Source organism: Populus euphratica, unplaced genomic scaffold (assembly GCF_000495115.2).
Source record: "Populus euphratica unplaced genomic scaffold, PopEup_1.0 scaffold285.1, whole genome shotgun sequence".
NCBI classification, from domain to species: Eukaryota; Viridiplantae; Streptophyta; class Magnoliopsida; order Malpighiales; family Salicaceae; genus Populus; species Populus euphratica.
In genome coordinates, this window is record NW_011500164.1 from 106,202 (window position 1) to 160,596 (window position 54,395).

The window sequence follows — 54,395 nt, forward strand, 5'->3', positions numbered from 1 at the left end:
AAAAATTATTTATTGAAAAACAAATATGATTTTCGTATTTATGTTTTTATAGATTACATCTATATACATTATTTAAAAGAAAATTATTTATTTTTTAAAGTTAATGCGTGTAGATATGTGTAATAATCCATAACCTGACTTTTTATTCAGATGAGCCCCCGACTAGGCTTAATAATTATGGCCACTGGCAAGTGATTGTACGAGAATGTCGGGGAAATCCTATTTCACTTATTCAATAAGCTCAACAGAGTGCAAGGCATCACCCATTACCTCCAAACACTAAATGATATGGCCTTGTTAATGATGCTTCCTTATTCACATTAAAAACACCTCCTCCTTCACTTTTTTTTTCACTTTGATTTTTATTTTGTTTTTTTAGCTTTTTTCATTGCTTTTTTTTTTTATCTTATTTTATCCTTAACATTTAATAGATTTTCAATAATCCTTATAATTTTTTTATAAAATTATCATAATCTCAAAAATATCTTAATATATAATTAGTTTTGCGGGTGTGTAGTTTTATTATCATATAATTAAATAAAAATAACTTTAAAAAATATAAAGTTATCAAACTAAATTGAGTTCATCATTTGAATTACATATTTGAAATGATTAAGAATTAGTCTTTATAATTATTGTTTTTTGCTTTATGGGAGGCTACTTTATGGGAGGCTACTGTGGTTTCAAACAAACATCCTGGTATAGAGTTAATGTTTAATTTTGCAAGAGTTTGTTTTTTTATCATAAAATTAAGTAGAAAGTACTTTAAAAAAAATAAATTTATTAAATCCAATGAAGTTATTAATCTAGATCACAACTTTGGCCAGATAAATTGCGAAGTTAAGACGATCTAGTATATTGCAATCTCAATATTTATTTAAAAAAACATAATCCAAAAACTTTTTTAAAGCCAAACCATTTTTTTACTAGTTGTCTAGATTACCTTTAAACTCATCAAATCAATGTGATCATATCTATATAACTCCTAGATCGTTTATTTTAAAACTCAACTAGATAAAATGTTAGACTAGAAGCTTTTAAGATTGACCCGCTAAACTGGGTTTAATAACTATTATAAAAAATTTCATATGATTTGGACTTTTTTTTTTTTTACAATTTAAAATTGTTTTGTTGACCTACAATGAAGCAGCTATCCATTTGATCCATATACTTACACTTAATTTACAACTTTTATTTAAAGATAATGTTGGTCATATTTACCTCAAATTTATACATGTTGCATGATTTTCTGGCATACAAATTCCTACCTTGCTTTCATAAGCAATGCATCCATCATATTCAAACTAATTCCGAAAGCATACACAAAAAAAAAAGATATGCAACTTCTAAGAAGTTCATGAAAACTTCAAGAAATAGTAGAGTTCACAACACTAAAAAATTAATTATTTCTTAAAAGTTTAAGTCTTAAGAAAGTGAGTACAACATTTAATATTTTTTATGCTACTACTCATGTGATTTGGTATATTATATAATTGAATTCATGAATTAATATTTTTTTTATGTATATAATTAATAAAAACCTTATAGAATGTGAATGTTTCACTGTAATACTAAATAGTGAAATTATTGTTTAATTCGTGGATGGAAAAAATAAGTTTTATTATTAGGGGTAATTTGGTATTTTTTAATGGCCTATTGACCATTAAAAGATTGTTAGAGTATATTGTCTTTTAAAAAAAACTTTAAACAATAAAATAACTTTTTTACTTCCAAAATCAATAAAATTTAAAATGGTTAATCAAGAGCTTTTTTATTTTTTTAATTCTTAAAATGCAGTAAAACGACACCTTTACTCTTAGAAAAAGATAAAAACCAAGGCATGAATATAAAAGGAGCTTTTATCCTTTCACATTTTTTTTAAAATTTTTTTTTTCTAACTTTTAGAAAGTATTTTGGTATTTTTTATGTTAAGAAATTGATATTTTATTCAAAAAAGTTGCTGACATGTACTCATTACATGCTAGTAAGTGGGTAGCAACCGCACTATTTGAGTGGCACGTGATATTTAACCGAGTGACTGAATATGTTTTTTCATCATATTGCTGGAAGTATCACTATATCCTGTTTCTTCTAATGTTATGGGTAATGGCAAATGATGGGTGGTTTGTCACTGATGTCTTTTTTGTATTTTTTCTTTCTATCTAAAAAAATATATGTTTGTACTGTTTGTTTTTTATTTGAATTTCAGTTTATATTCTTTTGATTTTTTATTTTTGTTAATGACCCTTTTATAAAAGTTTTGCCTCCAATTAATATTTTTTGGTTGTTCTCTAATTTATTTTTTATTTTTATTTTCACCCCGTTGTTATAATTATATATATTTTTTGTTTTAGATCATTTTATGTAATTAATTTTTCCAGTTTCATCCTTTATTGTTTGATTTATTAGATGGGTTTTTTTATTTGTGGTGCTTCTGATCTAATGACCTGAATCACAAGTTTAAAAAGTGAATATGGTTCGACATCATTTTTTTCATTTTCTTTTCTAATTTTATTATTTTACATTACTTTGTTTTATGTTTATATAGATGGGCTTTATTTTTAAAAATAAAAATATTTATTTTTAAAAATATTCTTTTATTTTATTTTATTCAATCAATTTTATATGTGTTTCTATTTATATTATCTTTTATTAATTTTAATAAAAAAAATTAGTAAATACGACTAAGTAAATGTCTCATTCTGTGGGAAATCTTATTCTACATCCATCTCTTAATTTTTCTAATTTCTCTTTTAGTTATTGTTAATATATATTTTTTTCATTTATATACAAAGATGGTTGTCAATTTATTTAATTAGATGTTGTCATAAGCTTTTCAATTTACATTTTAAATGTTTTTATTTAAAAAAACACACATTGAAATAATCTACTTACATAATTGTTTTTAAAAAATTATAACCCGTGACAAAATGCAAGTCCAACAGCTAATAAACTATAAATTCTATCGAAATGTTGGACACAAAACTTATTAACTCAATTAAAACTTTCAGTGTTTTTTGAATTCATCATTATGAACAATGCTACTATTTATTGACAAACATTTTTTATTTATCAACAAACATTGTCCGTTGCAAAGCAGAACAAAACTTATTAACTCAATTAAAACTTTTAGTGTTTTTTGAATTCATCATCATGAACAATGCTACTATTTATTGACAAATATTTTTTACTTATCAACAAATATTGTCCACTGCAAAGCACAAAAACAAAAACTAGTTCTTACTAATTACAATTTAGAGGTGTTCATGATATAGTTAGGTTGGGTTTGGATTCATAATTATATGCAATCCAACTTTTGATATTTTATATATTATAAACCCGACCAGTTCACTTTTTTTTATCCAAGCGAGTTGGTTATTGGACCAGACTAAATTTTTTATAGATATTACTTATATTCATAAATTAGGATTATATTACTAACTTTTATGGGTTTATATTTAATAATAGACCTATAACATGAACTATATATGCCACAGCACTCTAAATGTTTAGTTTAATAATTTTTTTTGTTATTTAAAAAAATCTAATAAAAAACCCCATAACAAAAACATTAGAGTCAAAATGTTTCTAAACAAAATAAAAATAAGTACTTAATTTATAAATTATCAAATATAAAAACAAGAAAAATATAGAATATACAAGTTACATCAGATTAACTAAGTTTTAAAAATCTTGCCCTCCCATCCATCCCATTCATAGTATCTATTTTTTAAAAATTATTAACCTGCTACCATTTTATAATATTCATCAACTTTAAGGACATATACTGTAAATACTATAAATGAGATGGGTTATTATTATTTTTTCTTAACATGCCACCAATTATAATCAGTTGAATGTGTGGTCCCTTGGCATCATTCTGCATAGGAAGCAACTAAAAGAACAAGACGATGCTTTCCAGCGTCATATACGACAAACTGACAAGGAAATGAATTTATCACTGTACAAAACGTGGAACAAATTGATTTTCACCTCTAGCATCCAATGCTGGCTTCCTCACTCGTGCAAATTATGGCATGAAATAAACCAAGCAGCCGAAATGAAGAGGAAGGAGATTAAGATAAAGAACAACGATCCAACCTTTATATTTACAAGCATTGTAGAAAAAACCAAGTGACTTTCCCATGACCTGAACTGCTTTCGAAGACAGTACAAAAAACAGAGCATCTCATCAGAAACAGTGGTCTGTCAGAATTTGAGCATCATAAACAGCACATGGAGTTAAGATAAATGAATTTATATACAGGCATCCATCGCCCAGCCATAATGTGAGCACCTGCAGCAGCAGGTTTTGTTATTGCCTAACCATATCCTTTATCATCAGCTACATCAACAGTAACTGCACTCTTACCTGGTATGGCCCCATCGTTAGATCTGTCGGTAGTGGAGGAGGAGCATTGTTTAATCGGCAATCTTAGAACACATAGCCAGACAGAGGTGCATGTCTGGAATTGAGATTTCCTAAATCACGAGCACACCTAGGAGCCACAGAGTTAACCACTTAAAGCTTAATAAGTCTCCTTATCAAACCTAGCTGGGCACTTGAAAAACCTGCTGAAGGTTGATGAATGCTGCAGACAGCAATGCAAAGGGGCAAACTGTCCATCCACTTCAAGGATTCAAGCTCTTATAACTCTTTTTAATTGAAGTATCGAAACGTTATTGTAGCAGTTTGAGCTCAAAACCCATTGGGTTAAGAGATTTGTAAGGTGGGAAAGAGTAACTCAGTGTAATCCAAAATTAAAAACAGAGTTAAATTATCTGCAAGTGCCTTGTTGTAGGGCATGGTTATAATCTCAAACAGGGAAACGGTGCAATCGATATCCACAAGCTGGGGTCGCATATAATTTCATGGAAGGTTGGTGTCGCTATTCACCAGTGCACGTGGAATGCATGCACAAAAATACCCTGTGAGTTGTGACACAATTCCGAGAATATTATCTGTTTTTTTCCATGAATGAAAGGCTTTCATCATCGATGGTAACTAGAAGCGGGATCTGGCCCTTCCCTACACAGTCGCTGTTTGTTACATGATCAAACAAAAGAAAGAACAAACAGAACTCCGACAATTAGATCACCAGCCACAGAAGGTCCAGTATTATGAGACTCTGATTTAAAAGTTCTTTCCGCAGCAACTTTTTACTGTGCACCTTAACTGAACAGACTACACACTGTTCTTCACAATGACATCTTCAATGAATCCTGTTATTAATCTCTTTCCATCTAGATGAAGAGCACCAAGCTACTCCGATCAGTGTAGAAGTGGTCCTCTTATGCGGGTGCGATTTGGCCCAATGAAACTCCATATTACCCAGAACACAGAGGATTAATAACCCTCCCAATTTTCAACTGTTAGCCAGGCAATGAAACTATGCCAAGGATAATCTCTTTCAAGTTAAGATGTTAAATGTGCCTATTAAGCGTTGGATCACTTGCATGATTGGTTTCTATCACACTAGGAACATTACTCACTGAATCAGACGCTAGATAGCTTGAACTTGTGCGCACTGAACTTCCACTTCTATAATCCAATTTACACCAACGTTTCACATAACTGAAACAAAAAATGATGCCTAGAAAAACAAACTTCATAAACCCTAACAAAGATCAAAAGGTTGATAAATACATTAACTAGAAATAAATAAATAAGATATGTTTTTCCACTGTATAGTGTGAAAGACATGAAACTGTCAAGTGTGAAAATTTGTTCGTGATGATACTGGGACTGCTTTTCCTATTTGGTTGTGTTTCTTCACTTCTCCTTAATCCATTTATATCCTGAATTCTCCTTCTGGCATCAAACCTAACCGCGCCAATCTTGTAAATCAAAACATAGGCAAAGTGAAAGATGATCAATGTCCACGTAAAGGTGAAAAGCAGTGGATCTAAACATGATGTTTTCCGTTTATGCTTAAGCGCAGGATCATCTTTTTATGCAATTTTGTTGTAATTGTTGAATTTAATCCTCAATACCTCGCTGACATATTTATGTTTCTGCTGATTCTACAAGTTAGTGATGCAAATGTTTTGACTAGTCAAGCTGTTGATCCCTTCAATAATGTGAAGGAAACCCAGAATTAAACCCACCATCTGAGCACCACAAGTAGGTATCCTTCCATTTCAAAGTGGCTAAAACCCAGAATTAAATCCACCATCTGAGCATCAAAGGCAGGTCCTTCCATTTCAAAGAGACTTACTCTCTCAATGAGATGAGCTTTCAACACGGCCAACAGCAGATTTTGCTTGTTCTCCAATTGTCCCACGCTCGTGAACCCATCTCTAGTGCCCATGACGAAGAGTTTTGGTCTGGGCGACTATATAATTGTTTTATGGTGCCTCCCAAACAGTATAGGAGCAGTTTATCTGCTCCAAACGGCAATCCATGCTTACATAACCAATAATTCCTGCATAGCCCGCAATTGGAGCTCCTACATGTGTGTGTGTGTGTAAATCTCAGCCAACGAAAAAATGGAAGGAAATGGGAGAAAGAAAATTCCTTAGCGCTCAATTTGAAGTTCGTAAATTGTAAATATATGTTAAGTAAAGTGTAGGAAAGGATTCAGGAACTTTTGTTGAAGGACTAATTGACAGAATAGGTCCCCAACCACTTTTTGAGAAGGTTTAAATCAGACTAGAATACCCTATCATATGATTCTTGTCTCCATGAATTTGGCAGCTTAATACATATTTCAAAAATGTCAGAAATATCTCAAAACACTCATCAACATCGGTGATGAACCCATGCAGGCATGTACAGAAACATCAAATAAAACATCGAAAAAGATGTTTCCTTTGGTTTTAACCAATTCAAACACAATAGTTATTGGATCAAAACCATACCTGTAGAACCTACCATCAAAATCTTGTTTGCTGGAAACTTTTAAGAGGCCCAAGTACAAACAGCCGACATCTGAATTTCAGCAAAACCATTAAGAAAACACCAGTTGATCTCCCGACACTTCTCATGTCAAAAGTGATTGCAGTGAAGCCTTTGATGGATAACCTCGAGGCAATTCCATGCACGAGTGTCCGGCTCCCTCCCAACTTTTAGTATGGATACACCAGCACTATGCATTGCTTTTGATTTGGGTGGTTTCTTGAGATGGCTCGAAGACTTGTGCCATCTGGGGTTGAAATGAAGCAAGATTCAATTGCAATCTTTGTTGTTGTTCAAGGGAAAAGGAAAAAAAATGAAAGAAACAAGAACCTGGAACACACTTAATGGCTGTGTTAGTTGAGAATGAAGAGGGATAATGTAGGAGTTTAAGGATCATAGAAAGCAAGGCTGATGATTTTAAGGAGTGGCAGCTATTGGTCTTGTTGATGTTAATGAGCTGCAGAAGGCAGACATCTAGGTGGCAGGATAAAAGAATTGTTAATTTTAGGAGAAAAGAAGTTTCCATAGGCTTATTTTTTTGCAGAGGATCACAGCACAACACAATGCCATGTCATTTTGGATTTTCAAAAGAAACTCCAGAAGATCTAAAAAGAGAAAGAGAAAGAGATCCATACTAAAAGTATAAAGAAATCCTGAAAGAGTTTACAAGGGAACACCAGTGATATTTACATTGTTTAACTAGAAAGATTTGCGAATTGAGATCAAAGCTCCCCTAGAGATGGTTCAGAGATTTTACAAGTGGGAAAGATAAATCAAGGTACACCCAATGTATAATGAAATGATATACTCACACCATAAGATATATAACATTTTGGTTAAATTACTGAATGAGTATGGTTATATAACAGGCCTAACTTTAATGACATGATCACCAATCTAACACAATGATTCAGGGCCAAGAACCGAATTGCACAGGACATCTCGTTCCCCTGAATTGCAATATTAAAATACAAATGCATCTTAGGCAACCCCAAACTAGGCTAGTACATTCCACAGTCATCACATAAACCACCATCAAGGGCATCTACAAAAACAAAGTGCCCAAATGTTTTTCAATTTTGGAAGGAAACAATGCCAATCATTCATAGCAAGAGCCTGAGTGTTTTGAAATGGAAAGCTTCTACCCTATCATTTCATTTCCTTCAGCAGTTTTTGATCAGAACATCATTTCCTTCCGTAAATTCATAAGTACTAGCAGATGCTCAAGGGAAGCTCAAACAAACATAAGTATTTTAGGTAATTGTCTCTATCATCAATACATATTACACACAATTATAGTCAACTCATCATTTCTTCAAATAAAAAATGTTGAAAGTGCCGATCAAGGAATTGATTGATCGCTGGGATTCTATTGCAAATCTGAAATTGAAACATTTTCCACCCCCGTGAAAATACAAGAAAAGCTAGACCTTGCTATTGTAATTGAAATTCAGATTCATTTAAAATTTAACCTCGACTTCAAATTCCGTATCCAAATCAATGCTAACCCATTAGTATTAACCAATTTACATCTTTATCTTGCATTACTAAACCAAACAAATAACCGAAACCCACAAAACAACATAGTTCATAAAATCCTAAACAAACCTTACAAAATTGATATATAATAATAATACTTCAAACAAGAAAGAAACCAACATTCCAAAGCGAAATGAGTTTCGATTACTTATCTTAACATAACCAAATTAAAGTTTCACCAGTAATTTCAACAAATTCAAGCACCAACACCACTGGTAGCTCCCTTCAACGCCTTCTTCAACTCCTCGTTAACATCTCCCTCTACTGATTTCTTCTCATTGTTTCTCCTTTCAATTTTATAACCACTACTCCCACTTTTAATTCCATTTCTCTCAAGTTTCCCAGAATTCAATTCCCCAATTAACAATTTCCCTCCACCAATTTCCTCCCTCAATCCCTCCACAGCTTTCTTCAGATGCCCATTCTCGCTTTGAAGTACCTCTAATTGACTTTTCACACCCAAACACGCCTCTGCCACGTCAGAATTCCCCAAGTCCATCCCCACCTTCCCAGTGGTCCCCTCTTTCTTACTCCTCCCATCTCCGCCATCCACGTGTTCAATCCCAACCTTGTTCATCACCAGAAACGGTATCTTCCTGAAATTAATCCCAGCCGTTGATTCACCACTACCACTCTTGATATCAGCCGGGACCCGAACTCCCCACCGGAAATTCACCACAGCCCTGCTCCTCACGGGCAACTTCGTCCTTGCTGCCACTTCGAGACCAGAAAAAACACCCGCAACCGCACTCGCCGTCACAGGAGGCAAAACCGCAATCCTCTTCCCATAAAACATGCCATTAACCACAGCCGGAGTCGTATTCGGAGACGCAGGCTCGACGACCTCAACCGATCCATCATCATCAGACGAAACGCCACCGTTTTGAATCGACCTCGTAACGTGACTGACATGACTGGACGACTGCGACTTCTTAATAGAAAAGTCCCCAAATTGAGGCTTGAAGTGAAGCATGAAGCTAGGGTTCAAATTATTATTATTATTACCTTTACCCAACAAATTGAATTCAGCACTCATAATCATGGAGCTAGAGGCCGGAGAACCGAAAGGGCCGGTTCCGGTTTTGATAACGAGAGAGAAGGGGTTCCAGGTGTCATTAGGACGATAAGAGATTTTGACGGAGGGGCCTGACTCAAAGAAAGTAGAGAGATTTAAAGAAAGTTCTTTGGATTCACCGGCTATAATCCCTGACTGGAATGGTAAACCCATGATGCTTAGAGGCACTTTGGCTCTAAAAAGAGGGTTTTGCTCTTCCCGAAATTTTAGGGAGGCTTTCATTTTTTGTTTTTTCAATAATGATCAGTGAAGTGATGATCGGGTGACTTATATAGCGACTAAATGGGTGAAGGTTTTGGAGGGATTTTGAAATTCGGATGAGAAAATTTGGAAACACGTTCCTCGAGGGAGCTCAAGCTTTGTGGGCAATCGCTGGCGGATTGATAGGGGTGGTTTTGGGTGTAATTTTTGTGGGAGGGAGAGGGTGAATTCGGGGGATGCGGTCTATTTTCTGATCGGTGGCTGATGGAGGGGATTTTTTTTATTTATTTTTATATCACGTTTTATTTTAAAAAAAAAATTATTTTTAAATTATTTTTAAATTTTTTTAATATATTAATATTCAAAATAAATCTTACTTTAATATATTTTTAAAACAAGAAAACTTCAACTAACTCCAAATAAATTAAATCTCGCCATATAATTTGAATTTTTGAAACAGGTCGACTATGACCGGCGCGTTTAGCGTTTGTCTCTACTGAACCGTTTGATTAAAATACCTGCGGGTGACTCACTTCACCAGACAGACTTCTTGTGAGCTTGTTGAGCAACAAGCCAACAAGAGAGAGGGTGTGATCGTGAGGCTGTGCCTGTCAGCTCGTCCATCAGCCATGTGGAGTGCGGTCTGTCACGTCCTTCAGCATTTCGTCCCTTTCATAGATATTTTTCTGGGTTTTTTAATTAATTATCATGATATTTTATCCGTACAAACTTTTTTTTGGAATTAAGTATACAATAAGTTATTTATATCGAAGGTGAGTTTATTTTTCATAATTTTTCTTTTGATAGGAACTTTTTTTTAATCCACTGCTTTGTCAAAATAAAAACAAAATCACCCAAATATCTTTTGATTAAAGTTTAAAGCGCGAAGCTTTTCCATCAAATTAATTGATAAAGAACAAAGGTGAGTAATTGAATTTGCTAAAAAAACTCACATAGAATTAATTGAAAAAACCAAATTAAAACATCAAATTAAAAAATATTTTTTTTAATGATAGTTTATTAGGAACACCAAAATATTATTGAATTTATTAAAAGAAATGAGATATAAACATTCTATAAAAGTAGATAATATTTATAAAGGGAATGATTTTCAGCTCAATAATAGTCATTATAATTAAAAAAATAGTTGAAAATATCATATTTATTCATCTAAAATATATGCTCAATTAGCCAAAATAATGGCTAAACAACGTATTATCTAGGTTAAATCATAGAAATTAGATATTTTAATTTAGAATCTAATAGATTTCATTTTAATCCCTATTTTTTCAATTACTTTTAATTATATTTGTAATTATCTCTCAAACTCTTAGTTTCATGCAATATCATCCTTGTCAATCTCAATTATCAATCTCAAAGCATAGTATTAATTTTATATTGATCTTTAGTTTTTTATTTGTGTACTTAAATCATTAATTGACCATTAAACTTTTAATTCTTTTAATTTGACCCCTAATTTGGTCAAATTCATCCCCTACAATCATGCTCCTTCTTTTAGTTTTGTTCTTGGATTTAAATTTCTTCAATAAAATTCCTAATTCTTAGTTAGATTTCAATATTTATGCAATCAAACTCCTGATTTGATTAAATTAACTTTTTAAAATTACAAATTCACCTTCAAACTTTAAATTCTTCCAATCAAAGCCTAAATTGACTTCAAATATCAATTCTTCTTGCAATTAAGTCCTCAATAAAATTAATTAAGCCTTCCAGAATTCTTATTAAGTCCTTACCTATCTAGATTTGTATTTCTATACTCCAAATAAAAATATTTTCACTAAATAGGCCCTTTGTCAATTAGAATTGGGCTGCTAATTTTATCAAATTTATACATTTTTGTGCTCTAACTTTTTAAGTTGTCATTTTGGTCCTTCACTACTAACTTGGATAATCTTTAACGCTTTCTTCATGTATATCCTCTTATATTTTAAATCTTTTTTTTTCTTGATTTTTTTATAGGGTCAAAAGTAGATAACAACAAAAGTGTCATTTGAATATGATAAGATTGTAATGACTAAGAATAATGTAAGAATAATTATTTGTGGGGAAAGAATATTGTAACCATGAACTTTTTATATTCCATGTTGCTAATGAAATGAATGCAAATGCATTTTTTCTACTTATTTGCTTGAGTCTATTGATTTATAGCATGCTAAAGTAGGATATGTTACTTTATCTTATCTTAAGAAAATGAATTATCTTGGGTTAATTTATGATTTAAACTTTTCATCTATGAATAAATATGAAATATGTGTTAAGGCTGAAATTACCAAGAAAACATATGCATATCTTAAAAGAAAAATTAAATTACTTAGCTTAATATACACAAACTTGGGTGATTTAAAATAAATTATGACTAGATGAGGTAGAAAATAGTATGTGACCTACATATATGATTTTTCAAGATATACAAATTTTTTTTTGCTTAGAATTAAAGATGAAGCTTATAACATGTTTTATTATATAAAACAAAATCAACTAAAATAAAAAAATTAAATGAGTTAGATATGATAAAAAGATAAATATTTCTTTTATAAATGACAATTATGAAAAGAAAGGTATAATACATGAAGTTACTCAATCTTATTCACTTGAGTCTAATAGGATAGTTAAAAGAAAAAAATAAAACTTTAAAAGAAATAATGAATGTTATGTTAGCTAATTCTTTAACACATAATTAATGGAGTGAAACTATTTTATCTACGTATCATTTACAAAATATAATTCCTTATAAAAAAATTGGTATAATACTTTATAAATTAGAGAGTGGTTATTATCCTAATTTAAAATATCTAAAAGTATGGGGGAGTCTAACCAATGTTATATTACCTGAACTAAAAAGGAGAATGATAGGTTTGTAAGCTTATGATTGTATGTTTATTAGTTATTGTTTATGTTGAAAATAATGTTGCATAAAGGTTTTTAGTATTAAAAAGTAATGTGCTAGATTAAAATATTATTATTAAAACAAAAGCTACAGAATTCCTTAAACACATTCATCCATTAAGAGAAAAGATTTTTTATGCATCTATTAACGATAATAGAATTGATGAAACTCATATTAAGAAAGAAACGAGTGTGAGATAAAGAAAAGAAATTTTATTTGAAAATAATTTATCACTTATTTGATATATAAAAATTCAGTAACCTTCTTTGAAGCTATCTCTTCTTTTGATTCTAGTTTTGAAAAAAAAACAATTAAAGTTTAAATTAATTTGCTTATATAAAATCAAACTTTAGAGATTATTGATTTGCCCTAAAATGCAAAACCTTTTGGTTGCAAATGGATTTTTAAAAAAAAATATTTTCCTAATGGTTATATAGATAAATACAAAATAAGATTGGTTGTAAAAGGATTTTACTTAAAAACAAAATATGGATTATTTTGATATATTTTTACCTGTAAGTAGAATTTTCTTAATTGGAGTTTTAATTGTTTTAGTTTTCAATTTATAACCTTTATATACATCAAATGGATATTAAAACTGTTTTTCTAAATAATGATATAGAAGAAGAGATGTATATGTTACAACTTGAAGGTTGCTTAGTTCCTGAACAAAAAAATAAAGTCATTATATTGCTTAAAGCAAGCTTCTAAATACTGGCATGAGAAATTTGATGGAGTTGTTTTGAGTGATGGTTTTTCTTCAGTTAGAATGGATAAATATATGCATACTAAGTCTATTGATAATTACTATGTGATCATTAGTTTATATATAGATAATATGTCTATATAGATGATATGCTTATTTTTTGTACTAACATGAATGTTATGCATATCACAAAACATTTCTTAAACTAGTGTAATATTAGGTATTAAAATTATAAAGAGAGACAATGATATAATACTAACACAAGAACATTATGTAGAGTAACTTTTTAAGAAGTTTGGTCACTTTAATATGACACTTGTGAGTGTTGCTTATAATGCTAATACTTAATTAAAGAAACATAAAGGTAAAGTTGTTTGCTTAGCTCGAGCATGCTCAAATTATTAGAAGTCCGATACCTTTATTTAACTTCACTTGACTTAACATAGTATATGTTATGTGTAGATTACGCAAATATACACAAAATTTCAATCATAAGCATTAAGCAATAACAGTTTAACTGATAAAATATTTGAAAGGTACCATGGACTATGATATTTTATATAGTGGATTTCTTGCTCTATTAGAATGATATATCGATGCTAACTAAATTTCATATTCAAATGAGATTTAATCCATTAGTGACTATATTTTTATTCATGGTGGTGATGCAGTGTCTTAAAAATCATTCAAACAAAGTTTAAGGGCTCAATTTATCATGAAGTTAAAATTTATAGCTTTAGAATTAGTAGGAAATGAAGCTGATTGGTTGGTTGCGGAATTTTTTAACTAAAATTCCATTAAGAGTATAGCCGACACATTATATAGCAATGCATTATGATTGCCAAATAACAATAGCCACTATTAAGAATAAATCCTTCAATGGTAAAAATCAACATATTCAATTAAGACATAATGTTATAAAACAGCTGCTAAAAGATGGAATTAGTTCAATTGATTATGTGAAGTAACAAATAAATGTGGTCGATCCTCTGACTAAACTAGTTGGTAGAAAATTGATATTAAAAATATCAATAGGAATAAGACTAATGTTATAAAGAAATCAAAATGATGGTAACTCAACATATGTGATTAGACATCCCATGAATTAGATTCATATAAGTAATAACAAAGTCATTTGTTGTCTATAGCACTATAAAACAAGTCATTTTCTATCATGTGAGGATAATACTAGTTTGTAATTAAAGAGATCGTGAACTAAAAAGTTTTTAATAAATTTTATATTTTTTATAAATAGTATTCAAGTTGCAATGAATACTTGATGAAAATACTTATATGAATGTGGAGTAGAACCATTTTTATTAGATACTAGAATTACTTATATGAGTGTGGAGTGAGACCATTTCTATTAGATACTAGCAAATCTCTATAGCGCTCATAAATAACTAGGCACTATCATAACTTATTAAAGTAAGATTGAGTCAAACAACAAGAAATTATAGAGGTATAATTTGATTGGTAAAATATCTAACTTATAATAAGAATTTTTTATTCATAGAAGTTAAAAAATAATTATATACATTAAATCTCATTCTTTCCATAATTTGATTTATAATCCAAAAAATACTAGAATAGATAGAAATCCAACAAGTATATTCTTATTAAAAAAAAATCTCTTGAAATATATGAGGGATTGTTGTAAAAATAAAATTTAAGAGATTATTTCAAAATATTTTTATTTTACATTGAAAAAATATAATTTTTTTATCATGAACATAGAATATATGTATTAATAGGTTTCTAATTCCACATTATAAAAATAAAATATTTTAATATTTATATAATAAACTTTAATATAAATTAATAACTAACAAAGATAAGATGATAGATTTACCCATGTAATGTTAGCTCATACGAAAAACAATCTTTAATTATTTAGTTACATGTAAAACAACGCTTATATTTTTTAAATTTTTTATCTTCAATGATAATTTATTTTGGGCCTTTAAACTAACATTGCAGTTTTTTAAATTCTTGAAATTAATTTTAGCAGGTACATATATTTCATAAACGCTATTTAACATTTCTAACAATTATTTTTTGAAAAACTGTTGTCACGACAACCCATTTCAAAACAACACCTTAATTCTATCATTTAACTGTCGTAGACTTTAATTCTCATATTTATTTATTTTTGTGCTGTTGTGGGCTACAAGCCTATACATATACCTGCATTTTTAGAGACAAAAAAAACAAAACACCACCTGACTTGAAACACTTAAAACTTGTTGGATTTTCTTTTTGTTGTTTTCCTTCTTCTTGTTTATGCATCTCTCCTTCTGAGGAAGAACCTGTTAAATCCGGGGATAGTCTTATGTGGGTAAATATCCTCAAGGATGGATCTGTGCACGCTTGAGGGAGGTTTGTTTTTTTCCCTGAAATGAACAAATTATGCAGTCAGCCCTAGAAACTGAAGGGAATAAAAGAGATGCGTGACCTCTTAAATCAACAGGCGATCCTGGCAGAGGCCTGTCCTCGTTTGCTGCAGACATTGTAACAACCTTCTTAAATTTCATTGGTGCTGAAGAAATGCTCTGGAAAAATGGTTGCCTTGATGAGATGCGAGAGTAGCTCATAAGCCCAGTCCAAGATGCCTCTCCATGTTCAGTACTGAAACCAGCTGCACTTGACATAAATACTATTCGAGAAGAAGATACGCAAGGCCTGATCATCGCCATGTTTGTTGCAGGAGTTGCAGCTGTAGCCATTTTGTGCAGTTAAATCTCAGAATAGTATCTGCAAGATTGCAAAGATCATATGCATTCAAAGCAGAAACATGGCAAGGCCGTATATTGGAACATAAACCTGTTCATGTACCCTCCCAAAAGTAATTTCTAACTCGCAAAGGAGAAAAATTAGAAAGATCAAAAACATTATACAATAATGCGATGAAGTTATCCACATCAACTATAGCAAGTTCTTCCAAGAATTTGCAGAAGAAGTTGAAATCTACCTTGTACTACTAATTCATAGTCCTAAAGTTCACTGCGGTACTATTGCTTGAGCAAAAAAGAAGGGTGTTTTATATAATTCATCATTCTACAAATACAAAAAGCGACACATTAGCTATGTCATGTCTAATATAAAAAATCTTTACCATACTTTTAAAACAAACTGATAAATTGTAATAAAACTATTAATAATGTAGAGAGATCCAAATGAATAGGATATAATTATCGATGGATAATCTTCACCCTTGACAGCAGAGCTGTCAGTGCTTCTCACCCTCCACTTCTCCATCTCTCTTTGCGACCCCTATCAGCTTAACCTGCTCCCCTAGAAAGAAACCCTCCTCCAGGGTCACGGTTTTGGCTTCTGTTCTTTATTCTGTTACCAGATTCAGTTCTTTCCATTCTTTATTCCATCGCGATTGTTTTTATTTGCATCCAGGATTTAAATCGATGATGGATAGAAGAAAGAGAGGGAGGCCTGACTTCAAAACTAATGGCTTTGGTGGATTGAAGAAATCTAAGCAAGGTCATCTATTTCTCTTAGTCTCAAGATTTAGCCAGTTAATTTCTTCAACTGGTATCTGGGCTTTTCATGTTGTTTGGTTTTCTTTTGGTGTTTTACTGATTTGTTTATGCTTTAAGTATGTTTTTTACTTTTTGTGGATTTATGCGTCTTGGCTTTTAAGAATTTGTTAGCTTGCACGGTGTTCTAAGGGAGAATTTAGCCTCAAGTGTTCTTTGTGTGTCTGTTTGGTTTCTAAGGCTAAATTCTTAATCATTTGCGTGTTTTAAAATTGGGGTCAATGCCAATAATGAAGCTTTTATTCCGTGGAAAGATTGGTTGATTGTTGTCTTTACTGTTTTGTTCTTTTTGTTTTTTTTTTAACATAATTTATGCTTCTGTATTGCTGTTAGAATGTTTAAATTATGTTGTTCTGGGGGTTAGCCGGTTAGGCTTTTTTTTTACGTTGGTTGTAGTTGTCATTTTGCCTGCTTGTATTGTCAAACCTTTGCTGCTGTTTCACTGGTAGGACTGTAGAGTCAGGAATTACCCGCACCAGCTTTGATTGTGGTTATGATTTTCTTGCTTATCCCACTTCTTCTGCTGCTGCTGCTTGAATATTGGCATAATAGTTTCAGAAACTACTTCACTGGTTGGTGTCCTTGAGAAATCCAATTTTTAAACTGTCGTTGAACATGCAAAATCTTAGCCTGGAGAAACTTTATCTGTGTTACAAGTTATACTTAAAGCACCGATAATGTAGCATTCATATATAGGGTGAAAAGGCAGCAAATAAAACACTTAAAACCATACAAACACTCAAATTAAATTATCCCCCAAGCTCAAGAACTGTTACTCATCGTCAAAGGATTGTCCTTTGTTTGAGTAACATATTTTATAGAATTAACCCAAGCATCCTTCAATGGCTTTGAGAGAGATTTCTGGTTTCTCCTCTAGACATAACTAACATCAAACAGCCTCAAGTATAAATGCATTTGACCAAACAAAAATCAAATCATCTCCCAGCATTTAACTCCACCTCAATTAAACATGCCCTGAACTAAGTGAAAATCTCAACAAAACAAAAACACCCATAAACTTCATTGGAGACTTCAGTTCATTTGTGAAGTACAAAAACAGGGTTACCACATGAGTGGATGCTAGATAATGGTGAGAAAAATTTGCTGGAATGTACTTGTCAATGTACATCTATATTACGCACCAAACATTCTATATTAGTTAGACAATTTTATTCTAAAAAACTTAGGTGTTTTGTAGCGAGTCCTACTGGTATTAAACTTGGGAATATTTTAGAATAAGTAGATTAAGAATCTGGAGAAATTTTAACTGAGAACTAGTAATTAATGTTTGTAACAGAAATGGACCCCTTATCAACTGTTGTAGGAAGCAAATTGAAGCCATGCACCAAGTTTTTCAGGTTCAAATTTTCTCACCTAAATAAGTATCTTGAATTTCATCTTTCATCTTTTAATATTTAAAAGTTACTGTAATTTTTTCCCCACAATTTGAGTTGTGTGCTGTGCTAATGAAGTGGGTATTCTAGCTGTTATACAGTTACTTAGTCATAACTGTGCTTTGTTCAAACAAAGTTTATTAATGGAATTTCATTGTAGACTTTGTTTTACTTATGAACTACAAAAAAAGATAATTGCTTGCTGGAAAACAGTTGATGCAAGACTCTCTTTTTTCTGGATATTGATTTTATTTTTATACCCGAGGAATGTCCGCTGGCTTTCCTTGTTACTTTAACAACGATAACATTTAATGTTATTTTTTCCATTTAAAGTTTATTGGTTCTGGATTGAACACAACTTCCTATTAAATAAATTAGATTATGTTGAAGTAAGTTAAACTTTCAGTATGGTGTCAAAAATTTAGAATAATGGATTTGCTGGCACAGGCTTGTATTACTGTAGCAGCAAGTTCAATTATCTAGAATTGTATCAATTTGTGAGTGCCATATTGTCATCCATGTCACTGAAGTTTATGCTATGCTATCTTCTAATCTGTGATGAAGGTATTCCAGTTTGGAGACTCGTTGACTTAGTTTAACATCACTTCAGCTGTGTTCCTTATTTCTGGTCCTAAAAGAATTTTGATTCAGTATTTCATTTTTCTAGGTGGTAGCCTATTCTGTTTTGATTCCCAATATTTGGAGATGATGTTATACAGAATTCATCATGTGAATCTGCATTTTTATCAAAGTCAATTGCTTTGTGGTTATCATGTGCAGTGATAGTTAGAAGAATAAGATTGTAGTTGAGCATTTCATTCTTTTTTAATTGAATGGTAGTTGTAGGGGTAGTTGTAGGCCTTAATTATTTGATTAGTATTCAGCTGCTAGATGTACTTTTGGACTTTTAAGCAGTATCATTTATCTGCACATGGTGGATTGACTTACTGAACCTTTTTTTCTTTTTTTGGTTATGCTTTGGATCGCTGCACTGCTGGCTGTCCATTTGGTGAGAGCTGCCACTTTCTCCACCATGTTCCTGGTGGCTACAATGCTGTGGCCCAGATGATGAATCTGGGACCTACTGTCACCCCACCATCCAGAAGTATGGCGGCCCCACTGCCAGTCCCTAATGGCTTTGCTTCGTCTGCTGTTAAAGGCCGGCTATGTAACAAATACAGTAGTGCTGAAGGTTGCAAATTTGGTGATAAAAGTCATTTTGCGCATGGTGAGTGGGAACTTGGCAGGGATTTTGCTCCATCCCACAACAATCCACGTGCTGCTGGAGGTGTTCCAGGACATTTGGGTGGTCGTGTGCTGCTTTGTGGTTATCATGTGCAGTTGATAGTTAGAAGAATAAGATTGTAGTTGAGCATTTGAATCTTTTTTAATTGAATAATAGTTGGAGGCTTTACTTGTATTCAGCTGCTAGATGTACTTTTGGACTTTTAAGCAGTATCATTTATTTGCGGATTGACTTGCTGAACCTTTTTTTTTTTTTTTGGTTATGCTTTGGATCGCTGCACCTGGCTGTCCATCCGATGAGAGCTGCCACTTTCTCCACCATGTTCCTGGTGGCTACAATGCTGTGACCCAGATGATGAATCTGGGACCTACTGTCAACCAACAATCCATAAGTATGGCGGCCCCACTGCCAGTCCCTCATGGCTCTACTTCGTCTGCTATTAAAGGCCGGCTTGTCCATGCCGTCCATAGTTCCATGTTCCATGTTCCGAGTAGATAATAGTAGCTTTGCCTAATTTGCTGGAAACCCTTGAATTTTAAACTTCTGTAGTCTATTATAATACTTTAATAATTTCTATTGCGAATAATTCTATTATAATACTTTAATAATTTCTATTGCGAAGTACGATCCTATGTTTCAGAAGCCAAAGCCTTTTTAGAATGATGTCACGGCGTTCTCTGCATAAATCATTACCTTGTGCAAGATTTTCTGTATCTGTGCAGTTTCTATTATGATTTAGAGAACCATTGTTGTAAAACCTGGCCAGCTTGGTGGCTTGTCCTGGGCAACCTGAGGTTTTGGACATGTTTTATATAGAAAAACTAGAGTTTCCAGATAAACTAGAGTGAGATTTATTTATTTTTTTTTTGATAAATATCTTAAAATTTTATTTAAAAATTTCAACTTTTGGATTAAGATAATTTTTTAATATGATATTAAAATCTTGATGATTAAACGATCATACGTTTGAATATTATTATTTTTATTTATTTGATAAGATCACGAGTTTGAATATTATTATTTTTATTTATTTGATAAAAATTAAGTACAAACTAAATTCATAACTTGTATAACTTTCAAGCTCAAAGAATTTTTACTCAAGGTATTTTAAAATTAAGAATTTTTGTCTGTGTATTTTAAAATTATTTTTTAAATCTTGCTTAAGTTATTACACTATTATGATGATTTTTTAAGGTATTTGCTGAGTCTCTTTTCTTAGTAAGTTCCATGGCACCTTGTGTCATCCCCTATGCATCTGGAGTTTCTGGTCCCTTTGGATTCTTTGATCGCAGATCTCACAGATATATCACAAGCATACAGATATTATCTTTGCATTAGATATGATACTAAGAAGAAGAAGAAGAAGAAGAAGTGAAATTAATACGCAAAGAACAAAGAGTAGTAGCTGGTGTATTAAGAACGATATCGGAATAAGAAAGAAAACCCATGAATTAAATTGAAGAAGAAGAACAAGCAGTGAAATGAAATTAATACACAAAGCACAAAGAGCAGTACCCTGCACAACCAAACACCCTTATGTCAGTTGCCTTAAATGAGGTTACCAATTCTATCATAAAAAAATCACAAAATAATTTGAAAAACTAAGTAACAGAAAAGGAGAAATAAAATGAATTAACAAATAAACAAACCAAATATTTAATGAAAAATACCCAAAATTTAGCATACATCAATTCACCTAAAACAAACCCCATACAAAAATCGTTGTTGCATAAAATTGAATAAAAATAAATTATAACATCCAATATTTTTTTATTTGATATTTAATTCAATTGTTTTTTTAAATTTTTTTTTAAAATTAATGATTTATTGGATCATTTTGATATTAGAACAAGAAGATTTACGATTTTATTATCTTATACAAGGATAAATTTATTTTGTTTGTTGTTCATGTGAAAAGGATGATGGGATTCTTTTATATTATATCTATTTTTTAAAATTATTATTTTATATGAATATATTTAACTAATAATATTTTTCTCTTAGACTGTGTTTTTTGAACTCAAACCAAAATAAATGAAGTTTTTTATTTTTGTAGAAATACACATTTCCAAATAATAATAGTACAAAATGAGTATAGTAGCTCATGAATAGTAAAGTTTGGAAGTTTGAAGTATATTGGATTTTTTTAAAAAAAATTCTTGTTTTTTTTAAGTTATTAAGTTTCTTTTTTTAATTTACTTATTAGTTTGTTTTCAAGAAACATAATATGAGATATGATGACAATCCTTAGACTCATCCAATATAGATGAGGATTTGTATTTGATCTAAAGTGTTAACTATTAGATATTTATTATTGGATATTTATAATCAAATTTTAGCATTTATTCTCTAGAATTTTAGATAATTTTAAATTAATAAGTTGAAGCTTGAATGACCAATTTGGTTGTTAAGATAGAACATCTTAGTACTGAGATGGCTGAATTTCAATGATTGTACATGGAACCAAAAATTATACATGAATCATTCATGTGCTCCCTCTTATCACCTTTTAGTCTCGAAAATTATTTTTAAAACCAACATATTAAAATAAGTTAAAAATATATAAAAAATTAATTAAAAATAAAAAAATTAATTAAAAAAAACACTTTTATAATATAAAATATGGTTACACAGTTAGAGATAGCCGAAGGGGCATGAATAAAACACTTAATTAATGGCATCCATTCCAAAGGAACAATTATTGGGGTCCAGGAAACAAGATGGAAGCTTCTGTACCAAACTCAAATAGTTCGAGTATAGTATATATGGATTTTAATAATTTATCAAATATCTTTATCTATTTTAAGTAGGAAAGGTATTTTTTTTTCTGTTATTTCACTCTTTAAATAGTGACGTCATTAATGACATCTCATTTGAAAATAATTACGAACTTCTTTTTTTTTTTTCTCCAGAGATGAGATTCTTCAGTTGGTTTTGTTAAAGAATCTTATAACAAACTAATTTCCTGTTTTAGATTAAACAACACAGTAATGAATCATCAAACAGAATTAATCTACAGCACACCAACACACCAGAAAAGGTGAGCAGCCAAACAGGCTCTTAATTCCAATACTTACCATCTCACGTGCGATCACGAATCTCAACCATATATTGTAAATTAGTTAAACTAAGAGGGACAATTCCGTGAATATAGTCAGCAGATATTTTAACATCACGAATCTCAACTATATACCGTTGAGAGGAGCGGTTAAGATTGATGCCACGTCATCGCATGATGGGATGCAGGTCTGGCAAAGCAGCGCACGCGACCAAAATTCCACTGACAAGGCGCCACGTGAAAAAGCATTTAAGATACATAAATTAAGAGCGTCTTTAAGAGTTTGGTTAGTGTTATTTTTAAAATGTTTTTTTATTTAAAAAAATATATTAATAATATTTTTTTAATTTTTTAAAATTATTTTTAAAATCAATATATTAAAATAATTTAAAATATTAAAAATATAGTAACTCAAAGTAAAATAAAAATTTAAAACTTTTTAAAAGTTTTTTTAAAATCACAATATCAAATACACTCTCGTATATATCAATTTGAATGTGTGAGGATTACATAAGCAATGATGATCTGTTTTAAAATTACAATATCAAATACACTCTCGTATACATGATAGTTATGATATCAATTTGGATGTGTGAGGATTACATAAGCAATGATGATATAAAATATTTTTTATTTAAAGATATATAAAAATTATATTTTTATTTTAAAATATTATTTTTAATATTATTGTATCAAAATAATATAAAAATAAAAATATTTATTTAAATAAAAAAATAAATTTTAAAATAAAAAAACTATTTACACCAAGTTTCTAAACACATCTTAAAATAACAAAAAAAAATCAACAAATTTTCTCTAAATTATCATTAACTGGGAGTTTAAAAAAATATGTTTTAAAAATTAATTTTTTATATTTTTAAATAGTTTTAATTTGTTAATATTAAAAATTATCTTTTTAAAATAAAAATTATTATTTCATTATATTTTTTTAAAAATTATTTTAAACTACAGCCGTCATTTTATTTTAAAAATATCTATAATATAGTTCCCGCTTTATACTTTTTATAAAGCGTTTTTATAAAGTAACCTGATTTTTTTTATTTGCAAAGTTGATATAAAAAACTCTTAATACCCATTTTATTTTATAAAAAACTATACATAATAAAACACACATAGGTAAACTATCTTTTGGTATATATACTTTCTTATTTTATAAAAAACTCTATTGTAAAGGCAAAAAATTCAAGCCATCTATTGAGAGTGAAATTGTATTTTAATAACCCAAGTACAAAAAAAAAATAAAAAAATTGAACCTTTTCTTGCATCTATCAACTCTCAAGAAAACGACATTAATCTAAATTTAGTCGAAATTAACAAGGAAACGTAGACATCAATCATCATTCAAGAAAATTACAATAGTTTGTAATTTGGAAGCGATCTGAAATATAAATAGAGTTGAGGGACCGATTTGTAGTTAGGCTAGTCGAAATTACCAAGGAAATTTCTAAACGGCAAGTTGGAATATGTGGGGCCCAAGTGCAAGAGCGAATGAAGGAGGAAGGGAGCGGTCGCGATATTGCTTAAAATACTGGCCTCTACCCCTCCTGCCTTTGCTCAAGGGCCGGCTACGTCTGTTATAGAAATAGAGAGGATTTTGGGAAAAGGAGAGGCGAGGCTTCAAGAGAAGGAGAGTTACTCCCTTTCTCCCTTATCAGGTAATTATACATTTCCTCTCCTCTTTAGCTCTCTGCTCTGTTTCAATCACCAACCTGCATTTTTGTATTTGATTCCTTTGCGGGTTTTGCTCGCGAATGTTTGTTTTCTTCTCTCCTGGGTCTTATATATTTCAGATCCAGGTAAAACGATGATCTTTTCTCTGATGTTTCTGGTATTATATTCGAGTTAATTACAGTATTATTTTGTAAGAGATTGGTTTTTGGTTAGATCTGCGTGTGCGGTATTGTGTTGTGTTTTTTCTCCAGAGGTTGGTTTCTGCTTAATTCTCTCAATTTGCCGGGGCTGCTGCTTTCTTTCTTTTGTTCTTTTTTTAATTAATTGAAAATGGCATCTTTGAAAGCTATTTTTTTTTTGTTTTGTTTTTAACGACCTCTGTACTGAGCAACTTGTCTGGTTGTTGTTTTTTAATACTTTGTCAAATTAAATATATAAAAGCTTGGTAGACTCTGGTCAAATAAAGAAGATCTCTAACGGTGTTGGTGAATCTTTTAATATTGACGGTGCGGTGTGGGTGGGTGGTTCTTCTTCGGTGGGGGGTAAGGAGGTTGGCCTTAGATTTCGATTATAGCTGTTTTCGTAGGTTTCTTTGGCCTTGTTGTTTGAAGAAAAAATATCTCCCTTGCCGCCGCTCTGCTTGTGAATAATTGGCTGGGGGAAAATAAAGAAACCAACTTCGATTATCTTGGAATAAAAACTATAATCTCAAAGTCCATTTTATAGCCTTGATGGAGAGGCGAGATTGACAAATTAGCAAAACTGAGTTCTTTTTTTTTTTTTTATTTTTTTGATTTTTATATTTATATATCGCTTTTACATGTAGCTGATGAAATTAAATTTAAAAAATAAAAAATATATTATTTTAATATATTTTTAAATTAAAAAATCCCAGACATGTAAATAGAGGAAAAAAAGATAGAGAAATTTGATATAAAAATTCATGGAAATATATAGCTGTTTGGAATTGAAATTGTGTTTATTTTTTAAATTGTTTTTTATTTAGAAATATTTCAAAATGTTATTTTTATTTTTAAATTTTTATTTTTGATATTAACCTATCAAAATATTTAAAAATATTAATTTAAAATAAAAATATAAAAAAATTAAATTTTTAAAAAATATAAAAATAAACATGCCAATAATAATATTCAATTACCTCTAGGTTTGGAAAATTTGGACAATGAACAGGTAAACAGTATGTTAGGATCCCAGTATGAGACCCGCAAGGGCAAAAGAGTAAAAAGAATGTCAGTACGTAGGCGGCGGATGGTCAGCATCATTTCTTCAATATTTCAATGATTCATGATGTCCCTCTTTCATGTACCTCTTATGATAGTCGGCCGTTCAGGTGTGTGGGGGGTTATGACAATCTTTATTGATTTTTTTTTTAAAATTAGTTCATAAAATTAGAGATATTGACAGGAGTATATTTAAACAAAAAATACATTAAATAGCACTGTTTATAAATTAAAAAAATGATATTTATAAATCCTTGCTATTTAATATAATAATAGAGAGGGGAGGGAGATAAAAAATCTTAGAGAAATTTTAAATCTTTGATTACTATGATTTGAGTATTAATAATATCAAGAAATGTTACCATAATCATTAAGAAATTTAAAAAATATCGGATGGTTCACTTGTTTTTTTACAGGAAGTGTGATAAGTTTCATGATTTTTTTATGATATTTTTTAATGGTATTGATGGTGTTGCAATTAGGATTTTGGTAATTTTTAGTGTTTTTTTTCCTTTTCATTTAATATTTTTAATTTATTGGATGTTGATATTCTGAATAGCGACAAGTTATAAATATTGTAATTTTTTAATTGGGACTTGATTGAATGGGTCATTTTATCAAATTTTTTTATTTTTTTATTTCAGCGTTAAAAATATCCTTATTGTTTTCAGTTGACTTTTAATCCTTATTGTTTTCAGTTGACTTTTTAATTTTGTGGGTGCCATTTTTAAAAAGTAGATTGCAATAGTTATTTCATCAAAGAAAGAAGAAAAATAAAAATATCATTTTTTTATTTTAGTAAAAATATTTTTAACATTTATAATTTTTTTTTTAAGTGTCATGTCCCTATGTTTTGGTAAAAGTTTAACACGGATTCGAAATACCTTTTGGTGATCGAGGTCCTCATTTATGTCTGACGTACTCCTTTCTTCCTCCTATCACTCCTTTTGTCACCCCCCACCTACCTCATAAAAAAAGAGGTGTCTTGCTGGCCTAGCCATGGGACTCCATATCCCACTAGCCACAAGTGGCATAGGCATCTGATGCCTTCTAAAGTGCTCAAGGGCACCTACCTCACGTCTTTGGTCCTCTTCCACGTTTCCTCTTACGCGATTTCTGTCCATATTGTAGGGAGTTTGTTTATTGATTGACGCCCGATACACTGGGGAGGTCGTCATTCGACTTATAAGCTTTCTAGGCCAAGTGTGGATATGTGTATATGTCAGGACAACACGGCCTTTATTTTATAACCACAAAAGGGAAATATCATGGTCTTTTTCTAGCATAAACTCGTAATGCATGCAAGCTTTGTGGTTGTCCAATACTAGCGGGCCTGTCGATGATTTGACCGAATGTAGCAGCCGAACATTAATGCCAGTAGTTGTCCATAAATAATCTTTGATATAAGGCGCCTAAACCTTCAGCATAGGGAAAACTAATACTTGTAGTCTCATTCTTTTCAGGTCTTGAAACAATGGGTGCTGGTGGTAGAATGTCTGTTCCTCCTTCCTCTGCTAAGGTGGAATCTGATGTTTTGAAGCGAGCTCCTGACTCGAAGCCGCCATTTACTCTTGGCCAGATCAAGAAAGCCATCCCACCTCATTGTTTCCAGCGTTCTGTTCTTCGCTCATTCTCTTACGTTGCTCATGACCTGATCATTGCTTCTCTCTTCTATTATGTTGCGACCAATTACTTCCACCTCCTTCCTCACCCTCTCTCCTATGTGGCCTGGCCCATTTATTGGGCTGTTCAGGGATGTGTCCTCACCGGCGTTTGGGTTATAGCTCATGAGTGTGGTCATCATGCCTTTAGCGACTATCAATTGCTTGATGACATCGTTGGCCTTGTCCTCCATTCTTGTCTCCTCGTCCCCTATTTTTCATGGAAACATAGCCATCGTCGCCATCATTCCAACACAGGCTCTCTGGATAGGGATGAAGTGTTTGTCCCCAAGAAGAAATCTGGTATCCGTTGGTACTCCAAATACCTTAACAACCCACTAGGTCGTTTCCTCACCATTACAATCACTCTTACTCTTGGCTGGCCTCTTTACCTTGCATTCAATGTTTCAGGCAGGCCTTATGATAGGTTTGCTTGCCACTACGATCCATATGGCCCTATCTACAATGATCGTGAGCGTGTGGAGATATTTATATCTGATGCTGGTATTCTTGCTGTCACTTATGGGCTCTACCGCCTTGCAGTCGCAAAGGGACTTGGTTGGGTTCTTTGTGTCTATGGAGGGCCATTACTTGTGGTGAATGCATTCCTTGTTCTGATCACATATCTGCAGCATACCCATCCTTCATTGCCGCATTACGATTCATCTGAGTGGGACTGGTTAAAAGGGGCTCTAGCAACTGTTGATAGAGATTATGGAATCTTGAACAAGGTCTTCCATAACATAACAGACACTCATGTAGCTCACCATTTGTTCTCAATGATGCCACACTACCATGCTATGGAGGCCACGAAGGTAATCAAACCAATTTTGGGAGATTACTACCAATATGACGGAACTCCAATCTATAAGGCAACGTGGAGGGAGACCAAGGAGTGCATTTATGTACATCCAGACGAAGACGACGATAAACAGAAGAACAAAGGCGTCTTTTGGTACAGAAATAAATTGGATTGAAGATGTCATCATGAATGTATCGGGGAGGGGAGGTTTCTGTTTGTTGCTGCTAGGGATTATAGCCTTCCTGTCTTGTTGACTTGGAGTTTGTTTCAGTTGTTTTTGTCGAACCTTAATCTAAGTTGTGCTCCTTTTTTGAATAATCCTAAGCATCAAGGTCCAGCATGCATTAGCATGGGACACTCAAGAGGATGCTCCTATTTCCCCAAAGCTGGTGGAGTGCATATACAGTTTCAACATTTGTTACATACAGGTGTGAAAAATATGAAGTATTCAAATTGGGTATATCCTTAATTTATAAAATACATGATCTTTCCCGGTCACCTGCAAGGCTGCAACATCGGCATTGACAGTTTTGTTCAACAGAAGTGCTGAATACAAACAATTGAGATCTTATTTTTCAAGATATATCCTTAATTGTGCTTGTTTCCACCTCTTCATTTGGGTTTCATACTGGAATTGTGCTAGAGCTGTTCAGTTGGGTTGTGCTAGAGTTGTTTGATTGGACTTCAGATAATTAAAAAGGTTGGTATGGAGTTGTATATTTAAGTGAAGCTTTTATAACTCATGGCAGGATTTTTGAATTTCTTTTTGGTTGGGAAAAATTCCGATAGGGTCTGTCCTGTTAAGTTAGTAGAGAAACCTTGTTCCATGAACAAGGATCTCACTTGATTACTGCTCTCAATTCTTTATTTCTAGAAGAGATGATACTGTAGGAACATGCATGGCCTAAATTATGATATAAATTGTTGCAGCTCATTTTTTTTTTCATTTGAGAAGCGGCCCAAACAGTTAAAATTTAAATTTATTTTATTTTTTTAGATTGTTTTAATATTTTAATGTAAAAAATAAATTTGTTCAAAAAATATTTTAAATATTTTTTTTAATATTTTAAGAAATAATTAATCAAACTCTATCTTCATATTTTGTAGTATTTCACTAGTCTTATATATTTTTTCTATAGTTATAAAATCCAGACCGGTTTGATAGGTCAATTCCGGTTTGATAGATCAATTCGAGAATCAAACTAATTTGAATATTTTAAAAAACTAATAAATATAGAAAATCAGTCGGACCCAATTAACCCAACAGGTCGACTTGGGCAAACTTGGGTGAGACCCGACCTATATATACATCTAATCTTTACTCACAGTAAAAGTCGTTCGAGCAGAAGAACATTTAACTCTGCCTTAATTTTTGTTCGAGCAGAAAAAGAAATATCATGATTGAGGTGAATATTTATCACTGGTGAATCAATCCAAAAGCACCACTGGTGAATCGATCCCATCCAGCTTCTACAAGCGGAGAATATGGTGATTGAGGTGAATATTTCTCTTTCTCCATCCAGATCTCCCTTGTCCATTGGGTTAGTAATAATATAGTGATGGTTTTATTGTTGGCTTTTCTGGTTTAGTTTGCTGTTAAGAGAACATTGCTGCTATAGTAATTTCCAAGCCTTTACTCCATTAATTATAAGCAAACTACTTTGTAAACACAGAATCTTTGATATACGTTATTGCTATTTTTGCCCCTTGTTACTTTGATTCTATCTGACATTTGGAAAAACAAATCATTTTTTTTTCATCCAGCAAATTCTTAAAAGAGAGAAAAATGTCAAATTTCATTGCAAAGTGAAATTAGTAACATCGACTATATTTACACATTTGTTGTATCCTGAGCATTGTGATGTGAAAGATACACAATTGCTTTTCTTTTCAGCATAAAGATTTATCACTTCCTTCCCGTGATTTGTAAACATTGATAGGGAAACTCCTTTGGGATCTTAAGAAACTAAAAGAAAAAATATACAGGTCAAAGAAATTAACTAGAACAACAAAGTTTGCATTACCATTTTGGCTATCATTTTCTTCTTTTGATGGCATGGGGAGATTCAAATATACAGTATTACCAGAGCAGAGGCTTAAGCCCTTCATCATAAGACTAATATCTCATTAGCCTTCAGTATTTTACCATTACTAGAAAGAGAACCAGTATAAGTTTATTATTTTTCTCTTAATAGTTTAGTTCAATCTTTATATTTATCCTTGGATTAATTTGATATTGTTTTACTAGTTGGTTCTTGAGTGGTGGATGATTATTAGTTCAATTTGATTAATTAAAGTCAATTTTACTATTTTGATTACAGACTTAGATTCTTAGTATAATTTATGTTGGTGCTTAGTTATTTAAAATTGATTTGGTTTCCTTAAAATGTCTTCTCCAACATGGTAGCACTTTAAGTAGTAATTATTTAACTCCTCGTTCATATGAAACTTCAATTTCCATATCAACATTAAGTCGTATAAAAGAAAAAATAGATTTGATATGGGGTCATCGAAGAGAAGCTCCTTAACTTAGTGTGGGATGTAAGAAAACCAAATTAGTATGCTTGTATTGTGCCAAAATTTTTACAGGTAGAGGCATTAATCAATTCAAGCAATATTTAGCTGGAGCGAAAGGACAAGTGGAACAATGTCACAAATGTCCTTCAGATATTTGTCATAAAAAAAACTAGAGAAATGAAAGCAGATTTCAATGTGCCAAAACTTTTGCAGGTAGAGGTATTAATCTATTTAAGCAACATTTAGCTGGAGCGAAAAGACAAGTGGAACAATGTCGCAAATGTCCTCCAGATATTTGTCATCAAATGCTTTTGAATCTTCAGGTGAATGTTGAAAAGAAAAGAAAAACTAGAGAAATGAAAGCAGATTTCAACCCATATAGTGCTGAATAAAGAAAGCATGAAGAGAGGATGATTAAACAATTAGAAGATAATAATAAAAGTAAAGACGATAATGATGATGAAACCGATGGTAAAAAGCAAATGTTACCACCAAAGGTTACTGATAAAAGAAAGAGTAAAATCACTAATGTTGGTAAACAATTAACTAAAAGTTGTGGAAAACAGAAATAAAATCCAACATGAGGGGCATATTTTATTCCAAGAACAACTCATGGTGCTCAAAAGTCTCTCCAAAGTTATTAGAAAAAGAAAGAAGTTATTGAACGATGTAATCTTGCTATAGCAAAATGGATGATTGATGCATTTGTGCCATTCAATACTGCTAACTCTATTTATTATCTATATGTTATAGATGGTATAACAACCATGAGTCTTGGTTATAAAGGACTAAATTTTCATGCTCTTTGTGTTTATTACCTAGCAAAGAAGGTTGATGAATTGAAGATTTTTGTTGAAATTTTCAAGAAATTTGGAAGAAGACTGGTTGCACATTGATGGCTGATGGATGGACAGATCAAAAAAGGAGAACTTTAATTAATTTCTTAGTATATTGTCCTAAAAAGACTGTTTTTTAAAAAACAGTAAATGCATTAGAGGCCTCAAAAACTGTTATGTTGTTGTATAAGTTGTTTAGAAAGGTTGTTGGACTTGAAAATATTGTGCATACACTGACTAACAATGATTTTAATTATGTTACTGCTAGCAAGTTGTTGGTGGAAGAATTTCTTTCAATATTTTGGTCTCTTTGTGCTGCTCATTGCATTAACCTCATACGCCAAGATGTTGGTAAGCTACAATCAGTTTGTTCTATTGTTGATCATGCTTCTAGTATTACAAAGTATATTTATAATCATTACTATTCATTGCATTTGATGAGGAAGTTCACTGGAGGAAAAGAAGGCCAGCTCCTACTCATTTTACTACTAATTTCATTACTTTGCAAAACATTTTAGTACACAGAGATAATTTGAGAGCTACAGTCACATCTAGAGAATGGGTCTCCTCTGTTTATGTTAAGGATAATAAAGAAAAAAAGTTTGTTGATAGTGTGTTGAACTCTACATTTTAGAAATAATGTGTATCAATTGTACGGATGATCGAACCATTAGTTTGAATTCTATAAATTCTTGATAGTGACAATAGACCTACTTAAGATATTTATACGAGGCTATCCATTCTGCAAAGGATGAAATGTTGAGGAGATTTCAAAGAAAAATGGCTAAGGTGTAACCTTTCCTAGACATCATTAACAATAAATGGGATGAAAAATTATATAGGAAGCTTTATGCAACGGAATTTTAGTTGAGTTCTCGATTTCAATATGATGTAAATCTAATAAATAGATATACAAACACCATTTTCGGACTTCTAGATATTGTTGAGAAGTATGCAAATGAAAATGCAATTTTGCTAAGTAAGCTTATAAGTAAAATAAAGTTGTTTAGGAATGCAGAACATGGCTTTAGTAGAGTGTCTACAAGAAATGATCGCACTCTTTTACCTCCAGGTATATTATTATTATTATTATTTTCATATTCAATATAATTTAAAGATATTATCTTAACATAATCTTACTTATTAATTTTATATATAGATGAATGGTGGGTGCTATATGAAACTTGTGCTCCAAATCTTCAAAAGCTAGCTATACGAGTTTTAAGTCAAACTTATAGTTCTTCAAGATGCGAGAGGAATTGAAATATTTTTTAGCACATCCATTATAAGAAGAGAAATCAATTGGAGCATCACAGACTCAATGACCTAGTTTACGTCCACTACAATTTGAGATTAAAACAAAAGTATTTTCTTTTCTCTAATTCTTTAAAAGTTATTTATATTATTAAGTAGCATCATTAATATTTATATTTTGTACCTGAACTTTAATTTTGTAGAAATTATTGGAAAGGAAAAATTTATGATCCAATTAATTTTGAGGCATTTTCTAACACTGAAAATTAGGTAGTAGAAGATAATCCATCATCTTTAACAACTGAAGAAATAAAAATCCTTCATCGTGATTTATCAACCATAACCATTCAAGATACTTTAAATGAAAGTAATAGAAGATTTGATCCTTTAGTTATAACTTTGTTTGAAAATGAATTATTGTTTAACATGTAATGATTATTGGTTAATTATGTTTCAATTGTAGATTTGATAAATATAAATGAGATTGAAGATGAATGTGATGATGAAGATACATGGAAGAATGATGATGTTTTAATAGGCATTAATGAGGTAGGTTCAATTCCATTGACATTTGATTCAAATTTTACTCCTATAGATACTGAAGAAGTTAATGCTTATATTCAACCCAAGTAAACATGTTATGTTAGAAAAGTGTTGTCATTCCAATGAGGTATTGTACTTTACCATTCTTTTTTTACAATTCTACTAATGTTAAGTGTTTATTATGTTCTAAAATCTTTTACTTTTTTATGCAACTGAAAATGTTGATTTATGGATTCTAATGCAAAGTAAAGTCAGAATGTTGATTCATGGATTCTAATGCAAATTGAATTTTGGATGTTCTCATCTTATATCTATCATGTTACTTTATATATTTCTAGAACAACTTGTTATTTTATTATCCCTGTCTTTAATATCTTTTAATAATATTAAAGATTTGTTTATTTAAAGACAAATACACATTCTAATCTATTGATGTTAGTTAATTATGCTAATACATATATTCATGTGATATTTTCTTGATAATTATGCTAGCATATATGTTAATGTGATATTTTATATCAAAACAACTATATTAATGTATGTCTTGGTGTTTTATCTGGGTTGACCCAGGTGGATCGGGTTGACCTACAAGCCTTATGACCCAGTTATTTTATCGGGTCAATGACCGAGTTAGGTTTTATAACTATGCTTTTTTCTCCAAGTAAAATACTTATTCTGAGAGCTAGCTCAATTGATCAAGTTTTTTCTAGAGGTCATCAGTTCGAGTCCTACAAACCTCAGAGTTATTAAAAACTTATATAATTATTAACTTCAGAACCTGTGAAATTAGTCGAGATACATGCAAGCTAGCTAAGACACCTACGTCAATAACAAAAAAAACTTAATCCTGGTATGCAATTTTAAAAATTAAATCAACACTTTATATTAAATCCCTCTTTGTTTACACCTAAAAACCACATATTTTCAAATCATTGGAAACATCACAAATCATGGGGTTTGTCTTTAAATTAACTCTATTTATTTTTATTTTGAGGTAGAGGTATTATGATAATTATTAATTTAAAAATATTTAATTAATAAATACAAATCACAATATTACATGGATCTTACTAAAAATATATTTTTAAATTTTAATTAAAAAAATATTATAATTTATGATTTTTTCTAAAAACTATTACTCCACAACAAGAAAGGTGATAAGAATTACCATCCCTATTTTTATATTTTTGTTAGGTAATTAAAAAAAATTATTTTCCGTTGAAGTTTTAAACTTTTTTAAACAAAATAAATTGTTTTGTTACTACCTTCAAGCATTGAATACGGGATCAAATACATTTTGTATGATTTTATTTTCTTTTATAGGAACTTTTGATGTCATCTCCCGATTTTACTTAATTTTTTTAATGTTAACTATTCTTGTAAAACAGTAATTGGTTAATTAATTAAATCCCTCTGCCAATTTCAAAATTGATTAGGTCACCTTATTAAGTTAATTTATTTAATGTTTCCTTTCATTAATAACAGAAGAAATTTAATAAAACTATAATTAACTTGAAAAATTGAAATAAAAAAAAAAAAAGATTTTGAATCTCATGAGTGAAAAGACTTTCAAATGCCAGCGGATGATTTAACTTAAGAACCAGGTGATGGGCCTTGTTACATCTTACCGCATGAAGATTTCCTTATCTTCTCTAGCAGTTCACCATCTTTAAATGAAAAGAATTCTTCCATCTTCTGTAGTGGTTCTACAGTCTTCACTTATGCAAGGTAAACTCTTGAAAAAAAATCAGGTGAGCCAATCATTATCACACGATTAACTTCTAAAACAAACTCAAATCTGATCGAGAGTTGAGGTAAGACCCAATGAATGATGAAAGCAAGTGCGCGAAGTGTGAGTTGTGTGAAAAAACTAAAAAAAAAAAACAATTTTATTTTCATATTAGATGGGGTGAGGTTAAATCTGCCGATTGATCTCAAGGTCTTCTTTTTTTTTTAAAAAAAAATAAAGACTTCCCGAGCAAGGTTTGGAGGGGGAACGATGATGGTGGCCACTCTCATGGCTATGATTTATTGTTGCTCTACTTTTGGAGACCTCAATATTTAGGTACCTAATTTGAGCGTGTTCTTCACGACAAGGAGAGCTGCTTCTAGGTAGAGTCAGATTATAATGGTACTCTTGTCTAATTTTATTTCCTTTATAATTTTGTTCATGAAAATCGAGTTGCGTAGCGCGAGCGAGAGAGGATTGTTTGGTTGCTCGGCCTGAGCTCCCTCCTTTTTCCACGCGCCTTCTCCTCTTCTGTCTTTGTTGCTATTTGGGCTTAATTTTACAACTGTGTCACAGGCAAATCTCGGATATTAAATCCATGAAGGGTTAGTCTCTCTGGTTAAACATATGAATATGCACTTGTTGATTAATCTTCCACGACAAGTGTAAATAATATGCTTAAAACTGGATTGATCTACATCGTGCGTGTGTTTAAGAATATTATTAAGGCATTAATTGGAGGATTAAATTAATTTGAGAACAGAAGATCATGCAAAGGGCAGAAATGCAGAGAAGACTGCAGTCCTGCAGCCCTTCAACAATGGCAAAGAAAATGGGTCCCTCTCTTTCTCTCAGAGACACACCTTCTTGTTGTCTGTTAGGGTTTAGCAGGGTGGCTCCCGCCGGGGAAACTCAATCCCAATGGCGCTCACGTCCCCACGTGGCAGTCAATGTACACGATCTATACGGTTTGGCCGGCTGGCGCAGCCGGCACGAGACACTTTGTGATGATCATGATGACTTGAACCTTAACCGAGCGTCCGATCTATTCGAATCTCTACTTGGCGTGCACATCCAACGGTGATTATTATCTCTCTCTCACTAGCATGTATTAGTCTTAAGCATCGTTCAATTTATTTCCTCTGGATTTATTTATTGCCTGCTATCATGCCCTCCACCACCCTCTTTCTGGGACTTTTTTTTTATTAAAAAAAAATTCTAAAATATGCGTTTTCTTCTGTATAACAGTGGATATGCCAGGATGGAACAAATTTCAACAAGCAATCTATTGATAGAGACTGCAATAGGATAGATGAAGGGGCAAGAAATATCACATATATAAAAATATGAAGAAATCTAATTAAAATAATGAGTTTTTAATTAGCGTTGTAGCTCTTACACCAAGGCACAACTGTCCCACAGGATTTGATGGCTTATGGAATTTCCATTTGGAATGTGAATCTGCATGCAGTTTTGTAATGGGATCCAGGTGGGTACGCATTCATCTGAAGAGAACTTAATGCACAAACACAAAGCCCTAGCTAGCAAGCTACTCTTCTTAATTTCGTTGTAAATATTGTAATGAGCCCGAAATTGCAATGGAAATATGTATATATATAGGCTTGTTTTTAATTAGTTACGTATATAATCAACTGGGGGCCGGGGACTTCGAAAATTGATTAAATTTTATGCAATTTAAGGTTGAAAAGGGAATAATTCTGTGCAGTATAGATGCTGGGTGCTAAAAACTAATTATCAGCATCAATTGTCTTGGTCAGTTGTAAGCCCAACAATTAAATTAATTGATCATGAGACTCCCGTTTGATTTGTTTATACATAATCACTTGAAGCATTAATAAAATATAGGTGGTTTTTGTCCAAAATATTGCTGGAGATCTAGCTAGCTAGGAGCACGAAGAATAACTCTTGTGATTGTCTTTTAAGATCATTAAAGATTATCCATTGAATTATATAAGATTGGACATAGCTACCTTATTATTATTCTTGTCTTGAAAAAGTTGTGTTTTGTAGTCGAGCTCTTGGAGATCATGGTTGTTTGGATGTGAAAGCTGCATTAGTGAGCATTGACAAGATCAAAGCTTGGAGACAAAGGAAAACACATCAAGTGATCAGTTACAGAATGAAGAGATTGAGATATACCATTAATTTATGCATCCCTACTGGTTTGGTTTCTTGATATCTGTATATAGCTTGATTTGAGACAGTTAATATGATTTGTTACTTGTCTTGAGTTGAATGGGAAACATGCTAGAATATCATTTTTCCTGGACTTTTTCCTTGAGGATATGTATGGTTCCTGTCGGTTTAGAGACCGAGTAAGCATCTGCCTGGAGTGTTTTCTAGCTATAAAATCAAATTAACCCTAGCTAGCTAGCAGATTAAATCATCATGTACACAATCTTTTATATGAAATTACGTATGGTCTATGGATCGACCCTGCTGGTTGTGATTTGCCCCTCAATTTGATCATTCGTGTTTTCTCTTCACATATCTAGCTAGAGCTGGCTTAAACCTAAGAATATGAGGGGGGAAATTGATATACTCGTTTTAGTTTAAAGAGGGAAACATAGAAAGAGAATCTTACCAGCAAAAACAGCCAACATGCACATTAATAGCAAAAGGAACAGTGCCTTTTTTTTTCCCTGTCTGGTGCGATATGCATATGTTTGGTGGAGTGTAGAGAGAATCTTTCACCATAAATGGATAAAGGGAAAAACAATTGTTTGAAAAAAATAATCCCAACATCATTTAGCGCTCACGATGTGTTACGGCTGCCGTTCATGGAGGCCATGACACTCGTTTTTGTTCCTTCCGACTACGCGGATTCTTTGTCATCACAAGTAGTCGCAGTAGAAGTGGAATCACTGTACACAAACCTAAAATTATACACTTCATGACCTCCCTCCCATATTTAGGATGTTGCCCACTTTACAATTTTGGGCTCGTCAACAAGGATGATAAGTATAATTGTTTAGGTTAATTTGTCCTCCTGTCGGGGGTGTTGAAGTAAACTCAATCCAGAAGGTTGGGGGTTATGTATGTCTTCTGCTACATTGATAATAGAAGAAGAAGAAGAAGAAGAATCTAACATATATATGTTGCAAGAAGGAGAGCAACTCTACTTTAGATTAATTGTCCAATGACAATGATGCATTAGTTGTTCTGTGATTAATGTCTGTAAGATTTTCCACGTCTGTGTGGGTGTCTTAAGCAAACCCAGTTTGTTAATTGCTGTCTATTGCTCTATATATAAAATATAATTAATAAATCAAATCCTACTTAAGCTCCCAAAAACTTGATTCAAGGAACATTAAATAATGAATAATATTGTTGCAGCAAGACTAATCGATATCAAACCATGATCATGTATAGCTTCTTTTTTTTTAAAATTGACACTCTCGATCGACCCAAAAGGGAGCCTTCCCTTGGTCGCTCAAGAAAATAAGCAAGCCATTTTGCTATATACAGCTACAGAAATTTCAATATAAAGAATAAAAAAATGGTTTTTTAATATTTTAATATGCATATAAAGTCTATTGTTTAGATCATGAACCCTTAATTATTTCTCTTTGAAGCAGAGTATATATAAGGAGAAACAATTTATCTGCTGCTGATGTCTTGCTAGCGCTGGTATATGCATGAATTTGATGAGAGGAAGTCATGAAGACAATAAACCACTAGAGCACATTTTTCTTTCCAAAACAAGGGAGAACTATGGAATTTAAAAGCATTACGAACGAGCCCAGAATCAACCTAGATTCAGAGAACAGGGCCTCTTCAGTCATTTCAAGCATGATTGAAAACATTATCATGTTTCTCTCTCAAAATGCAAGCCTAGAAGAGTACAGTTGTATACATTCAAATTAAAAATTTGAAGAGTTTAATCTTAATTATAGAGATCGTGGGACCAAAATGGCTTCTGTTACTTTATTGACTATCTCTTGGCTCACACAACAGCAGACAGCTAGCTTGTTTTTCTCTTCAAAATCTCTCCCTTGTCCTTCCACTTCCTGTCAGCTCTCCTCCCCCCCTTTATATATAAGGAAACCCTCTCCTCTCCTCTAAACAACTCCACCAACTCCCTGATCACCTCGCACTTGATCTCTCTTTCTCTCTTCATTTTAATGGAGGATCTTATGATGAGGAAACGACCAGCGTTTATGCATAGTTCAATCACTCCTGCATCACCACTAACCATGCATAAAGATTCACACACAATAGACAAAGTCAAGCCAAAGATACGCATAATTCACATCTTTGCTCCCGAAATCATCAAGACGGATGTTGCAAACTTCAGAGAGTTGGTGCAAAGACTTACAGGGAAACCAACTGTTCAAAAGGGGGGTTGCAAGAAGAAAGCAAGAAGCGCAAGAACACAGGATCAACCAAGAAACTGCAACAACAACAACTACTACTTATGTGACAACAAGCCTGTTATGACCAAGAAAGTTGAGCTAAGGAGCGGGTTTGGGAGTACTTTGGGGTCTAGAGAAAGCGTTAAAGAGGAAGAAGAAATATGGAATGGTCCAAATTCAGGTGGGTTCTTAGGTGGATTTACAGATTTGGATGGTTTCATTCAAGAGCTTGGTGAATTTCCATTGCTGCCAACGGATGCTAATCACATGCAAGGGTTCGGGGAGACTCAACTTGCCTAAACGATCCCTGCAAATGCTTGATTATATCTGGCTTTTGTGTTTTTTTGGGATTATATAATATGGATCTAATTTAGATATTGGTTTAACTCATGAATTCTTCTGCTTATTAATTTGTTCATTTTTCCAATTCATTTATCTCTATTTCATCTCTCTCTCGATGTAAATAAAAAGGAAAACCTTATGCTTTTTAAATTGCAGGACAGAAATTGCATTTTCTTATATACATATTCTTCTGCCATGTGGATGTAATAGAAGTAAACTGGAACTGCTCTTTCTTCTGTGATAATTTCCCAAGAATTTCTACTGTAGATTGCTTTTGTTTCTTTTCATTTGGATGTGGCTATGACCTTCGCCTTATCTATGGTCTCTCTCTCTCTCACACTCTTCTCTGATCAGTGATGAAGAGCAACGTTGTCTGGTTTGGCAGACCAAACATGAACGTGCAAAACTCTCAACACATTTATGATAATTATTAATAAATTACTTTTCTTGCAAGACTTAATTGCATTTCAAGAGAATTAATTTTTATTACAGCTAGTCGTCTCTCAATTATTCATCTTCTTGGTACATTAATTGTGCATTATCTCTAGTATTTTTTGGAATAAATTCCGCGTAAAATCGTTTGCAGTCATGATCAATTAAATTAGGAATTTCTTACAACAGAATGTATCGATGTGTTAGGATATGGCTATGAGTGACCATATAAAATTAAAATGAGATAAAGAAGAGCCACTCTCTATGTACACACTACTAGAAAATGTAGTCATTAGCAACGTCTATGTACAGTTCCTTTTTCAGCATTCCTTAAATTTTTATTATAATTCCACCTACAAGTTTCTATAATGTTAATCGTGTTTTTGTTGCAAAGTAATTTTTTTTTATATAAAAAAGTAGTTTTTATAAAAAATAAATTTTAAAAAAGTGAATTTTTTTTAATATTTAATAAGTTTATGAAAAATAATTTTCAATGTTTGATTATGTGATAGAAAATAAAATAAAAAATAATTCATTAATATTTTAATTTATTTTTTAAAATTTATTTAAATAATAAACATCTAATTTGACAAATGAAAAGGTTGAAGAGGATAAAATTAAAAAAACAGAATTTCATAAATTATTTCAAATTAGATAAATAGCAATAAAAATTAAAAAATAAAAATGTTTCAATTAAGAAAATGATAAGAGAAAAACAAATAACAATAAAAAAATATAAATTAAAATTGATATAAAAATAAAATTTTAAAGAATAAAATTAAAATAAAAATAATTCAAAACAAAATATACAGTAATAAAAAAGATCGAAGATCAAATTTAATATAATTAACAAATAAAATGATATTTTTGAATTTTTTATAATTTTTAAAAAGTATATTTCATCCAAAATAAAATAAAAATACTTTTTTAGAAATCATGTTTTTAATTGATAATTTTTTTAATAATAAACAAATATTAGAAAGTAACTTTAGAGAGTTAATTCCATGAAATCACTTTTCATTTAACAAACAATAACTTAATACCTGGATTCCAATTAATCATGCAACAAGCAGCAAATTAAAATATCGTTTTTCACTATTATTCCTTATGTGTTGTTCTTGAATGAACAAGCATTTAAGTGATTTGAGACATGTCAAGATGATATACTTACTTGGCCATGAATTTCCATAAATCCCCACAGGAAGAATCTACCACTTTGTTACAAGCGATAATGTGGATGATTTTGGGCCATTACAACTACTTCACGGCTTGGATTGGCAGCCTGAGGTCATAAAACCCTAACGTTTTTTCAGAAAGAGGCTCCATTATACTTGCAGCAGAGCACAAGAGGTTAGAAATTCACAGGCTATGCAAGGAAAGCTAAGATTTTAATCCATGAACTCCTCGCACCCTAGGCCATCAAGTCCTGACAACTTGTGCTAACACTTGCGGATTAGGTTTAACTGAATGTTGGAAAGCTTCCACTGGGTTTTGAAGGCATTACGGGTTAGAACTTAGAAGTGGGATTGTTTCAGGAAATGGCATATCTGTTTCTGATGCGTAAAGCTTGCCATTAAAGCCCGATCGATGCAAGCCAGAGCAGTATAAATCAGGGAGGCTACAGGTTTCCTCCATTTTTCGAGAAGTCAAAAACAATTTGCATACAGATGATCATCATGGACGTGCTTCCCCCATGGGAACGTACAGAACGCAAGTCAAAGGGGCTAAGCAAACTTACAATCAATACTATCGACCCTTTTGCTCCCTTATTGTCTCCGAAGGCCACAAATGGAGCTTGCCATGCCCATTTTCTTTCTTTGTTATTTATTTGTTTTTGTTATTTTTTGTATGAAAGTATTGTTATCATTGTTGTCATTATGCAAAACACTATATGACCTAAACTCTTCTATTTGGTACCATAAATCTTGGATAAACTCCCTCCCACTGATGATTGTTTTCCTGCATTATTAATGGTTGTTGGCAATGGCCAAACCATTTCTTTTGCTCAAGTCAATGGAAAAGTAGGATGAATATATCTATCTATCCAGTGTAGTCTTCGGAAAGTCCTGAATAGGAAAATCTAGACACCATGGATAATAGGGTAAAGATCTCTCTCTTAGTTATTAAGAAGGTGATTAAAAATATAGTAATGATTATTTTTTAAAATGTTATTTTAATATATTAAAATAATATTTTTTATTTTTTAGAAATTATTTTTAACCTTAATAAATTAAAATGATCTAAAAATACTAAAAAATATTAATTTAAAATAAATAATAAATAATTTTTTTAATATTATTTTTAAAATATAAAAAACGAACGGATTAAATGATCAGTAAAGGCAAAGTTTTGAAACAATTGATGTGGTGAGGTTTTATAGCGAAGCATGGAGTCACACAGCACGGCCCCCGCTTAATCAAGATCATATTCACACTCGTCACCAAACTTTTCTCATTATCTTTTTCAATCCTCTACAACTTTTGGCAAAAGGCTTTCAATTTGAACCAGTAAAACATTCCCTGGGTCACAATTTTATGCATAGAATGGAACCATACAGTTTGCAGATTCAGTGAATTTGAGAGATGGACAAGAACCACGAGGGTTGAAAGTATGCGCAGATAGCGACCCTCAAACAAATCCACCCACTAATTTTGTATTGAAACCAACAACTTAATCTCAGCAATTACCTTGAGAACACTTTAAAGAAGAAAGTTTCCTCACTTCTTCTGTCAGTGAAGGATTATTTTATTTCCAATCAGCAAGCATTTAGTGAATGGAAACCAACCAGCAAATAAGCATGAAAGGGAATGACTGCCCGTCTTATTGAGAGTGATGCGAGGGAAGCTGTTGAGTCTACATTGTATTAGAAGGTTAAGAAAAAAACAATAAACAGTCAGTTTTCACATCTCTAGCTCTCATACTCTGCAGTTGGTTCTGCCATTGGAGAGGCTGGTGCATCCAGCCTTGTAAGAACTTCAGGTGCTCCAGCAGCATCCCTTACTATCTGTGTTGAAAACCAGGAAAAATACTCAAATTTTGATAATGTCTACTTTCCTGGTTTACGTTCTTACATATCTTTCACAAAGCTAACTGCTAGTTCTTTGAAATTATCCTCTTGTTTGCAAATATATATTTATGACCATGCAAAATGGATACTTCTGCATGACCATCCTTTTGGCAACAGCAGTGCAAGTGGTCATATTATACAAGCCATATCTGTAGTGAACGCCATGTTATGTGTTGAATATAAAATGTTCGCAAGAGATGATAGGAAGTTAGGAACATGTAATGAAAGAAAACCAAATAGGTAAATTCAGGCTCCTTATAAGCAATGGCGGATCCTGAGAACAATTCTTGAGGAAGAAAGATCAATAATATGATATTATCTATTTTATTGTTCATAGATATAGTTTATCTATTTTATTTTATTTTTAGTGGAAATCACATGCATAGAGTTTTTTTCATCAGCTTGAACAAATATTTTTGCATGTGCGTTAAAAAAAAATCTAAATTTTTATAAAAATATTTGATTTAAAACAATCATTTTCTTTCATCATATGTATTTCCTAAATACACATAAATGTTATTCATAAAAATCAAGAACCAATATACAATTTTGCTATTTACAAGAACACAGCTAATTAAACAAATTTGTTTGACATTAAGAATAAAATTGGTTACTTTTAAAAGCACACGGACCAAGATGTAATTTTCTCAAAACCTAGGGGGTCTATTGCCCTACCCTGTGCCTTCTAGGATCCGCCACTGCTTATAAGGGACCCGAGACAAAAGCTGGGAGAGAATGTATGAGCCTTCATGAATCTTGGTAGATGGAGACATCCATCCATGATAGGGCTCCCAAGTTAATAAATACAACAGATAGTCCTCTAGAATTCGTAAAGCTCCTTTTTTGTTTATTATCGCATGAGAATGAAATATGGCATGTACTTTTGACATTTTCATATCTAATTCCTTTTAAAATTTGTGCAAAGACTACTCTTGATGTGCTACTGAAACAAGATTCAGATGGCAGATTCATCCTATGTGCAGTTTTCATCCACTTCTGCAATGAGAACATTTGAATAATAATTCAAGGGAAAAAATTCTATGCTGCAGAATGATATGATAAATTATAACAAGTTGAGTACTTACAAGTATTTCATCATCAAGATACGAAATCATGAAGAGTCTCTGGAAAGTACTGGCTGCAGGCATAGACAAATAAACTTTAGCAATTTAAAAAATCCAAGCACGAAAAGCACAGGGCATCATGACGTATTATAAGTTTATAACCCCTGAAATTTGAGTTTCTTTTCATTTAAAACTTGTTGTACCGAGCAGGATATTAGCAGTGAGTAACTGCCACTGTGACAAAAAAGAAAAAGGTAGAACTTTGAAACAATATCATCATCTCGTATTCCAAGTTCAAGGGATTCCAATAAATAGAAAGAGTGGAATTTCTGGACCTGTGAAACTTCATAGATTGAAATAATGCTAAATTGCTATAACATAATTGTAGGTCTAACACAACACAAGCAGGTGGTTAACAGCAGCACACATAAATGGTATGGCAATTAATCAAGTCTTGATATATGCTGCAGGGTCAACTTTCATGAATACAGAAGAGTGTTGGAAACCAGCCTTGAGGTTCTTTACATAGCAGGACCTCCAATCAGTGCTCTCAAAAAGTGCCCTTGGTATAGCAACGGAACAAAGTTCACAAACACACAAAAAAGAGTACACATAAATAACTAATCAACGATGAATTAAAAAGAAAAACAGTTTTTTGTTTGGAAACTATTATATATCTACAAAGAAGAAATTCAAATGAAAACATCAGCGATGCATATGATATTTACAAACATCTTGGGCTAGGTTTCTGACCCAAAATTTTAGTTTATTCATAAAAGAATAGCAGAAACATTTCCTAGAAAGAGTTAAACAACCTGAAAAGGTAGACCAGATGAGCAATATAAATGTCAAGCTACAATTACAGCTAAATGAGTTACTAGAAGGGAGAATCCCCAAAATGACCAAGACAATGGTAGGAAGGGGCTGGGGTACGGGGAGAACAAAATGGCTAAAGCTTCAGATCTTTTATGACTGAGGTCTAGAGGTACCCTGTTCTTCTTTGTTGGCTAGGAAGGAGAATTCTCAAATAAGATAGAGAGAAAATGATCCAAACATCAAAATGCTTACTTAGAGGAATTTTCAGCCCGCTAGAAAAGGAATCCCTAATAGGAACAGGAAGTTGTTGCACTGTTTGGACAGCCTGACCAAATGCACCTTTTAGCTGTTCTGGTACTGTTTCTTCAATGATGGTAGGTGTCTCAAGAATCCCTTCAACATATTCCTCTTTCATTCTAAGAGGTCCCTCCACAGTTAACTTGGAGAGCAGAATGAATTTGCTTTCTATCTGCATTACACAGAAGAGAAAAATTCAAACAAAAGCTCAAAAATATACAAGAGCAAACATAAAATAGTCACACCATTATTAATTGGAAGTTGTCTTCATCTGTGCTTGGAAAAGATTGGTGATATATCTCAAGGATGGGTTCATGTTTGCTATAACTTCAAACCTTCCATGACATTTACATGCAGGTTGAATCAAGTAATTGTTTGGGAGAACATTTCTGTTACACATATATTATTATCAATAGGTATGTTGTTATTATATATGTTGAGAACTTCAGAATTTTGAGGTGTGATTTTGATCAAGCATAAATTTCAGCCTTGATTTCAATACAACTACCCAACATCTACATGAAGTATGCATCTCCGGAAGATTATGCTTACTGCATGAGAGGTATGACAAACTTTTCTCCTTTATTTGTAAGAAATTCAGTGCAAGAGAATTTCTCTAATCCTATTATTGGTATTAAAATTTTGCAAGTATTGCAACAAGAGCATTAAAAGATAGAAGGGTACCGAGTATAATAGTTTCATATTTGCTGTAACCTTTGCATTTCCATCCTTAATCACCATGTCCATTTTAGACAAATAAGCGAAATTTTTAGGAAATCTCCTGCAACAACCAAGATAATTAACTGTCATTTAAATTGACTAACCCAGTGAAGTAAAAACTCCCATATAAGTTGCAACCATAAAAATATCACATTCCTTGTAGGAAATAGAAAAGGATGGAAGATGAAGATAAGAAACAAAGACCCATCGGTACTCACTCGAATATAAATCTGGCAGCAAATAAACCAGGGATTCCAGCTCCAAACCACTCAAAGTTCCATCTACCTTCCAAAAACGGTGACCTGAGTAGCTCAATAACAAGTAGACATCTCAAAAAAAATGACAAAAACAACATATAAGCAAATGGAAGTGCTTTGTTAAGCACCTACGTAGTTGGTCGAGGAGTTGGATTGAGCCGCTCAAGACCATTTATCCTTTCGTTAACATCAATCCGCTGCATATCTGTTGTCTTTCCAGTGACCAAAGCTTCAAAACCGCCAGAATCTTTGAACTAAATCATTGGACATGCAAAAGAAAAAAAAAACCTTTAACAAACATCAAGAGTTTCCAAAGCAATACTATTTACTCCATTAATGAAACAAACCATAAATGACCTACATTTAAAGCAAGAGTTTTGTTGTCTGCTATACAAACTATTGCATTAATCCTGTGAAATTAGTGAACTAGTAAAACCAAGGAAGCAAAAACACTTGGACTATGAAATTGCCAAGGGATTCCTTTCAAAGCTGGAGAAATCTTAGGCCATTAGCTTGGAGTCATATTGATTATGCTATTTATAGTGTCAAAATGACATTCTGTTGGTGAGACAATTGGCAACGAGGGCCTACTGATAAAGGCTTGTGGGAAAAGGTTTTTTTTTTTCATTTTGGTATCCAAGGGAATGCAACAGTTGTTTCTGTTATTCAAGGAAATGACTGATAATGGCTTCCTGAAACTCTGAAGCAATGGCAGAATAACAGACCAAAATTTGCAGCTTAATCTTTTCCAGTTCAGATCAGGTTGATTGGCACAAACTGTTATGGGCCTCTCTAGACATTCCCAAGAACCAGTATTATAGCTACATCAACTATCCTAAACAGGTAGCATCAACAAATGAGAGATAGATATGTACGGGGAGAAGCATTAATCCTGTCTATATCCTATGTAATCAAGCATCAGAGAGCAAGAACATTCACTTATTATTCTCATGTCTAAATACAAAAAATAATTTGTTTGGCACATAATCTTACATACGGGATTGGGATATACAATTCATCTGGGCCAAGAAGAATCTGAGAAAGAGTCATTTGTGTCTGTTCTGCAAAAATTAGCATCCCACAATCGCTAGCTTTTGTACATATGCTGTCTCGAAGGAAATGGAACATTGTTTTTTTTTTTTTTACAAAGAAAACAGGTAGCGAAGGTTATTACAGCGGTTATATTTTGATCAGAGTCGACATTTTCTTTTCGCAGCAATTGGAGACTTGGTACTCTAGTTTTTTAGCTGCTTCAGTTTTAGTCGATTGTACAGCATGGTTTTTGCTTTCTACCTTTTATTATGTTTGGTTTCCCATTTTCTGCTTCAGGAATTGGGGATTTTATTATGTTTGGCATAGCGCGCGCGCGCGCGCACACACACGAAAAAAGAAGAAGCAGTTTCTTGCAGCGCGCGCGCGCGCGCGCGCACACGAAAAAAGAAGAAGCAGTTTCTTGCACAAAATCTCCGTTTTGAATTCATTTCTTACTTTGAATCCACTGACTGCAAACTAAGAAATGACTTTAACTTTTTTAGGATTTGAGATTATCCACTCCAAAGCATTCAACCGTAGGTCAAAATCATCGAATTGCATCGAACTTAACTTCAATACAGAGAAATGAATAAACTTTCTTATAATTCAGGAAGGGAGGGAGTAATTACAGCGAGAAGCAGAGATTCTTTAGCAGAGAGTCTCTCCATTTCCTTAGCATAAATAGCTGAAGCCCCATGTATAGCCTGCTGTTGTACCATAGCGGTGCAGGCCATTCGACGGTAGCCTGAGCTCCTCCGGCCATTATCCGGTAACTTGGTCAAACATAGAAAAGAATGTGCCGAAGATGAATGGCGTGAGCGAATTGCAGAGAATGAAGGAAGTGAGCCTCCTTGGATTAAAGATGATGACGACGACGACGACAAAGAAGAAGCCATCCAAATTCCACGAGCTGCGGAGACTTTCTTTCAGTGCTGTGAATTGTGTGCGTGTGTACTATCCTGCTCCGAGCAGGAACCGGTTTTTACCCTTTTTATTTTATTTTAATAATTCTATATTGGAAAGTGATGAGAGCAGAAAACACGTTTCGTTTCATGTGGTTTTATCGGGCCTCGAAGTGGGAAATTACAGTACTCAAAGTAGGGTAGCTGGGTCATGATAACGAGAGTAATGGTGCGTTTGGTAACGGGCCAAGCATGCTTTTAAAATGATTTTTAATTAAGAATATATTAAAAAAATTATTTTTTATATTATCAGATAAAAATTATAAAAATACACTAAAAAAATAATAATACAATGTTCTTTTTAGACAAAAAAAATTTATCTTAAAAAATACATTTTATTATTATGCAAATTTATTGATTATATAATCAAGCAACCCTTTAATAAAGTTAAAATATAACCAATAAAAGTTAAAAAAAAAACTATAAGAGTATAATATAATAAAAATATATCATTAAACACTATTATTATTAGAATAAAAACTTATATATTGTAAATATTAAGTTGCCTATAAAAAATAAAAAAAAAATACAAAACCAATTAATTTCTTATAAATCAATTTAACTCCCAAGATAATCAAAGAAAATAAAGATCTCTCTCACACAAGCTAAATAAATTCAGCAACAATAATATTATTAAAATAATATTATTAAGTTTAAATATTTTATCCTTATAAAAAATATTTATATTCTTGAAAATAAATTCTAATAAAACTATAAATTCACTCACTTATAAAAATGACTAAAAACTTAAACTAATACATCTGAAAACATAAATTTAAATAAGTCCACGTGTCATAATTAAAAACTAATTAATAATTAAATTCAAACAAATATGAAATTTTAGCTAATTAATCAAATCCAAAAATATAAAAACTCTCTCCAAGCAAACCAAAATAAATAAAATATAATTGAAACTAAAATATTTATATCTAATAAAACTATAAATTTACTCACTTATAAAAATGACTAAAAACTTAAACTAATACATGTGAAAACATAAATTTAAACAAGTCTACAGGTCATGGTTAAAAAAATTCAAACAAATATGAAGTTTTAGCTAATTAATTAAATCCAAAAATATAAAAACTCTCTCCAAACAAACCAAAATAAATAAAATATAATTGAAACTAAAATATTTATATAGCTTGTGGCAGCCACACAAATCTAAAGTAAAAAATTATTTTAGTCCTTTAAAATACACACTAAGAACTCCAAGAAAGAATATTTTATCAATAAACTTGTCAAAATAGTAAAAGCAAATGCAACTAGTTTACATAATATATTGTTGAATTTCAATTAACTTAAATTTTTCTTATAATATTTTAGTTAGTTTGATTTAATGTATGATTTAAAAGACATGTCTATATCATAAAACCAGTTATTAGTTATTTTAATGCAAAATTCACAATTAATTTAGTTCGTATATTTACTTTAATCCAAACTTGAAAGATTAATTTGATATTTAATAATTTATTAGTAATCTCATTAAAAAAAATATTATCAAACTCCTAAAACAATAAAACACACACACCGGGAATAGAGGGGTTAAATTTATTAGTAGTAAAATGAATGATTTAATATATGATTTAAAAGACATGTCATAAAACTAGTTATTAGTTATTTTAATGAAAAATTCACAATTAATTTAGTTCATATATTTACTTTAATCCAAACTTGAAAGATGAATTTGATATTTAATAATTTATTAGCAATCTCATTAAAAAATATATTATCAAACTTCTAAAACAATAAAACACACACACCGGGAATAGAGGAGTTAAATTTATTAGTATTAAAATGAATTTTCTTGTAGAAAAGTAGAGTTATTGGTTGGTTTTAATAATGGGTAGATTTAATCTCACCCTATCTAACATAAAAATTAAATTATTTCTTTAATTTTTGCATGCAATCTATACTTATCTCCCTTAGTTACTCGTGTGATAATGATCGGCTAACCTGATTTTTTTTCAAGGAGTTTTACCCTGCATAAGTGAAGGCTGCAGAACCACTACAGAAGATGGAAGGATTGTTTTCATCTAGAGGTGATGAACTGCTACAGAAGATACGGAAATTTTCATGTGGTCAGATGTAACAAGACCCACCACCTGTTTCTTAAGCTTGATATTCAAAATCTTTTTTGTTTTGGCTAATTATAATTTCATTAAATGTCTTTTTTTTTATGGCTAATTATAATTTCATTAAATGTCTTTTGTTTATAAATAAAAAGAAAAACATGAATCAAAACACGTGTCACGTGATTAAATAGGTTATTATATGATTAATAAAAGGAAAATATTAAACAAAACAATTAACTTTATTTAAAAAAGTTTAAAAGTTGTAAGTACAATAAAATTGTTTTTTTCAATTAGCTAACAATAAAATAAAAATAAAAAATGGTAATTCTTATCACCTTTCTTGTTGCGGAGTAATATTTTTAGTATATATTTGATACTATGGTAATTTTTTATTATAATTTAAAACAGTAAATATTAGAAAAACTATAACCTATAATATTTTTTTAACTAAGAATTTTAATTTTTTTCAGTAAGATTCATGTAAAACTGTGGTATGTATTTATTAATTCAATATTTTTAAATTTAAAATTAAAACAAAACATACAACACAAAATAGAAATAAACTGAGAAAATATTAAGACAAAACCCATGATTTGTGATGTTTCCAATATTTTGAAAATATGTGGTTTTTAGGTGTAAAGAAGTGGGGATTTAACATAAACTGCGTGCAAGGATTAAAGTATTTTACTTGGAGAAGAAAGACGCATGAGTTTCGAGTGGAGAGGAACAAGCAGGGTGACGAAAAGAGAATCGTGTCATTGCTCCTGAGGCTGGTGGAACACAAAGGTAGGCTTTGATATTGTTGCAATGATTTTCTTTTTTAAAATATCTTTTATTTAAAAATATTTTAAAACAATATTTTTTTAAAAAAATATTTTTAATATTAATATATTAAAATAATAAAAAAAATAATTTTAAATAAAACAAACTTAATTTTTTATCTTAAATATTTGAACCGCGTTATTAAACACTACAAAAAAAAAATTACATTATAACTTAGATTTTATTTAATATGGTTGTGGATTTAAAAATTTTTGAATGATTTTTTGGTTTTAAATTAAATTTTTAATATTTATGTTTTGATCATTTTAATACATTAATATTAAAATTAAAATTTTTAAAAATAAAAAAAATTATAATATATTTTTATACTAAAAATATTTTAAAAAACGAACTCCTTTGCCTCCCACCAGCTAAGCAAAATGAGGTAAAACCAGGAACAAAGCAATCCTGAGACGATATATTGGAGATGCGGGGGATCGAACCCCGTGCCTCTCGCATGCAAAGCGAGCGCTCTACCATTTGAGCTACATCCCCATCTTGTGAATTCTCTAGGAACATTTTATATAACTAATATATTTGAGCACAAACTTATATAATCTCAGTGTTGGCTGCTGCCGCTACTTGTTTCCGTTTTCCCGCCATGACTGGAATGGAAATCGACAGAGAGAAAAATATCCAGAGAAAGCATTCCGCTTACCAATCTCTGGTCGCTATTTCCCATTATCTCTTTCTTTCTCATTCTTCTTCAGTTTCTTTTACGTCCCAAAAATGTCATTAGTTTCTTTCTTTTTCCTTTTGTTTTCTAGGAAGTGTGAACTTATAATTGCTAAAATTGCAGGATGAGACCTTTGATATTCAAAACGAGACCTATAGAGGCCAGCAATATAGTCAAATTTACTTTGCTCGTCTTCACTTGATGAGAACACTGCTTTACTCGCTCATTACCCATTGGAAACCCCATGTCCCTGGTACCTCTCTTTCTTTCTTTCTTTCCTTTTTTTCCCCTTGTTGAATTGAAGTTAAAGTTTTCTTCTTCTTTTTTTATTAGGTGATGTGTGTTTGATTTGTGTTTTTAGCTTACTTATGGATTTAGGGTTGTAATTTTGGATGTGGGGGAGGAGTAATTTCTGATATGTTTCTCTTAGAGCATTTTAATTTTTAACTGAGTTGTCTTTAAGAGTAAAGTTGGGGTTTTATGTGGGTTTCTTGTTATTTTGCTGATTGGTTGGTAGGTAAGAGGGAATCTGTAGGTTATGGTGGTATTTAGGGCTTAGGGTTTTGGTATATTTTTTTGTTGGTTTTTGTTGATTTATTTCATAGAAAATTTGGAAAATTTGTCTTTCTGTAATTGCTCCTAGTATTTCAATGGAATTGGTTGTGAGGTTTGATATGTTGATTGACAGAGGCCAATTGTACATGGTGTTGGTAAATTTCCTGAGTGGTGTATTTTTCAATTTCTTCTTTTCCCTCATTTGTAAAGGTCTTGGATGTAGGTAGTTTGGATTCTTAATGATGTGATGATGTGACATTGTTATAAGATGCATGGAGTGGTCTTTATTGACCAGCTTCTTTTTGTTGTAGTTTGTACAGTTTTGGGGTTGGAAGAAGGCAAGGAATGCATCATTGTTGGGACCCTGTACAAGCACATGAAACTTAAACCTTGTGTCCTTGATGAATATTCTAAGGAGGTATTTGGTTGTTAATAATGAATTTCATGACGTTGTCATTTATATCTTTTTTTCTTGAAATTGACAAAGAAATTGTACGTTGCAAGGGTGTTTGATTTTTTAAACTTGAGTGCAATGTGCAGAGATCTGCAGTGCCTCTTGTCAAGCCTCACAACTTCATGCATCCGGATGATCATTTGGTTTTGGAAGATGAAAGTGGAAGGGTTAAGCTTGGTGGCACCGTGCTTTCACCTTCAAAATATGTTACAGGTACCTCTCATGTACAAAAATAATAAATTCTTGTGATGTCAAATGCAGTTTGTTGGCAGCTATTAGAGAGGTACAACTTTTTTTGTTTTGGAACAAATTGGTAAAGCCTGCTTAATCAATGTTTTTTCCAGTTGTTGTGTTCATGTTTTTGTCAAGCATTATCTTTCTATGACATGAAAATCGTGTGGTAATAATTTCGGTCTCCTCATGCTTTTGTATTTAATGATGAATCTGTGGTTGGACTGGAATTGTGTGGACGGCTAGCCTTGTTTGGCATTGATGTCCAACCATATTTTTGAAAAATTATGATTTTTTTTTAGCTTCATTTTTTTTGGATATTTTTGGATTGTTTTAATGTGTTGATGTCAAATAAATTTTTAAAAATAAAAAAAAATTATTTTGATGCATTTCCGAACGAAAAACACTTTGAAAAGCAACCCTTATCACACTTCCAAATAGGCGAATATGGAAATACTTGTTTTCCACAACCTTTTGAGCAATATGATTTTGAATATTTTATTTGTCTCACAAACCGGTTTCACATTGATATGATGCATTTGATAGGCGGTGTCGTTGCTTTGCATGGAAAGGAAACTACTGCTGGTGACTTTTTGGTTCTGGATGTCTTTGAAGCTGGTTTAGCACCACAAATGAAGCCCCAACTTAAATCAAGTATGATATAAATTATATTTCTGGCATCCATATTCCTGATTTCTACTTGGATCAGATATATACAAATCTTTCTGTTTCTTGGTTATCACATCCTTATTCATTAAGTGTTTTTGGAGATGTATTCATCTGCATTGTAATCATCATCTATACGTGCTTTAGAATTAAAAGAATTACATACAACTGAAGATAAATTTGAAATTAACAGAAAAAAGATTATATAGACAGAAGTATTTTGGAATTAGCATGGAGTTTCTGTTACAAGGGATTGTAACATATGAGAAATGCATCTGGGGCTAATTTCACAAAATATTACTTGAAAGATCATAAAAATGTCGTCCAGACACCTACTTAGCTGTTGAAACACCAAATGGGAATTCCAAGTTGCTTCCTTTGTAGATGAATCACTTAATGCCCATTTGAACAGAGTAGACTTTGTCCATTCTTAAGTTCGATATTTGCACTCCATTTACCATGTCATCTTTTGGAAGCCCCTCCTTTTACTCTTCTTTTGGAAGTCAAATTGTCTTTTAGACCTGGCACTTATTATTCACAGGCGAGGACAAGTATGTTGTTTTTGTTTCTGGTGTAAGTGTTGGAAGCAGCAAATCAAATCCTCTCCAATTTCAGCTTCTTGTGGATCATATAACAGGACATCTGGGAGATGATCAGGTTTTTACAGTTTCTTTCCTACACCCCCCCCCCCCCCCCCCAG

At 31.8% G+C, this 54,395-nt stretch overlaps 6 protein-coding genes, 1 long non-coding RNA gene and 1 other non-coding gene across 12 annotated transcripts in view; 5 read left to right on the plus strand and 3 right to left on the minus strand.

The window, feature by feature from the left end:
• Positions 1–8,335: 8,335 nt before the first annotated feature.
• Positions 8,336–9,970, minus strand: LOC105111216 (uncharacterized). The gene has a single exon (XM_011006526.1). It carries the CDS (start codon positions 9,732–9,734, stop codon positions 8,634–8,636), a length of 1,101 nt encoding a protein of 366 aa, XP_011004828.1. The 5' UTR covers positions 9,735–9,970; the 3' UTR covers positions 8,336–8,633.
• Positions 9,971–16,494: 6,524 nt separating this feature from the next.
• On the plus strand, positions 16,495–20,179 carry LOC105111217 (zinc finger CCCH domain-containing protein 14-like). Its single transcript, XM_011006527.1, has 4 exons — positions 16,495–16,822; positions 18,176–18,236; positions 19,262–20,066; positions 20,105–20,179. Exons 1-3 carry the CDS (start codon positions 16,747–16,749, stop codon positions 19,638–19,640), a joined length of 516 nt encoding a protein of 171 aa, XP_011004829.1. The 5' UTR covers positions 16,495–16,746; the 3' UTR covers positions 19,641–20,066; positions 20,105–20,179.
• A 3,963-nt stretch (positions 20,180–24,142) lies between these two features.
• LOC105111221 (omega-6 fatty acid desaturase, endoplasmic reticulum isozyme 2-like) lies at positions 24,143–28,339 on the plus strand. Its single transcript, XM_011006529.1, has 2 exons — positions 24,143–24,252; positions 26,973–28,339. Exon 2 carries the CDS (start codon positions 26,984–26,986, stop codon positions 28,145–28,147), a length of 1,164 nt encoding a protein of 387 aa, XP_011004831.1. The 5' UTR covers positions 24,143–24,252; positions 26,973–26,983; the 3' UTR covers positions 28,148–28,339.
• A 978-nt stretch (positions 28,340–29,317) lies between these two features.
• On the plus strand, positions 29,318–31,413 carry LOC105111220 (uncharacterized). The gene is made up of 3 exons (XR_839581.1): positions 29,318–29,469; positions 30,703–30,812; positions 31,312–31,413. It is a non-coding gene; the product is annotated as an uncharacterized LOC105111220 (long non-coding RNA).
• A 7,013-nt stretch (positions 31,414–38,426) lies between these two features.
• On the plus strand, positions 38,427–39,809 carry LOC105111219 (uncharacterized). Its single transcript, XM_011006528.1, has one exon. The coding sequence runs from the start codon at positions 38,997–38,999 to the stop codon at positions 39,525–39,527; it is 531 nt and encodes a 176-aa protein (XP_011004830.1). The 5' UTR covers positions 38,427–38,996; the 3' UTR covers positions 39,528–39,809.
• Positions 39,810–42,624: 2,815 nt separating this feature from the next.
• On the minus strand, positions 42,625–48,282 carry LOC105111222 (probable plastid-lipid-associated protein 13, chloroplastic). 4 transcript variants are annotated; one of them, XR_839582.1, is made up of 8 exons: positions 47,884–48,280; positions 46,355–46,476; positions 46,184–46,267; positions 45,930–46,026; positions 45,201–45,417; positions 44,154–44,206; positions 42,847–43,005; positions 42,625–42,698 (listed from the first exon to the last, which is right to left on the minus strand). XR_839582.1 is itself a non-coding variant. In XM_011006531.1 (7 exons), exons 1-7 carry the CDS (start codon positions 48,148–48,150, stop codon positions 42,910–42,912), a joined length of 915 nt encoding a protein of 304 aa, XP_011004833.1. In that variant the 5' UTR covers positions 48,151–48,282; the 3' UTR covers positions 42,794–42,909. The 4 variants fall into 4 exon arrangements, 3 of the variants coding, with proteins under 3 accessions (XP_011004833.1, XP_011004832.1, XP_011004834.1); XM_011006531.1 differs by lacking the exon at positions 42,625–42,698 and having other exon boundaries at positions 42,794–43,005; positions 46,184–46,246; positions 47,884–48,282; XM_011006530.1 differs by lacking the exon at positions 42,625–42,698 and having other exon boundaries at positions 42,794–43,005.
• Positions 48,283–51,535: 3,253 nt separating this feature from the next.
• On the minus strand, positions 51,536–51,608 carry TRNAA-UGC (transfer RNA alanine (anticodon UGC)). Its single transcript has one exon. It is a non-coding gene; the product is annotated as a tRNA-Ala (tRNA).
• Positions 51,609–51,669: 61 nt separating this feature from the next.
• LOC105111224 (DNA polymerase delta small subunit-like) overlaps positions 51,670–54,395 on the plus strand; it is a 6,367-nt gene continuing 3,641 nt past the window's right edge. For both annotated transcript variants that reach the window (XM_011006533.1, XM_011006535.1), the window contains exons 1-6: positions 51,670–51,780; positions 51,913–52,042; positions 52,656–52,762; positions 52,885–53,011; positions 53,576–53,683; positions 54,237–54,352. In XM_011006533.1, coding sequence (XP_011004835.1) covers positions 51,715–51,780; positions 51,913–52,042; positions 52,656–52,762; positions 52,885–53,011; positions 53,576–53,683; positions 54,237–54,352 — 654 coding nt within the window. In that variant the 5' untranslated portion in view covers positions 51,670–51,714. The remainder of the gene's footprint in view (positions 51,781–51,912; positions 52,043–52,655; positions 52,763–52,884; positions 53,012–53,575; positions 53,684–54,236; positions 54,353–54,395) is intronic.

What these genes read in the sequence shown, in the direction of transcription:
- LOC105111219 (XM_011006528.1), top strand. Translation starts at nt 38,997, where the DNA reads ATGGAGGATCTTATGATGAGGAAACGACCAGCGTTTATGCATAGTTCA.
- LOC105111221 (XM_011006529.1), top strand. Translation starts at nt 26,984, where the DNA reads ATGGGTGCTGGTGGTAGAATGTCTGTTCCTCCTTCCTCTGCTAAGGTG.
- LOC105111222 (XM_011006530.1), bottom strand. Translation starts at nt 48,150, where the DNA reads ATGGCTTCTTCTTTGTCGTCGTCGTCGTCATCATCTTTAATCCAAGGA. An exon ending in ATATGAAACTATTATACTCG is followed by an intron (nt 45,418 to 45,929) that starts GTACCCTTCTAT and finishes TGTGTAATGCAG; the next exon opens with ATAGAAAGCAAATTCATTCT. An exon ending in ATCTTGATGATGAAATACTT is followed by an intron (nt 43,006 to 44,153) that starts GTAAGTACTCAA and finishes TTTTCAACACAG; the next exon opens with ATAGTAAGGGATGCTGCTGG.
- LOC105111217 (XM_011006527.1), top strand. Translation starts at nt 16,747, where the DNA reads ATGATGGATAGAAGAAAGAGAGGGAGGCCTGACTTCAAAACTAATGGC. An exon ending in ATTGAAGAAATCTAAGCAAG is followed by an intron (nt 16,823 to 18,175) that starts GTCATCTATTTC and finishes TGTTTGTAACAG; the next exon opens with AAATGGACCCCTTATCAACT. An exon ending in CCATGCACCAAGTTTTTCAG is followed by an intron (nt 18,237 to 19,261) that starts GTTCAAATTTTC and finishes TTTGGATCGCTG; the next exon opens with CACTGCTGGCTGTCCATTTG.
- LOC105111216 (XM_011006526.1), bottom strand. Translation starts at nt 9,734, where the DNA reads ATGAAAGCCTCCCTAAAATTTCGGGAAGAGCAAAACCCTCTTTTTAGA.